Genomic DNA, 72,089 nt, shown 5'->3' on the forward strand with positions numbered 1-72,089 from the left:
TGCACAGTATGGTAAACTTCATACTCAGGATTAGGCTTCAAGGCTAGCAGCAGTGCCACTATTTTTACCCTAATTCCAGAATGTCTTGTGTCAATCTCTACATAACATGAGTATAAATATTGATTCTCTGTGAATTCTATGAGAAACATAAAGGCAAGAACTGCATATCTTATCAATACTCCTCTCACTCTACCTCCTTTAAGGGAAGAGCACTGGTGATAAAAGATCGTCCACAGAGTCTTGAGAAATCAGCCACTGGAGTCTACTGATGTCTGCAGCCTCTCCCCCCTCACCTCACTATTGGAGCCATTGACCCAGAAAGTGAGTGAGAAACTGAAAACATAGAATCCTTACACCAAGTGAAAATGTGAGATATTGTTTAATGGATCGTATTCTTAAGCTTCCTGCCAGATGATACATTTCTAAGAATCCAACACAATGAACACATAGCCATAATCACATGTCATTATTGATCATTGCTAGTATCCTCATCTGAAAACAACAAAACTACTCACATATTCTAAACCCTAAAATTTTCTTTTCTAAGCCCTCCGTGTTCCTATGTCTTCTGCCAATATCTCTCCTGATATACATTCTGGAAAAGCCAGTTAGAAAGTACGTACTGAACATTTGGGTTGTGCCCACTTATGCACAAAGCTCTTGGCCAGCTTTAGAAAGTTAAAAAAAAAAAAAAAAGATTCAGTCCTGCCTTCAATGAGCTCGCTGTCATCAGGAAGGGGACACCATGTCAAAGAGTGGTTCCTCATTCCACACTGCACGCCTGCACTAAGGGCTGGACTGTGTATTATGAAAACCCTGAAGTGCCGTAGGGCTTCTGAGGAGAAACAGCAGCGTGCCCAAGGCACGACTGGGGAAACTGTATGGAAAGGGTGCCCTTGCAATTCACTGCAGAAAGGTCAACAGGAGTGTGTGAAGTTTCCAATTCTGATTTTCAATCATTTAACTGCACGGCAACCTACATACGTCCTGTTGCTTCTTTTCACTCAGAAAGAAAGAAATTAAATTCAAAGCCAAAAGTTAATCATGGACCCCAGGCCTGTGCCTGCAGAGAGCTGCCTCTTCTTTCCCTGGAGTTTCCAGGGGGCACAGCCTGGTTAAGTCAGCAGGGAAACAGAGTGAACGCTAATTTTGTGTGCCGATTTTATAACAAGATCATTTCCTAAATTGCAGGCAAGAGTCTACATACCAAGAAAGCATTTTTTTGGATACAGAATTACATATTTAATTTATGTTGAAGTTTAATTATGATTTTGAAACTCATTTATACCACACATACACACAATAGAATTATTTAAGGATAGTGACAAAGTTACTCCTCAGTGAGAAAGCCTGGATATATTTGGCCTAAAAGAAAAGAAGAATGAAATAAATGTTTAGATATACTTAATAGGATTGGTTGATATTAAACATTTAATGAATTTTCTAAAAAATATACTTAAACAACTGTATCTTCTAAATACTTTATAGAATAAAAATAGTCTTAAGGCAAAGAACTAACCAACACTGCATCAGTGGCTATGACCAGAAAATAGCTAGGAGATAGAAGCTGAGGTCAGAGTATCAGCAATTATTCCATCAACTAACACTTGTCAAAAGCTTCCCATGTGTCAGGTACTAGAATGAACATAAAGCTTTCTTAAAGACAAGGTACTGAAGTAAGGCAAAAACTATTAGGATCAAGTTAGGTTTAGATCTTGAGAGTTCTGGTTCAGGGATCAGTTCTAAGCAAGCAGAGAAGCTCATGAAGAGAAAAGCCAAGTCAGAAACAACAGGAAATAGTCATACAGAGGACATTGTTAATTCACCTCAATGATGAAAGGAGGAAAGAAGGAAACTGCTCTGACTTCAGACCATTGCTTTACTGGAATTATCTTGATACTTCTAAATTAGAGTATTTCCAACCCTTTCTTGTTTTAGATATGTTACTTGGCAGTGCTAATTTTTCTCATCTCTCTGTGACCCTTCAATGTTTTTCACCAAGAAATAGTTTATTTAACAACAACAAATATATGTACATACACGCAAGTGTATGCACATATATATTTGTATTATATATATATATATATATGTCTGTATATGTATGTACATATATATAAGTATGTATGTATGTGTATATATATCAGTTCAGTTCAGTTCAGTTCACTCGCTCAGTCATGTCTGACTCTTTGCAACCCCATGAACAGCAGCATGCCAGGACTCCCTGTCCATCACCAACTCCCGGAGTTCACCCAAACCCATGTCCATCAAGTCGGTGATGCCATCCAGCCATCTCATCCTCTGTCGTCCCCTTCTCCTCCTGCCCCCAATCCCTCCCAGCATCAGGGTCTTTTCAAATGAGTCAGCTCTTCCAATCAGGTGGCCAAAGTATTGGAGTTTCAGCTTCAGCATCATTCCTTCCAATGAATATTCAGGACTGATTTCCTTTATGTTGGACTGGTTGGATCTCCTTGCAGTCCAAGGGACTCTCAAGAGTCTTCTCCAACACCACAGTTCAAAAGCATCAATTCTTTGGTGCTCAGCTTTCTTTATAGGCCAACTCTCACATCCATACATGACCACTGGAAAAACCATAGCTTTGACTAGACGGACCTTTGCTGGCAAAGTAATGTCTCTGCTTTTTAATGTGCTATCTAGGTTGGTCAAAACTTTTCTTCCAAGGAGCAAGCATCTTTTAATTTCATGGTTGCAGCACCATCTTCAGTGATTTTGGAGCCCCCCAAAATAGTCTGTCACTGTTTCCACTGTTTCCCCATCTATTTGCCATGGAGTGATGGGACCAGATGCCATGATCTTAGTTTTCTAAATGCTGAACTTTATTTTTTTTTTTTTCCCTTGGCCATTTTCTTTTCTTTTTTTTTTTTTATTATTATTTTTTTTTCCAGTGGGTTTTGTCATACATTGATATGAATCAGCCATAGATTTACATGTATTCCCAATCCCGATCCCCCCTCCCACCTCCCTCTCCACCCGATTCCTCTGGGTCTTCCCAGTGCACCAGGCCTGAGCACTTGTCTCATGCATCCCACCTGGGCTGGTGATCTGTTTCACCATAGATAGTATACATGCTGTTCTTTTGAAATATCCCACCCTCACATTCTCCCACAGAGTTCAAAAGTCTGTTCTGTATCTCTGTGTCTCTTTTTCTGTTTTGCATATAGGGTTATCGTTACCATCTTTCTAAATTCCATATATATGTGTTAGTATGCTGTAATGTTCTTTATCTTTCTGGCTTACTTCACTCTGTATAATGGGCTCCAGTTTCATCCATCTCATTAGAACTGATTCAAATGAATTCTTTTTAATGGCTGAGTAATATTCCATGGTGTATATGTACCACAGCTTCCTTATCCATTCATCTGCTGATGGGCATCTAGGTTGCTTCCATGTCCTGGCTATTATAAACAGTGCTGCGATGAACATTGGGGTGCACGTGTCTCTTTCAGAACTGGTTTCCTCAGTGTGTATGCCCAGAAGTGGGATTGCTGGGTCATATGGCAGTTCTAGTTCCAGTTTTTTAAGAAATCTCCACACTGTTTTCCTTAGCGGCTGTACTAGTTTGCATTCCCACCAACAGTGTAAGAGGGTTCCCTTTTCTCCACACCCTCTCCAGCAGTTTTCTAAATGCTGAACTTTAAGCCAACTTTTTCACTCTTCTCTTTCACTTTCGTCAAGAGGCTCTTTAGTTCTTCTTCACTTTCTGCCATAAGGGTGGTGTCATCTACATATCTGAGGTTACTGATATTTCTCCCTGCAATCTTGATTCCAGCATGTGCTTCCTCCAGCCCCTCATTTCTCATGATGTACTCTGCATATAAGTTAAATAAGCAGAGTGACAATATACAGCCTTGACGTACTCCTTTTCCTATTTGGAATCAGTCTGTTGTTCCATGTCCAGTTATAAATTTTGCTTCCTGACCTGCATACAGGTTTCTCAAGAGGCAGATCAGGTGGTCTGGTATTCCCATCTCTTCAAGAATTTTCCACAAAAAAATCACACACAAAAAAGAATTTTCCACCTGGGATATATATATATATATATATATATATATATATATATATATACATATCCTGGTTTAATAAATATTTTGGTATGTTTTTAAATAAATTAGTAAGCTTACAAAAGTTATGTAAGTAGATGAAAACAAAGTCTAAAATTACTGAAAAAAAAATTAGTTCCATTTCTCTTTTTCAGTTATAACTATCTACAATTACCTAAGCAGAGAAAAGTACTTATATTCTTATCTATAATTATTTATAGATTAAGAAATAAGAGACTTATAGTCATTTTCCTTTAAGACTGTCATGAATGGTTAAAAACCTCTAGCAAAGCCAAAGTAAGCACAGCCAAGTAGTGCCATTCCACGCAGAGAAGTTGCTTCTGAGGCGGAGAGTGTGGAGCGGGGAAGGGGAGGTAAGACTGCTGTGAGGAGGTGACAGCACAGGAGAGAGAAGCCAGATGAGAATGTCTGCTTGGTGTGGCTCAGAGCCTTCTTCACATCCGGGTTTGGACAAGAAGATTGCAGGGAGGGTGACCAAGTTCATCTCTAAGGAACTGAGCCCAGATGTCAGTAACTACTCCTCGACACAGGGTCCAGGTTACAGCAAGGCCCAGGGATCGGTCTGGGGGCTCAGATTCCACGTGTGGCCTCTGGAGCCAACAACCATGCCAGTGTCACAGTCTTTCTTAGCTGCCTTGAGTTGAGGGCTGTATCCCCATTGCCTGCCTGGCACTGGGACACAGATGACACTTGTCCACAAGGCCTGCCTGAGGAGCCAGGAGCAGCTTCCAAGGTCTGTGTTGGGAAAACTTAGTTCATATTCTTAGACTTCCTGGCTGTCCAAGGGGAGAGAGGCCCAGGACCGCAATTTCATAAGTCTCCTTCTTCTTTTACATTGCAAAGAGAGCCAAAACAATGAAATTAAATTTTGTTGATTCCCCTAAGAACAGCACATGAGTAGCAATTGTTAATGAAAAAGGCAAAGAAATCTAATTCCATTATCTAATTTTCTAGTTGGAGACAATAATTTTCTTTTTCCCTGACATTGTTTGGATAACAAATACTCTAATGTAATATGACTTCCACACCCCCAAAACAAGTGAAAGGTAAAACAAAGAATACAGAATCAAGATGTAAACTGTGGAGAAATTCTGAGATGAAAATTTGTTGGGAAAAAACATTGGATGGTATATTCATAAGCTATAAGTAGAAATAAGCATTCCTGACAGGATCTCCTACCTGGGGTCTTCTTCAGTCACAATAATGGGGGTCTCCACACTGTACTGGTCTACAGGATGGATGAATGGATGGATGGTTGGGTGAGGAGCCTCTTCTCCCTGTTAAAGAGCGGGCCAAGGATTTTCTGATAGATTCATGAAAATCTTGACTCTCACAAAAACATTCAGTGCTACAAATGTCACATGCATGTTTGGGGAGGTGAGGGATAGTGTGGCGGGATGTTTTGTGATCCTAGTGAATCCTTCATGGGAACATTTCCACATCATTCCAAAATACACATAATTGAAACTGTTTATAACTATGCATCTAATGCTCCTTGAAATGCCCATTTGCCTTTTATTAATGCACAAAATTATCACCTATCTCATTCAAGCAACATTCAGGATGGACTGAAACCATCAGGCCCACACAGCTTTCTTTCCAGAATCTGTTCTTTAGCTCTGACCAAAAAACAACTGACAGAGAGAGCGTCTTTTTATTGAACGTAACAATGCAGAAAGGAAGGAACGTGTAGCAAAAGACTATGAAGGCAGAAACTCAAAGCAAGTTCCTATATGCTTCCTCGATAAGTAACAGTGTGGACAGACATCCACACACATCCTTGGGCCCTGACATCTAACTGCACATTAATGTAACATGGCCGCCATTGGGAAATTGTGTCCATAGGCTTAACCAGCAAGATCTTTATTATATTACTATGACATATCCTTGCTATCTAAATAGGGGTGCTGAGACTAATAGAATTTGGACCAAAGCCAGGAAAAATTTCAACAGAAAAACTATAGACCCATAAATTTTTAATTAATTTTTGGCTGGGGTAGTGTCACAATTTATAGACTTCATCTGTGCAGTTAGGAGAACAGAAAAGACAATATGACCTATTACACCAAGATGAAATAGGATGTAAGATGTCTTTTCATCTGAAGTGGGATGTAAGGTGCTTTAATCTTCCATCTACCCCCATCAGCTGACTTCCAAGGTCAAACCCCCAAACACTTCGGCATATGGCTCTGAAATCATTCATGGCTTAAATAGCAGAATGGGGATTGTTATTTTTAACATGATTATGATGAACAATACTAATGATAATGTAGACATGTTAGAAACTTTAAGTACAGGTACTGAAAAAAGAGGTGACGCATACCAAGAATATGTAGAAAGAAGACAAATCTGGGAGACCTCAGGGTCAATCTCTCTTAGAACACTCAGAAAAGGAGTTGAATTTGTAGAGTTTTTGATCCAACTTGAGTCAACAATATAATGTGACTGACAAGGAAACTTCTTTAGATGAGTTAGCATATGTATAATATACAGATCTACAAAGGTGGTAAGCCAACCCTCTTATGTATCAAAATAATGTGCCTGATTCTGGAAACCAGGATTGGGAAAAAAAAAATAGATGACAGCATATCTTGTGGATTAAAACAGTCTAGAATTATATGATTTAGTGCACATACAAGCAGAGAGGACACTTAGCTGGGGGAAGCAGATTCGGACAGTTTATGGAAATAACACTGAAATAATTGAAAGTTATCTGGTAGAGAAGGGGACAGGCTTACTGTATGACCCTCAGAGGCCAAAGAAAGTCCAGCTGATAGATATTATAGGATGTGAGTTCTCTCCTCCATAAAAGATCCTTGTGACCTTCTGGGGAGGCCACCCACTCCCTCTCCCAGCAGTGCCTGAGTAGAGACTGAGCATCCACACAGTAAGGACACAGTGTCAGAGGTAATGAACCTAAAGGTTCCTCCAAGGAAGAAGTGATGCTCATACAATTCCCCAAATTCTCCATTTCTCACTCAAGGTCGTCAAAGAGGGCAGGTCTTCTTGCGTAACTTTCATTTTCTTTTCATTTTCCAAAACTGCTGTTCTCATCACAGGGGGCAACAGCACACCGTCTTCTCATGCATTCTTGCTCCCTGAGGAATGTGTTCCAGTTTGGGTAATTACATTCTGCCAGCTTAAATTATCCCTGCAGTTTACATTGAGTAAGGCATTTTTCTTTAATATCTATCCTAAATTGTTGCATAGTGTTTCTGTGTACCAGTAAATATTACATACATGCCAAGGTAATAGTCAGAACCTTGGAAACCACTCACCCTATTTATAGGAGAACAAGGAAAGATTAAAACTAATTAAAATTTACTTCGATTATTCATACGCCTGCATGTTTGGGCCTTTATGCCGGCAGTTAAGGGAAATAGGTTTCACATAACCTATTCTTAATTTCCTGGCTTTTCTGAATTTTTTCAGCTCCAATTGCTTTCCAATTCCTGCTACACCCAAACAGCACCCCAAACAAATTTGTGAGTGGTAGGAAAGAGTGATGGGTCAATAATGCAAAAGTGCAGTGAAGAAGCTGGGGTTTGGCCCAGATCCCTTCATCATGGGGGTAATTTTTAAATACAGCTCTGCAAATTCTATCACAGTCATGGCTGCTCCAGTCACAGGCTATATCTCTTTTACATTTCTTTCCCTTTTGCTTTTCTGCCTCCCTATTAAGAGTATTTATTCTAGTTACTTTCATTGCTGACCTTGGGAGTTTATCGCAAATAGGATTTCTCGTTTGCTTGCTCTTGCACTCACTCTCCATCTTACACATGCACATTCTCTCTCTGACCTCATTCTTTTAATGGTTTCAGTATCTCCAGAATCATCCACAAATCATTTTTCCATGTATGTTTTTCATTAGGCAAGAGGCACATCTGGGCACACAGGAGTGTGATTGTGTGGAGGTTGTGAGCATCCGTGAACAGTTGGCGTATGTTGGTACTTACTAAGATACGTGATAGTTAATCAATTATTGGTTCTGGAAAGCAGGGGCTAGGTGTGTTTACTCTTGTCTTTCAAGGGTTAATACAAGGTTTAAAATAAATGGATGTCTGATATGAACTGAATGGAAGAAGTGTACTCTAAAAGTGAGAATCTAAACTCCAAAATCTCAAAGTCCTTTCAGGCATCTGCCACACATCTATGACCTCTCTAATTTCCAAGTTCACCTTTCTTATTTAAAGACAGACCTTTGTTTCTCTCTTTCTTTCTTCATCAAAGCAGAGAAGCCTCCCTCATAAGGGGGTTCTTTGTCTGTTTGAGTCTTTTTCCTTTGCCACTTATTGCCAGGTCAAGATGCTCTCTTATTTATTCATGTATTTATCCTTTCATTTGGCAAATATTTATGGGAATGCACTATGTTCTCAGAACTGTGCAATTTCCAGGAGTACAGAGGTAAGAGCTGCACTCATGAAACATACAATGTAGAGAACTAGTCAAATATTAACCAAATATTTATACAAAGAATGATTCAATTTCCATTCTAAGGATGACGAATCCAGAATGGGAAAATGGTATAACAACAAAATTCCCATAGCCATTATTTGCAGGAAATGGGCATCTCCAAGCAATCTTGGATGTTTGGTTGGGAACTGCCATATGAAACCCCACCTGTGCCCCATCCCTCACTTCCTAGACTGGACAGCAAGCGGCAGAGAGGAGAGTGCCATGGTCTGGGGATCAGGAGACCCCAGTTCTTGCTTAGACTCTGCCATGGAGTCTGTACTGGTCCTAGGAAACACTCATTTCTAGGCTTCAGATTCTCTAAAAGTGAAGAGGGCAAGATGGCATCATGCCCACTGTGGTCCTTCAGGCGCCGACATTTCATGCTTCTCCGCGCAGCTGCCTTAACTTACAGTGAGCAGCAGGCAGGTATGACTGGGCTGCTATTTAGGCCTGAAGTTGCTAATGAGGCAAGGAACACTACATACGTTTTACTTCATCTGAACTTTAGATAATTTTTGCTTTACAGTTTACTCTTTCCTCCACACCATTTCCCTATCTATTCTAAACGGATTCACAAATGCTTGCAAGAATTTGGGGGCTTACATTGGCTGTTTTGCAATTCAGACAAGTGATTAGAATATTCCCAGCACATACACTTAATCAAAACAAGCCCAATTAAGCTCACTACTCCAGATTCCACCTCATTAGCTTTCTGTTCCTAAAATATAACAGATGTCATTGCTGCAGGCCCGGAGGTACAGACACATTTTTCAGCTAAGCACTTACAATGCAACCTAAGTTAGAGGAAGATTTAATTATTACTTTCATTGTCGTGGCTTCCTGTGGAAGCTCATTTTTCACTTAATAGCAATCTCTTTCTACCTAGTTGCCCACTGCCACCAGAATAACATGTCTTTCTCCTGAAATAGTGAGTTCATAAAAAGTGTTAATTCCCCGCCTCTTCATTTTTGCCTGGTAAATTGATTTTGGAGGTTCCTGAATTTATCCGACCCTGAACTCTTCTTAAATGAATAGAAAGAGGAAGAAACAGGATGCAACGATTCCTTCTCCTTTCTTAGTAACATTTGGGCTTGTGTATTGGCTACTCTGGCACCCATACTCAAAGAATGGTTCACAGCTCTATATTTTCCCACTGTACTTTGCACAATGCTGCATTATAGCACTGAGTTTGCATTGCAATTCCTTTTATCTGTTTGTTTTCTCCTTCTCAAGGCCATCAGCTCTTCTAAGCCTGTGCCCTAACCTGTTTGCCCTCATATTCCCAGTTTACTGGTGGCAGAATAGCTGGTCCTTACAAGAGGAATAATTAGTGATTATTTGTTCAACAAGCACATAACTATAAACCTCAGTCTTATACAGTAGTCACTGATTCAATCAATTTTCTAATCAATGTCAGTGTTAGTTCACTAGGTTATATTTTTAAACAAGGATATATGTTCTTAATTACTGTGGAGATGAGATATTTCAAGATTCTAACATCCACGGAAGTAACAAGTATTCTGGCATGTCATCCATATGAGCCACCCCCATGCCCACTCTCACATCCCACAAGAAGTATGTCACACTGAGCCTAGTCATATTCAAGGTAAATTTAGTACCTTGCATGTTTCAGAATTGGGTTTTATCCATGGATACATCTCTTTCTCCTTTTCCCCTCACTTGTATTTCTAATTAAGTACTCACTCTCTAAAGAGGCCCTACAAAGTTTTCTTCCTAGAAACAGTAAATAATAAGAAAGACACTAACACAGCCATACACTGGAGATGTATCGCTTACCTTTCTTTAGATTTGCAGGTGACTGTGGGCTTAAAATTTATCACCTAGTGGGTGATAAATCAAATTCTTACCGTACAAACATATACACACAAAGTGACATCATAAAAAATATTATTTGTGATTTTAAAAACTGACAAGAATTTGTACATCCAAAAGAGTCTCTTTATCTTCAGTAGAGTCTCCTTGATGAGCAGAAAAATCATTCAAAAAATGCTGACCTCAGAACTCTCCAAAGCCTCCTTTAGAAAATGTCTAAAAAGCCAGGTATGTAATCAACTCAGCCTGCCATAACAATACACTACAGATGGAGTGGCTTAAACCCTGTCCCAGTTCTGAAGCTTTTGTCAGTTCTGGAGTTCTGTAAGTTGAAGACCAACGTGCCATTCAATTCAGTTCCTGATGAGGACCCACTTCCTGCCACCTTTTCAACGTGCTCTCACATGGCCGCTTTGTACGTGCAGAGACAGCCACTGAGATCTTAAGTGACACTTCTTAGAAAGGCACTGATCCCACTGGACCAGGACCCCACCCTTGGACTTTATTTAACCTTAATTACCTCCATGAAGGCCCCATCTCCAAATATAATCATACTGGGGGCTAGGGTTTCAACCTAAGGATTTTTGAGAACAAAATCTTTGGTCCATAATAAGCCAATTTAAGAAAAATATTACAAAATTTCAACTGGATTGCTTAGAAATTAGAAACTTTGTGTTTCAAAAGGAGAAAACATCACTTATTCTCTTTAGTTATTCTTACTCATCTGAGTTATTCACCTTTCTTGGTTTCAGAAAATCTTTGGCAGCTTCTAATATTGAAATTCATCAACATGTAAAAAGTTATCACTATGGAAGAAATTAAATTATTACAGAGTCTGAAGATAATGTTCAAGGATAAATTCAGTATTTATTTGGGATGATTGTTTTATGTTTGGAATTAGTATATAGAAGTCGAAGTTGACTATCATATTGTAGAGAGAACGGTTTATTCAGATTGAAAATGTGTGGCATGTTTATCAAGGCAACCAATGGCCTGTGTGTATAGTTGTACCTTCCAGTCATAATACATCTACAACAAACCTGTAATTAAATAGCATCATGTCATACAACAGGCAGCAGAGCACAGTGAAGGTAAATACTAATGCCATTATTTTTAAATTTCTTGAAAGTAGGACAATATTTGTCTTGTTCATGATTTTACCTCCAGGGCCTAGAAGAATGCTGAGCAAAGTGTAGGCACTTAATAAATGCTTATTGAATTGAATTGATAGGTAATTCTCTAAAAGGCAAACTAATTGGGTTCTGTTAAACCTGAAGTCTCTTTAATATAAAAGCAAGGATTGTAAAACTAGATCCCTCAGGTCAAATCTGGTCTGTCACCTGTTTTGTAATGTCTGTGAGCTAAGAATAATTATTAAAAATTTAAAAGGTTGGGTAACAAGCAGAAGATGAATAAAATTCTGTCCCCATGTGAAAAATTACACATAAAATTCAAATTGTAGTGTGCTTTATTGAAACATAGTGTCAACATAATGATTTTTATTAATAATAATAATGATTTATTAATAATAATAATGATTTTTATTAATAAATCTACATTTATGTTAGTTGCTCAGTTGTGTCTGACTCTTTGTGACCCCATGGACTATAATCCTCCAGGCTCCTTTGTTCATGGAATTTTCCAGGCAAGAATAATGGAGTGGGTTGCCATTTCTTTCTCCAGGGGATCTTCCTTACCTAACTCTGGTCTCCGGCATTGTGGACAGATTCTTTACTGTCTGAGCCACAAGGAGAGATTTTATTCAATGAGATTATTGACAGGGAGGGGGTGAGGAATGACTGAAACAGGGAAATCGGGGGATTTTGCAACAGAAAAGAAGGCTATGACCATGAGAACAGCAAACATCTCAAGGCGAAAGGGATTTTCTTTCCTAGAAAGGAATGAACAAGGTTAGAAAGAACTGAGTGTGCAGAAGTGGGTTAAAAGTGTGGTGTGATCTGATTATAGTTGGAAAGGAAGACTATTTCATGCTGAGGCCAGCCTGTTTTCTCAGAGCAGCACTTAAGGAGGGGCTGTTTGCTGGCTCAGGCAGAGGGCAAGCTGAAATTCTGAGGCCAAAGTGAAGGTGAGAATCTTAACCAAAGTTTTGTTAACAAGTATTTTGTTCCCCTTCATCAATGAGGACAAAATGGTTCAGTTAATTATTGGGTTGGCCAAAAAGTTCATTCAGGTTTTTCCACAACAGAGAGAAATTCAAATGAAATTCTTGGCCAACACAGTATTTATGGGGCAAACTAAAGAGATACGGAGGGTTTGTGCCTGGTTTTGTCATATATTAACATGCAGGCATCCCTAAGTCTTTTCTAAGTCACAGCGGGAGATGGTTCTTTGCAGGAAGTCATTTTCTAGAAAACAGCTGGGAGGGGTGGGGTCTGTAACCTTTCTGTTTTCAAGGGGCACAGGGCTCAGGTCACATTCACCATCCTCCAGAGCAACACCTATCCATTTCTGTATTATCTATGGTTGCTTTTGTTAGGTAGTTAGAATAGGAAAAAGGAGTCCAAAATGGCAGTGGCTAAAAGACAAGGAAGGGAAAAAGCCCGCAAAAATAGAAAAAAGGAAGGTCCAAGGACTGGAGTGAGGACTTCAGGTAGAACAAACAGCATTCTTGGCTAGCCCAATTTGCATAGGGCACGCCCAGGGGGAGGGAAAAAACATATAAAAGGAAGAGTCAAAGTGCTCTCTCCCCACCCCGCCCCCGCATGCCTTCGCTCTTTCTCTCTCTCTCCCACATGCCAGCCAGCGCACTCCTCCACTCTGTTCTCTTCGAGTCTTTGGGTTGGCATGCCCTCATGCTTCAAGGATGGATCTCTTACTATCTTCTAAATAAAATAGAGCTGTAACACTGATTTGTCTAAGAGCTATAACACGGTTTGTCCAAGACCCAACAGCTGTGACGCGCCGAGGGCTTTAATGTCCGTCACTCCAAATCTTTGTTGCGACGAGACAGAACTGAGGAGCATAAACTCGCCTGACACTTCCTTGCTGCAAGGGAGAGTGAAGTAGTTGCACAGAGATCCATGATCCACAAAGTGAACTTATTACTATTGCCCTGTTAAAGAAAAAGTGTATTGACTCTCACAGAAAGAATCTGCCAGGGCGAGGGGGGTGGAATTTTGATTGAATCGATAATAAGGAATGATGTAATAGACTAAAATTAATGTAGTTTACCAAACTCTTACTCAACCTCCCAGATTCCAGTGAAGTCTGCAAGAAGACATATCCTTCTGCCTCCTGTTACAGGAAATAGCCTAGGCCAGGTGCCCAGGACCCCTCCCATGCCCCAATCCTGACACTCACTGCATTGTAAGTGCATGTCTCCTCCCCAGGTACTTAATTCCTTGAAAGAAGAATAAGACTTTGCCTTCTTTGAATTCTTAACACCTAGAACAGAGCCTGGAAATCTGGAGAAGGAAGAAAACAACATGGAAACAAACAACCTTTGATATTCAAAGTCATTACTAACAATGTATTGCCAAAGATGAGTCTGGCTCCAGGGAGAAGGTAAGAGCAATCTTTAATCACAACGTGCATATGCAAATAGCAACTGTTCCAGTGCATAGAAACACTTTGTTCTCTTTAGTAGGTTAAATATGCCTCTCCACAAATGTGTTAACATCCTTCCTTTGCTTAGCAAATCCTCTTTTCATGATCTGTTCAAAGGTAAACTTTATCCCCAGGTTGGATTATCATAACCTCCATATCTATGTGCGTGTATTAAGCTCATCTCTCCCATCTTAAAAAGAAATTACTCTTCAGGCCCCACATTCACCTCAAATATCAACTAACTTTTCTCTTTGCTTTCATAGTCAAACATCTTTAACAAGTCATTTACATTGTCTTTCTGAAAACTTTATTCATGCTTTTAATGACTTTCCTGATACTGAGTCTCCTTTGGAGGCTTTTTCTTGGCCAACTCTTAAATGCTGATGTTTCTCCAAGCTTCTAGGTAGGTTCTCTTCTAATGCTATGCAGTCTTTTTTTTCTTATTTTTTTTTAAACTTTTAATTTTATGTTGGAGTATAGCCAATGAACAATGTTGTGATAGTTTCAGGTGGACAGCAAAGGGATTCAGCCATAAATATACATATATCCATTCCCCCCCAAACTCCTCTTCCATCCATTCTTGAAGAACTATCCAAAGGCTTATCACAGACAAATCAGCACTTCCATATTTTGCAGCAGGTATGAGTCCAGGGACTACAATTATACATTGTTTATGAAAGAGACACCTTTACTAGAATGGCCCAAAGATACTTAAAACTTAACATCACTACAAGTAAAACAAAAAGAAAGAAAAAGAAAAGAAAGAAAGGAACTAAAGCCCTTTCCCCAGCCCCTGAGTTCCACAGCTTGGATATTCTGTCTCAGAGAACACCACCATTGTCTACTATGGATTATCCAAAATGTCGATCGTATAACTGGTCACCAAACCTACTGATTTTACTTCCTAAAATACAGTAAATTCCCTACTTACAAATGAGTTCCATTCCGAGAGCACATCCATTAGTCCAATTTGTTTATAAATCCAACAAAGTTGGCCTGGGTACCCAACTAACACAATAGGCTACATAGTACTGTACTATAGTAGGTTTATAATACTTTTCACACAAATAATACATAAAAAACCAGCAAACACAAAAAATAAAGAAAACATCTTTAATCTTAGAGTACAGTACCTTGAAAAGAACAGTAGTACAGTACAACAGCTGTCACTGAGTGACCAAGAAAGAAGAGTTACTAAGTGGAGGAGAAAGGGGTGGTGGGAAATGGTAGAGCTGAAGGATTTCATGCACACTTGATGGTGTTTGTAGGGGACTTGCTATAGTTTCCAAGTATCTCCATATCTCACAATTCTACCTGCCTTTATAGTACTTCTCATAGCAATACTTTTACCTGATTTTATCCCTATAACCACTTCTTAACAGGTTCCCCAGCCCTCAGTAAATTCCACTGTAGAACATCTTTCCTTCATTCTAAAATGCAAATTTGATCAAGGTATACATTTACTTAAAAATACTTTAGGATAAGTCCAAACTCCTTCAGATGATTTAAAGAACCTTTGTGATCTGGGACCTCCAGATTCAAATTTCACTTTGCCCCTCATTCTGTATCCCTTTCTCTTGTATTCTGTCACACACTCTAGCCTCCAGCCATACAAACAATTTTTTGTTTTTCTGAATACCTCTTTCTCTAGCCTCCAATCTTTTACATAGGATGTTCTATCTTTTCACGGTACCCTTTCCCCACTCAACCTTACCTTTGCTCCCCTCCAATATTGACTGAGCATTCACGTCACAGCTTAGACATCTGTTTCTCTAAGAAATTTTCGGTATGGCTCCTGTCCACCATCACTAAGTCTGTTAGGCACCTCCCTCTCTCTTAGAACCTGTACTTCTCCTCCCATAGCATGTATCACATGGTACTTTAATTGCCTACATCCTCATCGAAATCACACACAACTGGCTACCGCTGCTGTTGTTCAGTTGCTAAGTTGTGTCTAGCTCCATGACTCCCCGGACCTCAGCCTACCAGGCTCTTCTGTCCATGGGGTTTCCTAGGCAAGAATACTGCAGTGGGTCGCCATTTCCTTCTTTAGGGGATCTTCCTGACCCAGGGATTGAACCCGGGTCTCTTGCTTGGCAGGTGAATTCTTTATCACTGAGCCACCTGGGAAACCCTACATAATTGGCATATTTGGTGAAATCAGAACACATGTTTATAATAGTTTGTCATGTATCCCTTAAGTCTATTATATCACCTGGCACATAACTGGTGATATAATAGGTAAATAAATAAGTATAAAATAAACAGAAGAATGACATCTACTTGTCTGCATGTCAAAGTAAATTGGTCAAAGAAATCCCTTCTTTTTGCCTCATTCAAAATAATTGGTACTGATTGTTAAATAAATGATCAGTTTATAGGCCCAGATCTATTGAAATAACTTGAAAAAACTAAAAATCCAATGGGGCATGACTTATCCAAAAAGTCACTATTGTTTGGTTATTGTCATTGTTTTTGCTGTTTCCTAAATTAGTCTGGTTTCTTTGGCTGAATCTGTTGATTTGGGATGAGGGAGGTATTAATGTTCATAATGAGATGTTCAAAATGCTAACTGAAGTGTAAGCTTCAAAATCATGGCTTTCTATGAGTTCTTGTTCCATGCAGGTAACTGCTTTCCTTTTCCTATTATCTCTCCACTGTCTGTTTTTTGAAGCCCACCTTGAAATGTGTTAACTTTGCCTCTGCTTCACTTTCCTTAGAACCCACGTGCATGTCATATGCATTTCATCCCCCTGTAGCAAATCTCTAGAAAATTGGAAGGGAACTTTTAAAAGGATACAAATCATTGTAGGTTTGGCATCTCCCACATCATCCATTTCAGTTGATTTGCTATTAGCATCTGTGATGAGGCTTGGAGGTGGCTGCCAAACCTTGAATGTCACTGAGATGAAATTTAGCTGGTAGGGCTGAAGCCAGGCTTATTACTGTTCGGTTTGTGAAGCGTCATGATTGTCCTCTCTTGTTAGCGTGCCTCCGTTTGAGCACAAAAAGCATAGATTGCTTTGCAAAATCTATCTTAATTAATCATAAATAGTGCCTGATGGGAAGATTGCTGCTTTCATCTCAGTTAAATAAAACACAATCACTAAATCCTTTTCTTGCTCCAGGTTTTCACAGTATTGTGCAGGTTTCCTCCTTACGTATTTGAGATGCTGGAGGTCTAATCACATCAGTGTGTTACTGATAGCCTCATTAGGCTGCACCATCAAGAGCTGTTCCCAGCCCCTTCTCCAGCAGCAGAGCCAAGTCCCTATGAGTTAAATGGGGACACTGGAATGGCGAAACAATTCCACTCTTTCCCAGCAGCTAATTAAGAAGGAGAGGAAAGCATTGTGCTAAAGACTTCAGCGAGTTTGCCTTGCAGCTCTTCAAGGGTGACCTTGTAGCAAATGGTGAAAGAACTGAAGAGAGTCACTGTTGCGTGGTAAATGATCATCAGGAAAGTTCAAATGCTACCGAATGGGGTGGCTAAGTGTGCTAGAATGAGCTTGCTTTCTTCTCTGCCCCTTGGAATTCACAAAATTTCCTTTCTGTGCAAATACAGAAAGCAAATAATGAAGAATGTAACAGTCTACTTCAAAGGACAATATATAATCAGCCTCTTGCACCAGTCATATAAATGCTACCTATTGGGGCTTAAATACAGCAGTTTGCCTTGGGCACCTGTGTCATATAATGGGCCTGTGTATGTGCATAGTAAGTAGTGTAATTGCTAGCCTATTTACAAGAGCTCAAAAGAAAAGCTAAATATTCAATTTCCTATCTTTTCTTGCATCTTCAGGTAAGGTCCTCTGAAACAGTTCTGATCAATGAGATATACAGAGAAATCTGCTGAGACCTTCTCCTCTTCCATCCTCTTCCTGCCTGGAACGAGGATACGCAGGAGCACTTGGGACCAGAAAGACAAAAGCTATATGCTGAGGATGGCACATTAGGAAGACAGAAGAAGTTTAATTTCTTGATGCATCTGGATTAGCCTTACAAACCCTGGATTTCCTAAGTCCAGACCTCTTAGTGCATAACATAAACTCCTGTGTGCTTAAGTTAAGATTTATCAGGGTTATGATTCAGATGGCAGAATCCAATCTTTTCTGATGGAGAACACAAATGACTCATGATTACTTTCTGCCTTCTTCCAAAAGAGTACCATGTAAAAACAGATCAGATTTGTTTTGAAAAAATGCAATGGATGCTCAAGATTTAGGAATGAATGTCCTGAGGACCTTATCTAATTCTCAAATTCACAAATATCATTGCATTAGTCAGAGTCTACTCAGGAAAACCAAAACGACCCTATGTACTTATCAGAGGGAATTTAACATAGGAGATTTAACATGCAGAAAGAAGAGGCAACACTGAGGTGACCCCGAGACAACAACAGCAGGGAGCAGCTACTATTCCTAAAGCTGGAGGGACAAAAGGGAAGAGGCAAGTGTGAGCAGAACTTCAGAGTCCAGAGGAGGGGTCTCAAAGAGTTGGTGGTCAGATCTTGAAAAGGAGACACCTCCAGGGAAGAGAACACATTTAGGAGCTCAGGCACAGACCTCGGAGGAGGTGGCATTGCCACCAATTCAAGGTGATACCTTGAAGAGGATGTGATGAGGCTTGTTCTAGGAGTGCTGAAAGATGCTGGGCCTCCTGCTGCAGCCAGGGTAACCCGCACAACCTGAAGAACTGCTGCTGCTCAGGTGATGCTGCCGGGGCCAAGAGCACACAGGGAAAAGAAGGTATCTTCTCAGCCCCTCTTTCTCCCTTCCACTCTCTTTCTACTGCTTCCTATTGGCCAAACCTATGAGGGAACAGCTGAAGGGAGTCTGATAAATGTAGTTACCAGTGTTTCAGCTCCAGCATCTCATCCCCGAACAGAGAGTAATGGGGTAGATTAAGAACTGTGACAATATAGGCAAAGAACTAGCACAGCAGAAAATGCAATAAAGAACAACTGAAGCATTAAAGTGAGTCCACAGTGGCAGTATTAACACAGAACAAAGGCTATTTTTGAAAGTATCAGACAATTCTTCCATAAAATCAAAATTCTACTTTTCTGGTTAAAAATGGCTAGTAATTTTTATAAATTGTCAATATTATTTTCCTCATTTTTTCCCAAAATTAATGCATAGTCATTGTAGGAAGATTAGAAATGGCTAAACAAAAAATAAAAAATAAAAACTACCTTAAATTTTATCATTTATATTTCTGATATATTGTCAGAAGTTTTACATTTTTAATAACATAATCTTTATGACAACCCATTAAGCTTTTAACGGCTTAGCACACAGTCTATCTTTTAATCCTCAAAACAACCTTATGAGTTAGGTCCCTCAGCCATCAGCCAACAGAAAGTAAAAGTGAAAAGAAAGTGAAAGTCACTCAGTCTTGTCCAACTCTTTGCAACCCCATGGACTATACACACAATCCATAGAACTCTCCAGGCCAGAATACTGGAGTGGGTAGCCTTTCCCATCTCCAGAGGATCTTCCCAACCCAGGGGTCGAACCCAGGTCTCCCACATTGTAAGTGGATTCTTTACCAGCTGAGCCACAAGGGAAGCCCCAGCCAACAGAAAAATCACCAAAAAAACCCAAGACTTGAATTGTGCACTGTGAAATAATAAGAAATGCATATACTGGTCTCTGCCCCTGATCCCTGACACAGAATTTTCCTAGGAACTAACAAGGTTTTAACTCATGTAAATAGGGGTGTTCGGAGAATCTTTTGTTCCAACATTTAGTCTCTGACCCCAATTCCTGACACAGGCTCCTAAATCCTTAGAACTTCCTGCATGACAGCAGTATCTTTTCTACTAATGAGGAAACCCTTTCTGAGTTTCTGGATAAGGGTTGGGTCACCAGAAAGTCTAGGTTTCCCAGGTGGTACAGTAATAAAGAATCCCCCTCATTGCAGGAGACTCAAGAGATGAGGGCTCAATCCCTGGGTTAGGAAGATCACCTTAAGAAGGAAATGGCAATCCACTTCAGTATTCTTGCCTGGAAAATTCCATGGATAGAGGAGTCTGGCAGGCTACAGTTTATAAGGTCACGAAAGAGTAGGACACAATTGAGCAGCTGAACACCCACATAAGCCCCAGAAAGACCAAGCCATAATTAGAAGTCTGGAATTTTCAAGCCCATCTCCCATTCTCCAGAGAGGGAAAAAGGGCTAGAAATGGAGTTAATGATCAATTATGCCTATGTGATGAAACTTCCATAAGAATCCCACTAGTAGAGTGATTGGGGAGTTTCTGGGTTGGCAATCATATGTATTGGCTTGGCCAAAAATCTTGTTCAGGTTTTTACATGATGTTAAGGAAAAACCCAAACAAACTTTTGGGCCAACCCAACATGCCAGGAGGTTTTCACATCCCAACTCCAAGGGGACAGAAGCTCCTGCTCTTGGAACCCTTCCACACCTCACTCTATGCATCTCTTCATCTGGATATGATTTATATCATTTATGAATAAGAAACTGCTAGACATAAGCACTTCCCTAAGTTTTGTAAGCTCTTTTAGCAAATAATTAAAGCCAAGGAAGAGATCACGGGAATCTCGAGTTTGTAGCCAAGTCAGTTAGAAGTTGTAGGAACCTAGGGACCTACTTCTTGGAGTTAGCATCTGGAGTAGGAAGCAGTCTTGTGGAACTGAGCCCGTAACCTATGCGGTCTGTGTTAACTCTGCTTATTGTGCATTAAGTTGAATTATAAGACACCCCAGCTAGCGTCACAGGTTTGCTTGGTGTGGAAAAAACTCACACAGTTGATGTCAAAACTGTTGTGAGCGTGGCACAGCAGTCGAGTTGAGAGCACAGAAGTTACGGTGCCTTAAAGAGAGAGGGAATGCCCTTCTTTAGCTGGTGTTACAGCTCACATTACAACACAGCAGGCCTGCACTCCCCGAGAGTGGCCCTCATCTAAGGGATAAACCTTGAGCTAGCACCAGACTTGATCCCAATGTCTTTCCAAGGACAACAGTAGCATTTAATCAATTTTCTTTCTTCAGTCTTTTCCCATAAGCCACACTCGTCTCCTTTCTCTGCTTCTCCTGGTTACTAGTTGATAGTCAAGTTCCTTCAGGAGCTTTTGTCATTTCACTTTTCCTTCTCATAAAACAAATTGCCAGCTGGCCAGTCTTTCCTGACTTTCTCTTCCACTACATTTCATAAAAATTCTGACTTGCAGGTGGCACTCATTCCGGCCTCTTGGACTGATGCAACTATTATCCCCTTATTTCAATGCTTTTATAAAATGTTAATAGAAATTCAGAAACAACTGTCTATGAACTGTTCATAAACAACTGTTCAATGTGGTAAACTGTCACATTTACCAGAACCAAATGATCAGTTTCTATCACCTTGTCAATCTCTTTTTTCTCAAATTCAGAAGTTTATTTACATTTCCACAAATAAACAGTTTGAATTGCTCTTTCAGAGTTAACATTTATATAAGTATCTATATTCCCAAATTTTAACAAACACTGTGTGATTTTGAAGCATCACAAAATTACAGATCACACATTGCAGACAGAAAAAAGTTGTGAAAACTAAATGAATAATATATTTCTTTTTTTCTTCTTCTTTTTTTTTGGCCACGCAACACAGCATGTGAGATCTTAATTCCCCAACCAGGAATTGAATCCATGACCCTGCAGTGGAAGCATGGAGTCTTAACCACTGGATTACCAGGGAAGTCCCTGAATATCAACGTATTTCCAAGAGCATTCTGAATGATGGTGAATCAGGTACCCCTTGTGAATTTAAGGATTTTATCAAAGGAAGTATGTTTATTTTTATTAAAGGGAGTTTAATTTTATTAAATTTTATTTTTATTAATAAAATTTATTTTATTTTATTTTATTAATTTATTAATAAAAATTTTATTAATTTTTAAAAATTTTTATTAAATTTTATTAAAGGGAGGATATATCCATGATTATCTTACATTCAGATAATCACTGTGGGACAGAGGATCTGTGGATCCAATGCTGAGTGCACTTTTGCAAGGTCTTATGGGTAGCATTGAGCTGAAGGGAATAAAAATGAAAATGACATACTAAAGTATGATGATGAGACTCAGATTAAAAGCAAAGGCAATGTCTACCAAAGAAGTCAAACTTCTACGTCAGCAAACAGTAGAAAACACTTATTTTCAAAACACCAGAAAACGTTTATGTCATCATGTTACCTTATAATATGAAAGTGAAAGTGAAGTCACTCAGTTGTGTCCAACTCTTTGTGATCCCATGGACTATAGCCTACCAGATTCCTCCATCCATGGGACTTTCAAGGCAACAGTGCTGGAGTGGGTTGCTGTTTCCTTCTCCAAACCTTATAATATGAGGTGAAGTCTGTATCTACCTTTTGTGTTCTTAAATATTTTTGCTCAAGGTAACAGACACATGCAACAAGTCTCCATTGGTAATTTTCCAAGACGAATTTGCTTGTCTAAACATGGAATTATCAATGTGTCCTAACAATTCCTACTTAGATCCTGCATGTCCCACTTGCCACTAAAGTGAAAGTGAAAGTCACTCAGTTGTGTCCAACTCTTTGCAACCCCATGGACTGTAGCCAGCCAAGTTCCTCACTCCATGGAATTCTCCAGGCAAGAATACTGGGGTAGATTTCTATTCCGTTCACCAGTGGATCTTCCTGATCCAGGGATCAAACCCTCGTATTCTGTGTCTCCTGTATTAGTAGGTGAATTCTTTACCACTGAGCCCCCTGGGAAGCCCAAGATCAACTTCCATGAGATTACTAAGAAAATACAAAAACAAATTCCATTAAATGAAGGCAATGGAAAAAAAGAGAAAAGATCTTTGAGGATTTAGGACAAGGGTCATCATGATGATACTCTGCAAGTTAAAAGAATCCTTCCTTATCTCACAAGCTAGTCCACTTTCTCAACAAACAAGACAATTTGTCACTAGAATTGTAATACAAATTAAATCATAAGTTTAACAAGTGTTGGAGATTTGTCCAACACTGAATATGCAAAAGATAGATGGAAGAGGACTGTGATAATAAATAAGAACATAAGGATGGAGGATATATTTCAGCAAACAAAAAGCTTAAACTGGGAAAGTCACCTCACACTGCTAATATTAGAATTGGGACCATCACGGAATCTGCCAGTGTGCAAATACAGGTCCTCATCAAACTTGCCAAGTTGAATAAGTGATAAAATGATGGTCAGATGATGGGTATGAATCCATCTCCATCAACCATCTGGATGTCCATGAAAAGTGACTTGAAAGAGTGTCTAATTGACATATGCCAATAAAAGATTACTAACTAACTGGGGATAGGCATCAAGAATCAGCAGGGCAGAAGCTGATTAAAATGCATCCTCAACTTGAAGACCAGGCAGGGGTTATTATTAAATTTTTCTGTTCTTCAGTTTGGATCTCAGCACAACTTTTATATTCCCCTGACAGCAGTGATCCAAGAAGGTGCATTACCACTTTTATTAGACATACTCCATCCTCAGAATGGTTTTGGCTCTGAATGCACCCTAAGGTACTTAAAGCTAACATGTTAAGTGGTAGGAGATGAGAAAAGGAAAAACAAAGGGGCCAGGCAAGGTTTTGCTGGATTAGTGTGGATATTATTAGGACCAGGAACAAAATTGTGTAAACTGAGGCTGTAAACTCTATCTGTCTTAGGTCTTGGAAATCAACCCAAATAATGCCATGTGGAAAGCATCAGGCAGTTGGTCATTCAGTTGTGTTTTGACTCTTTGTGACTCCATGGACCACAGCAGGCCAGGCCTCCCTATCCATCACCAACTCCCAGAGTTTAGTCAAAACTCCTGTTCATTGAGTCAGTGATGCCATCCAATCATCTCATCCTCTGTTGTCCCTTTCTTCTCCTGCCTTCAATCTTTCCCAGCATCAGAGTCTTTTCGAATGAGTCAGTTCCTCGCATCAGGCGGCCAAAGTACTGAAGTTTCAGCTTCAGCATCAGTCCTTCCAATGAATATTCAGGACTGATTTTCTTTAGGATGACCTGGTTGGATCTCCTTGCAGTCCAAGGGACTCTCAAGAGTCTTCTCCAAGAGCACAGTTCAAAACCATCAATTCTTTGGTGCTCAGCTTTCTTTATAGTCTACCTCACATCCATACATGACCCCTGGAAAAATCATAGCTTTGACTAGGCAGACCTTTGTTGGCAAAGTAATGTCTCTGCTTTTTAATATGCTGTGTAGGTTTGTCATAGCTTTTCTTCCAAAGAGCAAGCATCTTTTAAGTGCACGGCTGCAGTCACCATTTGCAGTGATTTTGGAGCTCCCCAAATTGGATTTGAAATAGCTCAGCTGAAATTCCATCACCTCCACTAGCTTTGTTCATAGTAATGCTTCCTAGGGCCCACTTGACTTCCCACTCCAGAATGTCTGGCTCTAGGTCACCATCGTGGTTATCGGGGCCATTAAGATCTTTCTCATATAGTTCTGTGTATTCTTGCCACCTCTTCTTAATATTTTCTACTTCTGTTAGGTCTATACCATATCTGTCCTTTATTGTGCCCATCTTGGCATGATATGTTCCCTTAGTATCTCTAATTTTCTTGACGAGACCTCTAGTCTTTCCCATTCTACTGTCTTACTCTATTTCTTTGCATAAAAGCATATCATGTATTAAGTTGAATTTAGCAAGGGTAGCAATATCCCCAATTAGGATCAAATCAGTCACCTGCTTTGAAAATAATTAGTTCTTTAGCTGGGTTTACACAGAAGAATCCAGGGTGTGTAAGCACATTTAACTTATATTCTAGGTCAACATGTTGCTTTGGATCTAAATGTGACATTTCAATCAATCAGCAACAATTATTACCCACTTGCCTAAGACTTTGTGTTTAAAGATATATAAGGAAGATCTTGGGGAGATCACAATCTAATTGAGAAAATAGGAAGACAATCACTCTTATTTTTTAAAGGCAGCCCATTATAATTTAGTTCTTAACTATATATTAGACAGTGTACATTCTTTAAAATAGTTTGAGGAAGGTGACTGCAACGTTGGACTAGAGGAACCAGAAAAACCTGAGTTGCAGAGGAAAGAGCTGAATGAAGCCTTGATCAATAGGATTTGATTAAGTAGAAGGGGGAGAATATTTTAGGCAAGGGAAACCACACAAGCAGAGGCAAGGAGAGAGGAAGAGGGGTAAGGTTTCTTTTTTTCCCTTTAACTGTAGTGAACAAGCACTTCCTAGCCTCTTGACTTTCTGCATTGTTTTAACAGCTATCTGTGAACTAGTTAAATGACGAATAGGCCCAGAGGAAAAGGTGGAGCATACAAATGACTGATAGTAGATTAAAAAAAAGAGAGAAAATCATAAGGAGTTGTAACCATGAAAGAAAAATTAAATTGCTGGGACTATATAATGGATTCAAATTTTCAATCACAAACTGATATATGCAAAATCGTAACTTATTTTTCTATAGTCAAACATAATTTCTATCATTAAGCTCCCATTTCTGCTCTGAAGCAGAAAACTGATATCAAGTTGCTTTCAGGTAAATTTCTTCCATTCAAGGCACTTCTTAGTCAATTCAGGTGGATAATGCAGCTGTATTCAGATTTTTTAAATCACTCTCAGATTTCATTCTCTCTCTCCTTTCCCCCATATGGATTCAAACCTCTAGAAATATTAAACAACTACCATTACAAAAGCAATAACAGAAAAAGAGAGAATCTCTATTCTATAGTCTCTTTATGGTTATAGCATAAGCAGACCTTCTGTGAGATGTCTTGTATGATCTTCAGACACATCCCCTTCATGCTGATGCCCACTGAGGTAACCAGTCATCTGGCCAAAGATTTGGGTTGATGGTCTCTGTTCCAGTTACTTTACAGAGGTGTCCTAACTCCTGCCTTAGCCTTCAATTTATAGATCCAGTATGATTACCTGGGGTTGTGACTGCAAAAATGTTGCCTGCCACATTAGTAAAGAAGGGGAGCTGCAGCCATCAAGCCACTACATGCCTGCAGACGGTAAGCCCAGAGGGAACTCTGGATAGAGACGAACTGGATGCCCACTGCCAAGCCCTCAGCTACTGCATTCACCCCCAACAATGTACCCTGAGGGTACTCAGGATGGAGTAAAGCAGGACACTGGCCTTAGATAGTTAAGGTGCATATCAGAGCAATGATTTCAATGACTCTTTGCATCTTCCCATACATAGAAAAGTGCTAAATTCCTTAACTTGATATATCCAGTTTTCTTTCATTGAAGTTCTAACTACCTGGTCTTTGTTGCAAAAACTCCTATAATATTCTGTCTCTTCCCTTACCTCTTCAGAGCAGCCCCTCAGCACTATTTGAGAGTCTGCATCCTGGGCTTAAGTCCTCAGTTTCGTCAGCCAAATAAAACATCATTCTCAACTTGTAGGTTGTGCATTTCTGTTTCAGTTGACAGGGTCTTCCTGATTCATACCCTCACACTTTTCATTGATGTCAGTCCTCTTTTAGCCCTTCTACACCTTTCCCATGGCTTTGGAAAGTCAACCTATTCAGCTAGCACATCCTGAAGCCCTGGGAGGCTTGGAGTTGCCAGCTGACATTCACTTTGCTCCTAACAAACCTTTGAGCCTCTCTTCTCTAGAATTCTTCATTATATTAGGAGATAGATCAGCTATCATTTGCCCATCACCAGCTGAGTTGCACAGGTAAAGCTCTTTTAAACACTGATCCTGCACATATTTGTCCAACTATCATGCCAAAATACCCAAGGGAGTGGTGCAAACAATGTCACAAACCCAGTAAATGCCCTTTCCCCTTCTCCACTCCTTCCCCTGTGATAAAGGAATATTTCCTGTTTATCAGTAAACAAAGGATGTCACAGTCATACAAAGGAGCCTTCCAATGTGATTCGGTGAGCCCCACGGAAACTCAGGATGTGAAAACATGGGATACTGGTCCTGGACAGCTGAGGTATACATCAAAGGGATGATTTCAGTGAGACTCTTGCATCATCCCATACATAGAAAACTGCTGAATTCCTTAACTTGGGATATCTGGTTTTCTTTAATTAACAATCATCTTTTGATGTTTGGACTACCTGTCTTTTGTTGCAAAATTCCTCCCCTTACCTCCTTAGAGCAGCTTCTCAGAACCATCTGAAATGCTGTCTCTTGGGCTGCAGTCTTGTTTTTCCCCTAGTAGAACTTCACTCACAACTCTCACAGTGTGCAAAATTTATTTCAACACATGATTGGAGAATTTATAATTGACTTTATTCTAGAAGCTGGGTAGAAGGAAATGGGACCTACCACACCTATTCTCATTTCTAATTTTTGCTGCTTTATAGCATGCACCTTACAAAGTTAAACACAAGAATTATGGCATATTATTATTCCTCCTCTTGATAGTTCAAAACTGAAAGGGTTATTAGCTACTAACTGGAAGAGTGAGAAAAAGGACAACATACAATAAAATTATAACTCACCAATCAGTTTACCACATGTAGGATGTTTAATGTCAAAAAGTAAATAATAAAACTGAAATGTAATGGTAACTTAAGACTCAGGCAAGCTTTGAGTATGATCTCTACTACTCTGAGACACGAGTAATAGAAATCTATTCTATTACTATTCTATTCATTTGCTTATTCATTTATCAGTTTAATAATATCCATCAGATATGTATAAGTGGCAAGGTGCCTGGATACATCAGCAGGCAAGCTTCCTGCTCTGTTAAATGAACATTCATAATGGGTAAGATATGCAATAGACAAGTAAACCAATAATTACTAATAGTTGTAATTGCTGTTACAATTTAATGTAATGACAATTTGGGGATTAAAAATTCTGGAGGTGGGGGATATTTTAGACTGGTGATTAGGATGATAAGACTTTCTTTTCTCTCATTAGTTTTTAATCTAGTCTGGACTTTCAAGCCAAATGTGCCTGAGAAGGCTGTCTGTTTACTGCCTTACTGAGCTAGAAATACAACTAATGAGAATAGGCTCCACAGGCCTTCTTCTTCCTGAAATGGAGCTCGAAAATGCTTGACAACAAGGAGTGCTCTAGACTCCTGTTGTTGTGCTGCTTTTGTGAGAGTTTAATTGCTTTTGAATGCATATGAATGTCAATTCGAACCAGGCTAAATACGTCTTCTTGGAGACAGAGCATTTGGTCTTTCTTTCAAGTTCTTTTGTTTGCTTGAATCAGCTTTGTAGTTTAACAGATGTTTTTGGAGGAAATGGAGACATAAGCTTTTATAATGCCGAAAATTAAATGAGAAACAATACTCTTCCTTTCATTTTTCCCCAAAACATGCAATCCCGCAGAACTGGCAACCCACCCACACTGCAGAAAATTTCCACTGTTAGAGGGTACACCTTACTAAAATGAAAGATATTTTTTGTGTGTACTAAGAGTTCATAATATATGGTTCATTCTTTGGGGAGATACATAATTGAATGTGTAAGTGATTATCCCTTTAGCCTTGAGGAAGGATAGTGTTTCTTACATTCATAAAATCTTCTCTCTTTAATTAAAAATAAAGTAAAATTACCACAGGAATAGGAATGCCCAGATTTTCTGTGCCAACCCTACCCCTCCAAACTTCTGCTCTACCACATAAGCAAACCCTCGTCCCACCTCAAGGAACCCATACACATACACACATGCTCTCCATGCTTCTGACTCTTACTCTTATATGATGCTTTCTATTTAACTGTGATGCTCTCTTCTGACCCATATCAAACAATTAAAATTACTGACATGCTTCTACATTACTTGTGCCCTTGCTTCTGCAACATGACTGCAAAGTTTTTAAAGGAAGAAAATAGAATACAAAAAAAGCATCAGCTTTGGGCTTCCCTAGTGGTTCAGTGGTTAAAAAAAAAATCCGCTTGCAATGCAGGAGACCTGGGTTCCATCCGTGGGTTGGGAAGATCCCCTAGAGAAGGGAATGGCAACCCACTCCAGCATTCTTGCCTGGAGAATCGCACAACAGAAGAGCCTGGCAGGCTACAGTCCATGGGGTTGCAAAGAATCGGACACAATTGAGCTACTAACACTTTGGAATCAGACAAACCTACTCTAATTTTAACTCTATAACTTTCTACACATGTGATTTTGGACCAGTTCATTAACTTCCCCCAGCCTTGGTACTCAAGTCTGTAAAATTTCCTTCCATCTCTCAGAAAGGCTCTGCCTGTAAGTTTCACGTTCAGATAGATCGATCTCTAGTTTTGTGTGTGAGATTGCTAAGGCAGCCCTGGGTTCTATATTCACACCACCTCAAGTCTGTAAGAAAGGACAGAATATCTTGCCAAGCAGCAAAGACTTAACGGTAACTTATCATGCTTATGTCACACTTCTGCAGCTGAACATAGCACATCAGTCAGAGAAACACCACTTGTTGACTGTGTTACTTCACATTCTCCACAATTAGATCTGGGAGTTCTGTGAATTCCACCAGAAGCACACAAGTACAGAGTACAGAGGAAATAAGGAGCAATTTTTCCTTATTTGGTGATGTGCAACCAAGTATTCTTTTGTAGTTTGTTTTTATTTTTGGTAGATGGAATAGACAGAGAAAGTATAGGAGAGAAAAATGTGAAAAGAAGAAAAATATCAGAGGATATTACAGGTAATAAAATTAATATGACTTGATAAAAGTTTGATTCATGTTAAACAATGTTTACTAGGTTGCAGTATTAAACACATTTTTATGGCAGGTTATATTCAAAGAATTTGAAAACCAGTGTCCAAGTGGAAAATCCAAATATTGTCAAAGGAGATATGGATGCTAACAAACCAAAATCTATGAAAATTTTCTACAATAGTAAAGATTATAATAGTGGGGAAAGGCAGAGACATTACTTTGTCAACAAAGGTCAGTCTAGTCAAGGCTATGGTTTTTCCAGTAGTCATGTATGAATGTTAGAGTTGGACTATAAAGAAAGCTGAGCACTGAAGAATTGATGCTTTTGAACTGTGGTGTTGGAGAAGACTCTTGAGAGTCCCTTGGACTGCAAGGAGATCCAACCAGTCCATCCTAAAGGAGATCAGTCCTGGGTGTTCATTGGAAAGACTGATGTTGAAGCTGAAACTTCAATACTTTGGCCACCTGATATGAAGAGCTGACTCACTGGAAAAGACCCTGATGCTGGGAAAGACTGAATGCAGGAGGAGAAGGGGATGACAGAGGATGAGATGGTTGGACAGCATCACTGACTCAATGGACATGAGTTTGGGTGGACTCCGGAAGTTGGTGATGGACAGGGAGGCCTGGCAAGCTGTGGCTTATGGGGTCACAAAGAGTTGGACACAACTGAGCGACTGAACGGAACGGAACTGAACTGATATGTATTGAATACTTTTAGGACTAATCTTTTGATTTGCATGCCTCTTGTCATTGAATAGAGTTTAATCACATTCCCTAGAAGGCAATAGTTTATTCTTCCATGGGCTAGAATTTCTGAAGGAATTGTCAACATACTTGAGTGAAGTGTTAAATGGCGCAGGATCTTGAGTGCCCTGGGCTGAGGCTGGCACAAGTAGCTATTCCAAAGTCAAAACCAGGTGACTCTGGCAGGCAGGGCTGGGCTTTGGCAGAATTAATTAAATAAGCAGTGCATGTGTTAACATCACCTCTCTATCCAGGTTATACACGCTTCTTCCCCTGGTAATCTACTGTTCCCATTAACCTGAGCCAGGAACTGACCTCCAGGTTTAAACGCCCTGTTGATTTTCATAATAGAGTCTACAGAAAAAAAACTCACTGGAAAGTAGCAGAATTTACTCAGCTGGAAGGGACAAGAAAGGTGAGGGAAGAGAAAAAGGAAGGGAGGGAGGGAGAGAAGAGTAAAGGAACAAACAGGGATGGAATGGCAGACCTTTTAAGTTTTTCTGGATCATACATACTTAGAAGAAGAAAATGACACTTGGAATAAATACAGCTTTAAGGACACAGCTAGAATTGTCACATTACATAAAGACCTATACACACGACCCAACTGAAAAATCACATAAAATTAACATTGACCAAAATCACCTTTCAAAGTGTAGAATAATATAGCCATAGTGAAATACAAACTCAATGGCAGCATACATTTTGACTCTGTAGTCATTAGCAAGTATCAGATATATCACACACTCACAGTGTGTGTGAGTGTATGTGTGCATGTGTGTGTGTGAAGGGTGCCAAAAATAACCACACAAATCCTGAGTATGATGTAGGAAATGAGAAGCATCATCTAACTAGGTTATGAGCAATCACTCCTTGCTCATCCCCTCCTTTCAGCAGAGAATACAGTGATGTGAACCGTGGTACAATGAATAACTTTGTGGCTAAGCTGAAGCAGATAGTCAATCTACGTATCTTCTTTAGTCATCTATATCACAATCCTTTGCTTTTATGTAGCATTTAATTAATTTTATTTCATTTAATCATAAAATTACAGACTGTCAGAGCTTAGTTATTCTAGAAAACATCCTGCCAAGTCCATATATTTTATAAATAGAAAACTAAGGCCTGAGAAGTTAAGAAAGATCAGTCAATATTTAAAAAAAAAAAAAAAATTATGTTAGAGCCAGAACCAGAATTAGGTGCAATACAATGACTAATGTATGTCAATTATGCCCTTTTTGTTGAAAAGGACAGTGCAAGTGGCAATGTTCATACAGTAATTTGATTTATTTGAGTGGAAGACAGTGGAATATGATTCAAGACTGGTCTGTTGGTCAGCCATGGTCTAGCAGCAGCAGCAATAATCAAAAGGAACAAACAAGCTACAAAGCAATTATCAAGAAAACAATTTTGAACAAGTGTCTTGATCAATGTATTGAATCTCATAACAACTGACCAGACAATTATGAGTGTAGCTTTCGTTAGGACTGAAACACCTATCAGTGATTCACTGGTTGTCCTCCAGTGAGGAAAGAAATGAACCTGAGGAAAGAAATGCACTCACCAGGCATCAAAATGACTTTCTTTATCTCTTAATTGCATTTGAGTTTTGAGGCTCAATAAATAAAATCATAATCCTCAAAGCATTAAATTTTAAACAAAGCCATGAAAATTGCACACTTCATTCAATTTAGAGAAAATTGCATCCATATAATGTGTTTATCTTTCATCACGAAACACATACCAGAAAGCTACCTTGTCTGATGTATGATTTCAAAATTTATGATCTTAAAATTTTGAGTACCTGGTCTGACATCCTAAATAAAGCATATGCAATAGTCAGGAAAGGAGCAAACTTCTAGTTATAAGATAAATAAGTCCTGGGGATACAATGTACAGCATGGTTACTACAGTTAACAATATTGTATTATACACTTGAAAGATGCTAGGATAGTTATCACAAGAAAAAGGAAATCTGTGACTCTGTGGTGATGTATAGCAATTAAATTTATTATAGTTACAGTTTTGCAGTATACACAGATATCAGATTGTTGTATGTGTATGTGGGCTATGTTGTTTCAGTCATGTCTGACTCTTTGTGATCCACTGGACTGTTGCCTGCCAGGCTCCTCTGTCCATGAGATTCTCCAGGCAAGAATACGGGAGTGGGTTGTTGTGCCCTCCTCAATGGGATCTTTCTGATCCAGGAATTGAACTCATATCTCCAGTGTCTCCTGCATTGCAGGCAGGTTCTTTATCCATTGAGCCACCTGGGAAGTCCTAAATTGTTGTATACTTAAAACTAATACCATGACATATGTCAGTTAGATTTCAATAAAAACAAAAAGAGGCTTAACTCAGAATAATTGCAACTGGTCTTTTCCCAACCTGGGAAATGAGAGATGTTCACCAGGGAGAGCTAGAAAGAAACACATATATACCAACACCAAATAGGTAGTAAGCAAATTCTAGAAACTTTATAAAAGTGATCTTACCAATAAAAGAAGCAAAGGCTAACAGAAAGCTTCCTATGTAACAGCCAGATTAATTTGTTAAGAAACATTCATTGTACTGTGGAAAAGGAAGCAGGCATCAAAAATTCAAAGAATTATCACTGAAAGTATTCTTTTTCTTCCAATTTTTTCTTCTTTTCAAGTTGGAAACCCAATAGTATTAAATATTTAGGGATGACATTTCTTCTAGACATACAAAAGACCACATTTCATGAACACAATGAAAAAGGATAATTCTTAGAATTATAAATAGATGGTCATTTTTTTGGTCTCTGTTGGTGGTGGTAAAATTATTCAAGGCCCAATAACTTTCTGCTGAACCTCTCTCTTCATATCTGGGGAATCTTTCAAACACTAAATGTACATCTGAACTCTCACAAAAAGCTTCCTCTGAAAAAAAATTCAGTCATCATTACCCCCATCTTCAGTGAGGCCCTGGAAAGGAAACCTCAGAGAACTCACAGTGAAATGATCCTTTTTCATTGGTTGTTGATGACTTGAAAACTTTCAGCATAACCCAGACCCAGAGAGGTTTTCGCTTCTATTCCGGTTTGAGGACAGAGTCACGCGTTCCAGGGGCTCCATCAGAAATCATGTGCCTGTGCCCCCACACCTCACCCTGTTTAAACTAAGTGACATGCATGGACTCTCCACAGGTATCTGCTAACCCTTGAGAGCTCACCAAGTTTCTACTATGTTGCAGTTTCAGTCTACACATTTACTGGCAACACATACAGATAAGGCATGACCTTGACCCTCCTGTTGCTTAGAGGATAGCTTTAACTGTAAGGTAAGTAAACTTTTACTGTGAAAGAGTTGATCATTCTAAGTTATCTACTGGGCATACAAGTAGTTAATGTTATAAACTTTCAAAATAAGGAGACCCAGGTACAAAAAGGAGGTGTTGGAGGCAAGAAGGAGAGGAAATTTAAGTTGCCCCATTAAAGTTAGAATTGCTGTCTCCCTCCTGTAGATTCCCTATGGGACTTGCCAAATATACCTGCTTGTAGCCTACACATCCAGAGCTATATCTTCCTTTAATACATATGCATATATACACATATATACCCCCAGGCTTATATTACAGTTTTATATTGAAAATCATATATATATATATATGTATATGTAAATGTATATATGTAAAGTCATATGTATATATATGTGAATACTAATTCAAATAAATCACTGACACAATGGACATGAGTTTGAGTAGGGTCTGGGAGTTGGTGATGGACAGGAAAGCCTGGCGTGCTGCAGTCCATGGGGTCGCAAAGAGTCAGACACAACTGAGCAACTGAACTAAACTGAACTGAATTCAAATAAAAGTCCTAGAGTTCAGCTGCACTTCAGTGATATTTCAGACCTTATCGATCCCTGAACACTCAGACAACCCAATTCATATAGTGCTCTAAACAAGTATTGTTCACCACGACAAATATTTACTATTGAGTTTCTACATATGTCAGACATGACAATGTGTAAAACATTTCCTCTTTCTCGGTGACCTTACTCAAAGAGGAAACAGATAACTTCCCTGTGACATACAGTGGTAGAATACGCAAGTAGTATTAGGAGAGCACAGAGGAGGGTCACCAAGTCCAGTGTAGTGAGAGGGGTAAGTTGGATGGATAAGATGGTGGGAGGGATAGGGGCTTTGTGGGGGAAAGAAGAGCAAGAGCAAAGCCACCACACTTTCTAAACAAATAAGCAAACCAATGAATGAATGATGTGTGAATGGATGATGCATGAATGGATGAACAGAACAGAACTCTAAAGGGGAAGGATACTCCATGAAGGGAACATAATATGTGAACAGGTACCACAGAGATAAATTTAGCAAGATTAGAAATCTTAGCTAGAGGAGCTTTGGGAGAAAAAGCAGAGAACTTGATTGAGGCGAATTGGGTAGAGTTCTAGCTCTCTGATTAAAAGCCTGTTCCTGAAATACTGCTGATTCTTTCTTCTTCCTTCTTATTCTTAACCTGGGAAAGGGTTAGTCAGCTATTTTCAACTCTCTGAGATCCCACGGACTGTAGCCCGATAGTCTCCCCATTCTTAACCTACATAGCCACTATAATTTCAGGGCTGGGAGTCTGGAACTGACTAAGCTTGGCTCTTTCAAGGCCAGGTCCATTAATCTACAGAGTGTTTAGAACTGTGGTTAAACAATGAGAAAATGTATAGCAGTCCTTGACTACAGAAATGTCATCAGCAGCAGTATGCACACATATAAATGCACATACGTGGGTATCCTTCTTCCTCACATATACATACTAATTACTCTTTGGGCAGCTACGGGCTGAAGGATCATACTTCAGAGCAGAGACTACTACTGCCAGAAGATCTAGAGAATTTGGCCTCTTTCCTACATTTTATATGAGGCCAAGAGTGAAGAGACTTCAGATCTGTGTTGCAGCCATCAAGGAAATCCAAATAGACTCTAAATCCTATCAAGCTAGGATGTCAAAATGATGACACCTCCAGGGATAATGTGGATTGGATTGCAATTTGCCAGGGAACTACAATGCAGTTGATTGATCAGCATTGCATAGTGGCCAGAGCAGAGGATTTGGAGTCTGACTACCACGGTTTGGAGCCTCATTCAACTTTTTATCAGCTATGATTTTGAGGCATGTTGTGTAACTGATCTGAGCTACTCTTTACTCATCTGATGAAGGTGACAAAATTGCCTTTTGAATGACAGATTCAAGAGACTCTAAGCCCTCTTCTACTGGTTGTTCACAAAATACTTCCTTTCCCCTACTCTGGCTTCTCTTAATCACCCTGTCCTTGCCCAGTTTTCTCTCAGGCCACTCTTTGTTTCTTTCTCTGGCTCAATTTTCCCTGCCCACTCTTTACACGTTTGTGTAATCTGGAGCTATAAGGGTCTTATATCTCAATATCCCTGGGGAATTCCATTGTCTCTGATGCTTGTGAAAAAGTGCTTCCTACACCTTCATCTCCAAGCTTTGCCTCACGTAACTCCAGACTCCTATATCTGAATCCCTACAGGACACCATCATAAACATAACTGACATAAAGCAGAGTAGAGTTTATACTTAGTTCCACTCTTCTTCCTGGTGTCACTGGAGCAAGTGAGCAATTAGGAACAAAAGCTGAGCGATGCTGGGCTCATGTGTCACATTTGGTAAATATAGTGGATTGAAAGGCAGAAAAGGAAACATGATTCAAAAAAATCTGGGAAAGGAAATAAGAAAATCTGAGGATCAATGAGGACAATTACAACAATGAATGGGAGTACTTCAAATGCATGAAAATCCATCATATTTATTTTTCTAAACTCCCTGGTCATCTTTGAGAGATGCTTTGGAACCTAATGAAAATTTGTAAATAAAAGAAAGAATCAGGTATTTCTCCTGTTTTTCCCAAAAGGAATATACCTCAAAGGAAATAAGTTGTTAATGAAGTAAATTTTCTCTCTTTCCAGGCAATATTCTAGCTATTGAATAAAGAAAAAATGAAAGAATTAGAATATTACTATGTCACATATAAGGTACTATAACAAAACAATGGACTAAGATGTTGATTATCAATGGCTGCTAACATCACAAAAATAGAGACAGGTAGATAGGATGAAACCTATAAAGAAAACAAATGGTTCTACTTCTGAATTATTCCTATGTAAAGATCAGAATTTGAATCTGATCAACTCTCCAACTTATAGGAAATAAAAGGAACAGAGGCAATGCAAACAACAATTTCTGCGGTAAATGTTACAGGAAAATATAACCTGGTATCTTAAACAAATAAATAGTAAAGGAGGAAAGAGATATGGAAAGGAAATTTTAAAACAGATTTAAGGAATACAGCAACCAAAGTCAATGTTTATTTTTTTATTTGGAGTCTTATTGCTCAAACTAAAAATTATAGATGATGATAAGGTGAAGGAGGAGGAGGTTGGGGTGGTGGTGATGATGATAGATCAAGATTTGAGAAAATTTTAATATATGCTAACTGGAAATTTGCTGAATTAAGAAATTATTGATTATTTTATATGCATGAAAATGGCAGTGAGATTTTATAAAAGATTATCTTTTAGATAATCATACTGAAACATTTGGTATGTTTGGACTGCAAGGAGATCAAACCAGTCAATCCTAAAAGAAATCAGTCCTGAATATTCATTGGAAGGATTGATGCTGAAGCTGAAGCTCCAGTACTTTGGCCATCTGATGCAAAGAGGCAGCTCATTAGAAAAGACCCTGATGCCAGGAAAGATTGAAGACAGGAGGAGAAGAGGACAGCAGTGGATGAGATGGTTGGATGGCATCACTGACTCGGACATGAGTTTGAGCAAGCTCCAGGAGTTGGTGATAGACAGGGAAGCCTGGCATGCTGCAGTCCATGGGGTCGCAAAGAGTCAAACAAGACTGAGTGACTGAACTGAACTGAAATGTTTACAAATGAAATATATCTGAGATTTATTTCAAAAGAATCAGAGATGAGGAGAAATGAATGAAGTATAGATGAATGGTTAACTGCTGAAGCTAGAAAGGGGTATACAGAGTTTTATTAAACTATTCCCCCCACTTTTGTATATGCTTGCCATTTTCCATAAGGAGAATTTTAAAAGATATCTGAAAGTGTTTGATTGAGTAAAGGTTCTGATGCATCTGGAGGCTTGTCATAAAATCACTATTAGGTTAGAAATCAAATTTAGGATGTGACCAGCCCTGATATCAAAGGTGACTACAGTTAAGTTGGGAACATAGGAACACAGTATAATATGGATTTCATAGTGCACCAGGGTCATTAAAGAGAAAGAGATATTGCCAAAGAGTAATTGAGAGGTCTTTCACCCCTCAAGTCAACATACTTGATTAAACACTCTTGTACCATAAGAATCATCTTGAGTACTGATTAAAAAGACAATTTCTAGAATCCAATCAAGAACCAATGGGGAAGGAGCTGAAATGTTACAGGTTTAACTAGTGCTCCAAATGTTCATCATCATAATTTAGGAATCAAAGTGGTTTATTTCAAGCTGTGTGTGTATGCATGCTAAGTCACTTCAGTCGTGTCCAACTGTTTGTGACCCTACGGACTGTAGCCTGCCAGGCTCCTATGTCCAGGGTATTGATTCTCCAGGCAACAATGCTGGGGTGGGTTGCCACGCCCTCCTCCAAGGGATATTCCCAACCCAGCATTATCAAACTCAGGTCTCTATGTCTCCTGCATTGGCAGGTAGGTTCTTTACCACTAGTACCACCTGGGAAGGTCTAATTTCAAGGTACTATATGATATTCCAATGTAAGTGGTTAGAAGTTGGAGGCAGTTGGACTAGGATTTGATAAGCAAAGAGTAATACAGGTTTGGGAGTTATTTTCATAGATTTTCAAAAATAATTCAATAAAGGTTCTCACCAAAACCAGAGGATGGTGCAACAGAACCTCCAATGGTTAAAGGACACAACTGACAATTCTAGGAGCCAATCACTCATCACTCTCATCCCTAATGTCCCAACTGATTGTGAACCGCACACACAGATAAGTAACTAAAGCATCAGCTGTTTCGGTGGCAATGAATGAAAGAAAGCAGTCTGAATCTGATGCCAAAATGCAGGTGCCTACTATTTCCCTGGTAGGATTAAAGTTAAAGCCCTTCAGGTAAAGTATACCTGATAAATGTGCCTGCCCATCTGAATCTTCAAGAAGTTCCCTGGCCTAATCTTCCTACTGCTGAGGAGGTATGGATTAAGGTGATGGCCCTTCTATTTGATCAAGGAGTTAGACATCTAGAGAGAAACAGAGAGTGGGTCCTATTTCTTGTTTTTCTAGCATCATGAGTGTACTTGGTCACAGAATGGTCCAATGGATGTCAAGTTCTCCTCTGAGAAAGAGTAATTAAGTTACAGCAAGAGACCAGAAATGTGCTACCCATTGGCCACAGCAGGACTTAAAGATTAACATTATTTCCTACAGGCACTGTTTGCGTAATCTCTCTATCCTTCATTAATGTTTGTTCAGTTTTTAGAAAATGATGCAACAAGCTCTTAACACAACAGAGAACAGAAATTAGTTTTCCAGGTTTATTTTGGTTACTTTCTAAGAGCAACAAAAGTGACAAAAAGGTGATAATTTATTGGAAAAATATCATTAATTAAAATTGTTGTTTTCTATTTCTTGTTAATTAAGACAATACAAATTATGTGCTCAAAGATGACCTGGCATATAAGTTATATATAACCATATATAAGTCCCTAATAAATGTCTGTTGTTGTTGTTGCTGAATCAGACTTGTTATGGGATATAGAATTTGTGATGAATTATTTTACAGAAATTAGGTTACTTCATTAAACCTAAGAATTATAATATTTAATTAGAATTTTAAAATGCTAATTTTCCCTGTAGGCTCTTGAAAATATATAGGCATGGGTACTACATGGTTTTAAATATACTTTATCTTACTAGCAATCAGTAGAAAGTGCTAGGGTTTGGAATTTAAAACAGAGTTTAAATCTGAGCTCTACCAATTACAGCCTGTGTCGCTTTAAGCTCGTTACTTGACCTCCCTGAGATTCAAATTCTTCGTCTGATAGGTAACAGTTCCCTTGGCTATAAAAAAGGAATGGTAATATTACATTCTTCAAAGTGTTGTTGGAAGAATAAATGAAGTCACATTAGTAAAGTGTTTCCCTTAAAATACAATGCTCATATAGAGTTTTAGAATGTTTAAATGCTCTTCAACACATAATCTTCTCATTTGAACTACTTATAATACTATAACTAAGGTGGGACAGACAACTTTATTTAACCTTTACAACTATGAAGATCAGTATTCAGTGAGTTATTGCTCTTGTTCAGTCACTAAGTTGTGTCTGACTCTTTGCGACCCCACAAACTGCAGCACTCCAGGCTTCCCTGTCCTTCACTATCTCAGAGTTTGCTCAAACTCAAGTCCATTGAGTGGGTGATGCCATCCAACAATCTCATCCTCTGTGCCTTCCTTCTCCTGCCCTCAATCTTTCCCAGCGACCGTGTCTGTTGCAGTAAGTTGGCTCTTCACATCGGGTGGCCAAAGTGTTGGAGCTTCAGTGTGTTACTTACTGTATTAGTCTTCTACTACTGTGTAATGGTATTACCAGGAACATAGCAGCTTAGAACAACTACTTGCTGTTTTTGTGGGTCATGTGTCTGAAAACTGCTTATCTGTGTCCCCTACTTAGGGTATCACCTGTCTGCAATAAAGATGTCACCCAAATTTGCAGCCTCATGTGGATTCAACTGGGATAGAATCCACTTTCAAGTTCACTCAACTGTTGAAGGAATTCAATTCTTCTGGTTGTGGGACCGAGGGTTTTAGTTTCTTACTGGCTACTGCTTAGCAGGCTCCCTCAGCTCCGAGAAGCCATTCACAGTTCTTGTCACATGTAGTTCCCCAGTATGGCTACTTGTTTCCTCAAAGTCAGCGAGGGAAAGAAATCCCATCAGGTCGAGCACTATGATGTTATGCAATGTAATCATTTAATCTCTTACATCTCAACACTTTGCTGAATTTTATTTGCTAAAAGCAAGTCATGGAAATGTGTACATTCGAGAGAAAGGGATCACACGGGAGTGTGGACATTAGGAGGTAGAGATTATAGCATCACCTTAAACAGTCTACCTGCCACATTTACCCAAAGTCATATTTCTAAGGGAAGAATCAGAATTACAACCCAGTACTTCCAGTTCATATTTTATGCTACTTTCATTTATGAATTCATTAAAATTTCAGGAAATGTTTAACAAGTATCCACTATATCCAAGGAATTATTCCATGTAAATAAGGGCTGTGATAATGAATATGATATGAAAACTTATCCTCAAAGAACAGGGACTATAGAGTGTGCCAAAATAATTATTCCACAATGATAAGAATGTTAAGAAAATAAAAAAAAATATTTATGACTGGCATACTTAGGAAGGCGAAAACTAGAAAAGTAGTTACAGTGAATGAAGAAAAATATTGGGTTTTTAGAAATGGAATAGGTGCCGAGAAAAACTATAACTTTCAAGAAAAAAGTAAAAAGTTTCAACTTTGTTTTATAAGCAATGCATAATAGATTTTTTCTTTGCTTTTCAATATTTGTTTTTGAAGAAAAGTAATATGTTTAATGTGAGGCTTTGGTTATTCTGAAAATAACACTGCTGAAAATATACTAGAAGCAAGTCACAGTTAGCTTGCCCACAATTGTCACTTCCTGCTCAAAGAAATTTTCTAAATATGAAAATAGAATTTTGTGAGTGTTGGCTGTTTCAAAACTCTGTGATGTGCTCCATAAAAAACTCCATGATAAACACTGGCAATGGTACAACAGTTATTTCCCCTTACACGTCTAAGAGCAAGAACATCTTAAGCTGTTATAATGTTAAGCCTTATCAGTGGAGGTATAGAATTGAAAGGCTTTAAGCTGGGGGAAGAAAAATGGTTTAAGGGTTTAGATGAATTGCACAGACCCGTAAAATGGTATTAAATCAGTTCTGAAAAGATTTGAAGGGGACACAGCACCCTGAAAGTGTGTTATACTTTGGTATCATTAACCGACGATTGGACAACAGAGAAGAGGGAAATGTGAGATGAAATACCAGAATCACACAAGACACTTCAAGTCTTAAGAGGCATGTGAGCCAGGATAAGATGATGACTAAGCTGTTGTTCCTTATCATACTGATACTGATCACTGTAACAAACCTTGCTTTCAAAGCAGAACTTTCAAAGCCAGGGACTGATAGAGGAACTCCCAAACAATATTTTGTTTTATATGTCTTGGATCAATTCAAGAACACTGTGGCTGTGAATAGTGAAGATCACAAGGGAAATCAGACTGGAAATCTTTGGAAAGGTAGACTATCAGTAAGGGAGGAGGCAAGGACAATAATCAACAAAGTGAATTAAGCAATTATTATTCTAACCTCTATGTCCAATGCCTTCGTGGGGCCTCTTGGTGGCCTAGGGTCCCCATCTATAGTGCTACTGGCATCCAATATGATTGTTTTCAATGCTTACATAATACATTTTCCAATCAGGAAACAGGAAAACATTTCAGCCAAAGATAATGACTAGTTTATTTTAAATCCTTTCTTTCTACACCTGCTAAAGATGACAGTGGTGAAAAGGGGTACAAAAGATAAGAGATGATTCTTCCTGATGATCCTGTATTTCTGTCTGTTCTGTTCTAAATAGTGGGTTGGCCAAAACTGCTCACTCAGGATTTTCCAAAAGATGTTACAGAAAAATTAGAATGAACTTTTTGACCAACTCAATATTTTTCATGTCTTATTTAACTTAGAAGAACCCTGTGAATCCATTTTTAGAGATGAAACTGAGATCTAGAGAGGTTACACAACTTCTCCAAGCTCACAGAGCAAGTAAGGATAGTTCCAGAACTGAAACTCAGCCAAAGGGCCCAGGGACCCACACTTCTCTCCACCACATTCCAAAGACAGCTGCCAACAATGCCACTAACTCCCCCTTACTTGTTAGCAGTTGGAGAACAATGGGTCACATGTTAAGATTCTTGATTAAAAAAGAGATGTGAATCATTTTTGAGTAATTAAACTTCAGGTCTGGAAATTCTAACTTTGACCTACAAAAATGTTTGAGTCACCCTGTTCAGAGACTGCAGCTCTGTGTTACTTCAGAGTACAAGCCTCTGCACTTCTATTCTTGGCTGATTCTCAAAGCCAGATGCCTGAGTAGCAATAAATGCAGAGGATACAAAAAAAGATGCTATCACCCTTCCCTGCTGACACTTGAGGTATTTCAGTTACGAGCAGTGATACATTCTCATTTAAAAGGAGGGAGCTGATAGTACTAGTTTTAGTTTTTACAATGCCATAAGAGGCAAATAACCCAACATGTTTTGTTGTGGAAGAGAATTCTGTTCTGTTTAGTTGCTAAGTCATGTCCAACTCTCTGTGACCCCATGGACTATATAGCCCACTAGGCTCCTCTGTCCATGGGATTTTTAAGGCAAGAATACTGGGGTGGGTTGTCATTCCCTCCTTCAGTGGATCTTCCTGACCCAGGGATCAAACTCAGGTCTCCTGTTTGGCAGACAAATTCTTGACCACTGAGCCACCTGAGAAGACTGGAGGAGACTTATCCAATGTTAATCAGTCCAAAAATGAATGCCTGACATCGCAGGCCCTCCCAGGATAACCTGTTACGTCCCGATCTTTTCCCTCTACTAGAGACTGACCTAGTCATTGATTAATCAAGGGCTCATTTTTCATAGATTCCCGTTTAGTACCTGGAGCTAATATGACACTTCAATTAACTACAGGCACCTAAAATCCTACTCCCTCGAGTGTACATCTACTTTATAAGAGCTGGTGCCTGCTTGTGGAACCCGATTCTCAATCTGGGATGGCTAGATCACATGAAAGGAAGCCAAAGTCAGGCTTGAAGTGAGTCAAAGCAGGTGTCTGGGAGTCAACACATTTGCAGCCAGAGAAGGTGGTGGTCAGGTAAGAGAATGCATGGAGACCTGCCAAGATGAAGAGGATATTGGTTAGAACAGACAACAGATGCTGGGATACTCTAGGTCAGGAAAGCAAATCTCAAGGTATAGTGATGCTGTAGAACCACACTTCTCAAAATTTAATGTGCATAAGAATCACCTGGAGATTTAGCTAAGATGCATATTTGGTTCAGTAGGCTTCAATTCTGCATTTCTAATAACTTCCCAGGGATGCCCAGGCTCCTGGTCTGTAGATGATGCTTTGAGTGACAAAGTTGCAGAACAAAGAGACAGATGTGTCTCTCTGGTACTGGCTAGGAGATGCTGGGAGGCATGCCAGTTTCCTAGCAGAAATGAAAAGGCCAAAGCTCAGCTAACTTTTCAAAGTGAAAAGTGAAAGTCATTCAGTCATGTCTGACTCTTTGCAACCCTATGGACTATATAGTCCATGGAATTCTCCAGGCCAGAATACTGGAGGGGGTAGGCTTTCCCTTCTCCAGGGGATCTTCCCAACCCAGGGACTCCCACACTGCAGGCAGATTCTTTACCAGCTGAGCCACAAGGGAAGCCCAAAAATACTGGAGTGGGTAGCCTATCCCTTCTCCAGAGGATCTTCCTGACCCAGGAGTTGAACCAGGGTCTCCTGCACTGCAGGTGGATTCTTTACCAACTGAGCTATAACTTTTGAGGGGAACACAATTACAGGACTTAATTCTCAAAGCCAAAGTATAATTCAGCTGGCTGTAGGTAGTCACCAAATCACTGGTGATTAAAGAACTTTTGTGTTGGACCTGGTTCTTGTGCAGTAGAGCATCAGTCCTTTGCCCTCTATATAGAGAAGATGCTGGGGAGAACAGTAAGAGCAGGGGCTCTAGAGTCACATAGTGTGCATTCAGGTGGAGTTTCCATTCTCTACTTTCCATTTTGCCTTGGCCAAAGTTTCCTTTTCTGTGAATCTTTCTTTCTTTAGTTATGGAAGTGTCAGTTGCTCAGCTGTGTCTGACTCTTTTCATTCCCATGGACTACAGCCCACCAGGCTCCTCTGTCCATGGAATTCTCCAGGCAAGAATACTGGCATGGGTAGCCATTCCCTTCTCCAGGGGATCTTCCCAAATCATCGATTGAACATGGGTCTTCTGCATCGCAGGCAGATTCTTTACCATATGAGTCACCAGGGAAGCCCTTCTTTAGCTATAAATCTGTGGAAATAATACCTCTGCCATATTAATTAAGGAAGGCTAATCACTTTAAGAAACAAGTCCCAAAATGTAATGGCTTAACATAATAAAACTTTATATTTTCTTCCATAACAGTGTGATAATGGTATTTGGCAGGTGGTTTTTGTGGCTCTGTTCTCTATATCTTCAGGGTTCTCTCATTTCAGCCAGTGGACAGGGAAAGGATATGGAGAAGCACACAGGAGGATTTTATAAGGCTGGTTGAGAAGCAGCATGCGTCAATTCTATGTGTGTTCTATTGACTAGAACTTAGATACCTGGCCCCACTTTGTTTCTGGGGAGGCTGAAAAACATATCTCTGTGGTCAGGACAACAAGGAGATGAGTTTGGTGGATGTCTATCCTACGCTTTCTCAACCAGAGGATTATGTCTTAATGCCCTATGACACCCATGACATGTAATGAATTAATTTTTCTATGTGTGTAGACTGGAGCCTGCTATGTACTCTCCTTGAAGAAGGTGATAAAATCATCACTCAGATAATTTTCTGCAGTGCTTGGCCAGTCTTTCCTAAACCTGAAAAAACTTGAAGGTGGCCAGAAGATCAAATGAGACAACATATGTAAATATTCATAAGCTACATAGTGCTATATGAATGAAAGCTGCCACAGAAGAGAAAAATATGTGAATCAGGCTGGGGTGGGGGGAATTCAAAGCACCTATCGTTGAAGAGGTACCACTGCACTGTGCAAGACTATTTCCTTTTTCTGCATTTCTTTGTAATATTTTTATCTATTTATTTTATTGTCTTTCAGACTTTTATTTAAGGGCACTGATCCATGATGGATTTTAGATCTTGTTGAATGCAGCCACTTCCATAGACTGTACATACTCATCAAAAGTAGAGATCTGCTCCTCCAGCATGTCTGTCCCAACTTTGTCATCTTCAACTACATACTGTATTTGAAGATTTTTAATGCCATACCCAACTGGAACTAGTTTAGAAGAGCCCCAGAACAAGCTGTCTGCTTGAATGCTTCTGACTCACTCCTCTAGTTTTGCCATATTGGTCTCATCATCCCAAGGTTTCATATCTAATAAGATGAAAGACTTGGTGACAAGTGCTGGTTTTTTGGCTTTCTTTGACTCATACTGGGCAAGGCGTTCTTCTGTTAGCCTCTTGGCTTCTTCACTTTCCTCCTCCTCATCAGATCCAAAGAGATCAATGTCATCAACATCTTTACTATCTGTAGCTCCACTTTCTGTGGTGTCTTCCACATTAGCAGGGCCGTACTTGCCCAAAGCTTTCTTCACTCCTGGCAGGCTGGCCTTTTCCTTCTCATAAGATTTGATGTGATTATACCAATGGAGGGCATGACACAAGTCAGCAGGTGGTGGGCCGGAGACAGCTTCAAATACTGCCACATCTGCTTGTGATGGCACATACCCCTCTATGTAACTCTCGTCCGCCAAGACAAGAGTTGTAGTCATTGAGCAACTGGAGGCCAGCGGGGCTTTTCAAGTCTCCAAAACCCAAGGTGACAACTAATCTAGAACTGGGAGGCAGTGGAGGAAAAGAGGCGTGCAACCGGTCAGCACTGAGCACTAAGAGGAAAAAAGGCCTTTTGTAATATTTTAAACTTCCTGGTTTATCTGATGACCTCTCAACCCTTCTGGAAGTCTCCTGCTAGAATCACATTCTCCATAAAGCTTAAATGAAACTTTTCCTCTAGCCCAATATGTTACTAATTCTACTATAAACCCTAACCAGCATAATGCATTTCTCAATTAGCATATTGCACGTGTGCAGTTATTTATTTATACACTTTCCTCCCACTAGGAACAGAAGCCACTTATATTCCTCCTTATTTGCTTAGCACATATTGTATTAGGCATTTAATTCACATGTTCTGAAAAGCTTTAGATGTTCTGCCAGAGCAGAAGTCTGTGGTCTGTCTGGACTAACTAGAGGCTATGTACACATGCTCAGGTCCTCTGAGTTTCCAACACAGGGTCCCCAGGAGCTATATTGTATTTTTTATCCTGATAAAGTTCATTTTTGTTGGTGCCATCCTTAAACTAGTCCTTAAACATCCTTAAACTAGACCTGGAGAAAAAAATAAGCCATGGAATTTGGGTCCCTGTAATTGTCAGACATAGTGATGATGACTTCAGAGACTGGTCTAAGCTGGTGCAAATGATCCCTGAGGACTAAGAGAGTTTTCTCAATGCTCCCCAAACAATAATTCATAGACATCTACATCCAGCAATAAATTTGAGTACATGGTGGCTTGTATATGATGGAGGAGTACATTCTCCCATCACTCCTTCTTGTCTGAGGAAACAATTATGTTTCCCAGGATGGTTTGGAGCTACGGTTTGCATCTCTAGAAGAGTTCTGTGGAAAAGATGAAGATAGAGGACTGCTTTCTCTATCACTCACTGCTGACTAAAAGAGATGAGATATCTGTCTTGCAAACCACCTTTCTCAATTTAGTTATGCCAGAGAATCAAATAAATGTGTGTTTTATCTACTTAATCTCATGAATTCTATGCAAGCCTAGCCCAGTGGCTGACTGTGACAAGCCATCAGAAATCTCTTTTTAATTTTATATTTCCCCATTTCACAACTGCTTGATAAATGATTGTATCTGACAGCTTTTAATCCATGTAAGAGTGATCACTGGTGATGAGGGCTTTAGAAGGATTGTCTGTATACTGTCCTTCTTCTTGTGTATCCCTTTACCTGCTTTTTAATCAGCAGATACACCGCACACTGACAGAGTCTTTCATTACATGCTCTATTCAGGGCTTCAGTACTTTTTACTGCTGGTACATGATAAACAGTAAAGATGCGCCCCCTACTACAAAAACAGATTTATTAATAAATAGCTGACACTTTGTACTTCTGCAGAATATCAAAGCAATTAGTGACAACAGTACAATGATTTTCAATACATACAGAGCGAAATATCATATTGATTCAAGCTCAAAGCTTTCTCTAAATAACAGCTAAGGAATTGTCTACTGCATCTGGTCAATTCTTTTAAAGAACAGGTGGTAAAAAAGAAAATACATCAGTAAAACTGCTTCGAATGGTTCAACTGGATATATTAGCCAATTTGCCAATATAGAGGAACTAGTGGACTAATGGCACAGAAAATGATTTTGGTTTCTTTTTTATCTTATATTTACATATAGGTGTATGTGCATTTGTATGTTTATATATGCATTTTATTGACATGCTTGTATGTATGTATTTTACTCACATATAAACAGATGATAAAGTTCACCATTTTTGGATTTCACATAAAATTGAGATATTCATTGGATTTAAAAGTAAAGGGGGGTTCACTGTGGGGAAAAATGGAATATTTAGATCATGAAACCTTAGATTCACAAAGTGATGGGACTATGAAGCAGAAGAAATTTAAAGAGATGGACTAGTCTAGTTTTTTCCCTGGGGAAATACAATGTTCTTCCTACCCCCAACTTGTCATGACTCAGGCAGTATTACAGATGAAACACTGAAGCCAGGAAAGAGAACCTGATTATCTAGCAAATAAAAATGCGTGATGGATCAAGAAATCTGCCATCCCCAGGTCTCCGTGCTTCCCTCCAGAGAGCTTGCTTCATTCATTCATTCATTCATTCATTCATTCAATGCCTACCAAGTTCTGAGCACTATTCTAAGTGCTGAGGAGGCAGCAGAGAATTAACACAGCCAACATTCCTGCCTTCGTCGCTCTTTTGCTGGACTCAAGAGACAGATCATAAATAAGAAAGGAAATGGTATTTTAAGAAATGAGTAGCGCCATGGAGGAGAGCAGGGTAAGACCACTGGAGCACACAGAGGGATGGGGGAATGGACTGCTATGTTTTGAATATGATGGTCAGGCAAAATCTCATTTTTTTTCTTTTTTAATTTGAGTATAATTGCATTATAATGTTGTGTTAGTTTCTGTTGTACAACAAAGTGAATCAGCTCTATGTACACACATATCCCCTTCCTCCTGAGCCTCCCTCCCACCCCCCGACCCACCCCTCTAGGTCATCACAGAACCGAGCTGAGCTCCCCCTGTTGCAGAGCAGCCTCTCACTAGCTGTCTATTTCACACATGTAGTACATATACGTCAGTCCGAACCTGCCAATTCATCCCACCTTCCCCTTCGTATCCTCCTCCCCTGTGTCCACATGTGCATTCACTATGTCTGTGTCTCTATTCCTGTCCTGGAAATCGGTTCATCTGTACCATTGATAAAGTGATGAATAAGTAAGGACCTGAAGAATGAAAAGATGGGAATCACGGGGCTCTCTGGAGAGTGACCCCAAGGTGGAAGCACACTTACTATGCTCACACGTGCAAACTGTCTGCTTATTTTCCCTGAGATTTATCTATTACATTCTATTCCTTTCAACTTCTTCATCAAAACTGTCTTTTCTAGTTTTCCGTTGGAGACTAAGATAGCTCCACAAATCATCACCTGCTTCTGTCATGGTTCTGAAGCTTGGAGCTGTGCCATTTTTGAGTCACTGCCTCTGCTTCTATCCCAGCCTCTCTGCATAATTGTCAAACTCCCCCTCTCTTCTGCCTGGGTCATCTAAGGACATTCCACAGCTCCTGGGCTCAGGGGAGGCATACAAATTCTCTCCTGTCACATTCAACACCTGAGGCTTATTTGACCCAATTTCTTCTCCTGACTTTTAGTTCCACCTTATGTCTAATCATCCTTTGAGAGAACAATGAAGGAAAAGGACTGTAGCGCTGCAGGTTACAAGGTGGGTTTATACCTTAGGTGGAATTGCAAATCAAACAGACCTCTATATTTGCCAGCTACGGGTACCCACTCCATGCTAGGTGTCATGCTAGGTGCTGGGGATTCTGAGATACCTCTGCCCTCAAAGTGTTCACAAGAGATTGACGTAAGCAATGACCATGTGTCTGCAGGCAGCACTATGGGGCTGCCCACTACTCAGCTCCAGTTCAGTCCCTTCACATAAGAGTATTGTTGGGGAGGATGTGTTTTGTGTATGTATCTGTGTTTTAATGTGGCCACCACTGTGCTAGGTGTTATATAGCAGAATAAAAAGTAAAAAATGCATGATTTCTCCTAAGGAGTTGGCTGCTTAGCTGGTATGACAAATTATAAATATATACTTGGAAAGTTATACAACAATGCACCACAAAAACCACAGTTCAAAATCAGAATAAGAGTACTATAAAGCAAAAATGACTGAGTCTTGTCTTCCAACCATCTCCTAAAATTATACTCATCTCCTCTAAGGTAAATCAATAATATGTAAAGAGATGAGCAACATTATGGCTTGCACGAATTCCTATCAGTGATTCTTTGGTTGTTAAAAAATGAGTTCTATTTTTGGACATATCCCTCTTTATAAATCTAGACTCTAACAATAAGGTCCTTAAAAGATAGGAATCCATTAGCTAACTTCATTTCTACTAATAACCTTAGCATTCCACCTACATGTGTATATTTTATTTTTTAATCCTATAAATTCACTATTTGGTAAAAGTTGTGGAAAATGTCTACTGTCGGACTCTTTGCATTAAAAACAAAAATCTGTCTCAGCATACTTTGCCTCTGACCAGCTTTCCTACCTGAGAATCTTACTCTGCCTTTTACGTTATTCACGTATAAGGAACAATGTCACTCTCCATCTTTTTTCTATTTCTTTCCTTCCCCTGCTCTGCTCAGTGCTGTTAATATTCCTCACATGTCAACTGCTCCACCAAGGCTTCAGTCCTGTTAAGTTTGAGGTAAATATGTAGTATAATATATTCCGGTATTAGCTTTTCTGGTTGAAAAGCTCTAATGAAAAGGAATACCTGTGCCAAAGCAGGAACATTAAAGTTAGAAATGGAGGAGCAGCTCTGCCTATATGGTGAACCCAATTTTGCTTGAAAAGATAGGATTTGAAGAGATTACAGTTTCCAGGAGTCATCATTTATTTGCACGCTAACTAGAAAATATATTATTTATTTATCCTCATGACAAATTATTCTCTCTGATGTGATTTTGAACATCCTGGGCAACATTAAGTCTGAATTCTGATCAGCGAAAGCCCAAGATTCTGGGTGCAGAGCCATTCTTAGCTTGTCCCTAAAGCAGCAGATATGGTGTAGGATCTTCAGAGGACCATATCTTTCTAACGATCCTTCCACGCAAATCCCAGTGGTTGGCCTTGGATGATAAGTCAGATCCTGGAGCAGATGGTAATAAGTTGCCTTTAGAATGTGGAAAAATCCCGATTCCCCTTGTTTATGATGCTACATGGCATCTCCCAGACATGGCAGCTCCCAGAAGGAAGCAGTAGGGATTCTGGACTTATGTTTATGGGGAAGGATCATCCATTTAAAGTTCTGCTGTCTCAAAGGCAGAAATATAGATCAATGGAACTAAATAGAAAGCCCAGAGACAAATCCACGCACCTATGGACACCATATCTTCGACAAAGGAGGCAAGAATATACAATGGAGAAAAGACAATTTCGTTAACAAGTGTTGTTGGGAAAACTGGTCAACCACTTGTAAAAGAATGAAACTAGAATACTTTCTAACACCATCCACAAAAAGAAACTCAAAATGGATTAAAGATCTAAACGTAAGACCAGAATCTATAAAACTCTTAGAGGAAAACAGGCAAAACACTCTCTGACATAAATCACAGCAAGATCCTCTATGACCCACCTCCCAGAATATTGGAAATAAAAGCAAAAATAAACAAATGGACCTAATTAAACTTAAAAGCTTTTGCACAACAAATGAAACTATAAGCAAGGGGAAAAGACAGCCTTCAGAATGGGAGAAAATAATAGCAAATGAAGCAACTGACAAAGAATTAATCTCAAAAATATACAAGCAACCTCTGCAGCTCAATTCCAGAAAAATAAATGACCCAATCAAAAAATGGGCCAAAGAACTAAACAGACATTTCTCCAAAGAAGACATACAGATGGCTAACAAACACATGAAAAGATGCTCAACATCACTCATTATCAGAGAAATGCAAATCAAAACCACAATGAGGTACCATTTCATGCCAGTCAGGATGGCTGCTATCCAAAAGTCTACAAGCAATAAATGCTGGAGAGGGTGTGGAGAAAAGGGAACCCTCTTACACTGTTGGTGGGAATGCAAACTAGTACAGCCACTATGGAGAACAGTGTGGAGATTTCTTAAAAAAAACTGGAAATAGAACTGCCATATGACCCAGCAATCCCTCTGATGGGCATACACACTGAGGAAACCAGATCTGAAAGAGACACGTGCACCCCAATGTTCATCGCAGCACTGTTTATAATAGCCAGGACATGGAAGCAACCTAGATGCCCATCAGCAGATGAATGGATAAGGAAGCTGTGGTACATATACACCATGGAATATTACTCAGCCATTAAAAAGAATACATTTGAATCAGTTCTAATGAGATGGATAAAACTGGAGCCTATTATACAGAGTGAAATAAGCCAGAAAAAAAAAAAAAACCAAACACCAATACAGTATACTAACACATATATATGGTATTTAGAAAGATGGTAACGATAACCCTATATGTGAGACAGCAAAAGAGACACAGATGTATAGAACAGTCTTTTGGACTCTGTGGGAGAGGGCGAGGGTGGGATGATTTGGGAGAATGGCATTGAAACACGTATATTATCATATGTGAAACGAATCGCCAGTCCAGGTTCGAGCATGAGACAGGGTGCTCAGGGCTGGCGCACGGGGATGACCCTGAGGGATGGGGTGGGGAGGGCGGTGGGAGGGGGTTCAGGATGGGGAACACATGTACACCTGTGGCGGATTCATGTCAATGTATGGCAAAAACCACTACAATTCTGTAAAGTAATTAGCCTCCAATTAAAATAAATAAATTTCTATTAAAAAAAATAAAGTTCCGGTGCCTAAAAATCACTCAGTGTTTATTAAGTGGGTAGGCTGGCATACTTTTACTAACACCTTTATGTACCCTTTAAAAAAGTCAGCTTTCCCTCATTTTACTTCACATTTCAAAGTTATTAGCAAAGCTCAACACAAATTTGAAGTTCATATTGTGGCCCTCCAACCCTCTTGGCCCTGTGTCGCCCCCATGTGGGCCCAGGGTCTGTTTATGTGTTATGAAATGTGTATCTCCATTTCAAGTGTCCCTGTGCACATCACAGAGAGCATGTTTTCCTCAGTCCTACGAAGCAGCCAAGTGCCTTTGATTTTTGAGGAGTGGAGGACAGCTTCCAATACTGCAGGTCACGCATCCTTTGGGGGTACTGTCTGTCCTCTCCACTTTCCACAGTTCTCCCTCTCAAAACACTTTAGTCTTGTGGGCTAGGGAGACCAATGGTTAACCAAATGGTGGATTTTTATGACTCAAAGGAGGAAGAAGGGGTGGAGGTATACTCTTCGCCTGCTTGTAAATATTTTCTATTAATCAGGTTGACAAATTTTAACTGAGAAAGTATTCTTTGCCATTTCCTGTACTAGTAAGCTCCATGGGTATCTTCAAGAAGCTTTCGATCTGTTATAGAAATATGCATGTGAACGTGACAAGCAGGCTCATCCTGAAGGAGGAAACAGACAGAACAGGCTCCATCTTGAAAGCAGGACTCCATCTTGGGCCAGACTGTGGACTGTGAGCTATATGCCCAATATCTATGGAAACGACATACCAACTGGAAAACCAGGCCCCCTGGATGGAAGAGCCCCAGGGCTCATACCTAGACTCTCTGTTGCCTAAAAGAATACCCTAATTATCTGTGTAACCGAATAGAATCATAAATTCTATTATGCTTATTGGGGTATGACCACAGGCCTATTGATAATTGTCCACTGTTAACTACCTAGGTTTAAGGCATATGAATCAAGGGCTAACTTTGATAGTATGTTTCTTTTCCTTTGTTCAGACTAGTTTCAGGGAATTTGGGGAGGTGGGTTTGGGCACACATACTTAGGGTACAAAAGGTTTTCAGAAAAACTAGTCAGGGTCCTTGGCTAAGAGGAGACTCTGCCTTGGACCCGCCGGTGTAATAAACTGCACTCCACTATCTGCATTGTCCTTCTCAGTGAGTTTGTTTCCCAGAATGTGTGGCTACAACAATCCATGCCGTTATTCTAGGGATTTAACCTGCCTTTAAGTTCTCACTTTTCAGCCACTTCGTCATAATTATCACTCCTTTTTGTATCCTCTTGTATCTCCTAAACTGTGGTGCTTCAAATTTGATACAGCATGCCTACAGATGGCTGACAAATATAACTTAAGATCTGTTTCTTTAGATTCTACTATTAATCCAAGAAACATGTATTAAGTACCTATTAGGCTTTGAGGGTAAAATGAATTCAGTACTAGCCTTTTGCTTCAGGTGTTCATAACTAGTGGTGGGACAAAAGAGATAAGTATGAAACAGGGCATAAATGCGGACACAGTGTAACAATAGAGGTGAGTCTCATCCGAGGCCAGACAAGGCAGAACAGTATGTGTGTTGGAGAAGCTGATGAGGCTGCATGGCATATTTGGAAACTGAACTGTTCCTTGAAGAAATCTGCAGGACAGAAAGAGGCTGTAAGCTTTACTGTCTCAAACAGCATGAGGCCTTAATGTGGCAGTATTAATTGTAGTAGTTCAATGAGATATATATTGATGGTATCCTCTCGTGATTTCTCACATCTCTCTCAAAATAGGCTCTATATAATATGATATCACCATTCAGGATAGTTAAATTGGCAGCTTTATCTTCTAGGCTGTAGCCCTTTCTCTTGGCATTTTTAAAGATATTATTGTTGGGCTAACAGGTGAGACTACTGAACACACTTGGTTTGGGAATACTGTGTGATCTCTAAGGAAGAAGCCACTATTAATTTAACAAGTACAGCCTACACTCTAAGCTTTACCCAAGGCTGTGGAAGGTGCTATTAGATATAAAAGAGGAGAAGACATAGGCCTGGTGAGATCAGAAGAAACACTGAACTGGGGCCCTTAATGTTGAGTTCAGCCTTGGGTCTTGCAGTGACTCATGTTATCACCTTGAACAGATCATTTAAATCTCCTCAAACTCCATTTTCTCATCTATAAACTAGGGACCATTATTTTGGCCTACCTTCACAATAAGATTATTATAAACATAAGAACTGTTACAGATATACAAAAAATGTTGTAATTATTGAAGTGTTCCCAATTTTTTTTTCAGATTTCAAACCTACTTCCATGAGAGTGGAAAAAACCTTATTATCCTTATGGATAAACTCTTCAGTTGGAAGACACACACAAACACATATACATATATTATATGTGTATACATATATATTCAGTTTTATAGACATATAATTCACAACTCTATAGTATATATGTATATATTATATACACATACATATATATATGAATGAAATGACTGGGAATCAATTCTAAGTTTAAATTTAATTAATATGCCAAAGCAATGACAGCTTCTGGAATTGCTAACAGATACGAAAGTACAAGAATGAAATGCGTGAGGAGAATGATGCCCAGAATCCTCCCTGGCAGACATACAAATTCATTCAGGCCTCATGGGAAGGAAAGGGAGATGGCTCACTGCATCAAGCTGGAAAGACATCCTACTGGACCCTGAGTCACTGGACTGTGGTGAGTGTCCCCAACATAGTGTCCTCATGCCCTTTCATAAGATAATCTGGATAAAGAAGTCAGCAGCCTTCTAAGAGGCATCTGTTTCATGTGCGCAGGATGGCTATATTATTGGATGAAAAGGGAGGAAAAAAGATTTACTACAGAGTGATTTTATAAGGGCAGAGTCACCTCAGTTACAGACAAGATTTAACAATCTGAAGTGAATTCATTATAACACTATTCACTTAGAAACAAAAATGTCATTTCTCATGACCCAATAAATGAAGCATAATTACTGAAAGCATATAAATGATAGAACTGAAAATGTTCTCCTCCTGATCATGCTTATGACAAGAAGCAATTTCACATATCTAAATCACTGATAACCAGGAAGAAACACCCTGAGACAGACCAAACACTTTGGACAGAACGTCAACAATAAAGATCATGCTACATACTTAGTCTTCTGAAAGATCTAGAGCTTTTTGACAACTGCTAAAACTCTAATGTGAATTTCATGCCCTCAGGAAATATTTAACTCACTTTGAAATTTATTTGCAGTGATAGAAACCTGGGAATATTACTGAAAACGCCTACGATGGCCCCTGGCCTTCTAAGCTGAGCTTGGACCTGTTTAAACTTAACCAGTGGCCCCCTACCATTCTTTCCTTTCAGAGATTTCAATCCTCTGTAATGTAAAGATCATAAACAAACAATCCTCTGATTGCTTCTAATGAAAACATTTATAAAAGTCTTTATAAAACAGTCAAGTGAAGTCAAGTATGTCATTCTGTGCTTACCCAGGAACCACCAAGTCAGTCTTTCATCTCTTTCAGCTTTGGACTACTGAATGCTCAATTTTTAAGCATTATTAGAAAAAAGATCATTCTGTGAAGCACTTCTCCCAGAGAAAATCTTCCTAAATGACTTCTTATTCTTAAAATGATGCCAATTCCTTTCCTAAAAGTGTATGCACCATTCAATGATATATGATTAGAAATTATGAGGCCAATTTTCCAAAGGTGTTTCTTCATTTGCATCAGCAAAAAAAGAAGTACTTATAATTGTCCATGCAAATCAAGGACTTTCATATGCAAATATTTATATGTGAATGTCATTATGCTGCTCCAATATACAGACTGAAGTTTTAATCTATTATACAAATAAATGTGTAAATATGCATTTGTATTTTTCGTTAGAAAAAAAGAAGTGTCCATACGTATAACTATTGATAGGAACAGAAAGGAAAGAGCCAGCAAAGGTCACCTGTTGTATTCCAGATGATGCTATTTTCACCAGCTAACATGTTACAAACAGAACTGCTTCTTTCTTCTCACCCTCATGCCCTTTTGCAGAATCTTGATCATGAATCCAGACTTCACATTTTATTATGATCAATTCACTCTGTGGAACCAGTCACCCTCACTTTGCATTTGGGTTATCAATGAGTCTACCCATCCTCCAGGCTTCTAGATGTGCCTGAACTCTATTGCTATTTGAGTTGGATTCCCAGTAGATGTCTCAACCTAATAAAAATCAAACTGTGCAATTGATTCTAGGGAAGTGGTGTTACTTGTTCTACCTAACTAGAAGCCAAGTTCCAGTCCAACTGAAATGCATGGTATATAAATGTTTACCCAAAGCTGCCTCATCTGTCATATATTTTTGAGAAATTACAGTTACCCCAGGGGGAAGAATTTGCAAAGGGACAATCTTTTGATCTAGAAATATAAGCCATGTGACCAATACAAAACTAAAGACTCGCTTACCACCATAATAAACTAACAGCTCTCACCTTGGGGAACCTTGTCCTCCACACACAAAAGCAGCACAAAGAGACAGATCTATTTACTGGAGAAGATGCTAGTACTAACTGACAAGGTGGCTCATTTCAGTTTGACCCAGAGAGGATATTTCATTTCAGTTTTACTCAGAGAGGTAAATTATGCAGGGCTGTCAAAGCAGGAACATTTCTCCTACTTTCCCCCATTCTCCCAACAGACAGTGAAAACTAATGACTGGAATAGATTTGCTTCATTTGACTACAGATCATATCCTATCTTATACGAAATCTGAAAAAGAGAAAGATTTACAAACGACAACTAGTGATCCTCTTACTGGAAAACGTGATGATATAAGCTGTGACAATATTTTCAATCTGAGAGTGTAGCTCATCGTCTAGATAATTATATTTATCTTGCTTTCAGGGGCAAGAAGAAGCTGGGATGATGTGACCTAGATGAAAGATATTAAAATTACTAGAACATTTAAATGGTTTAACAGGGACAGCAAGACAGAATATTGAAGTAGCAGACATCATTAGAGCAAGTCACAGCATAAGTGGGAAAAAAATGGCTAAATACTAGTTGCAAAGAAAACTGACAGGTCCACAGGTTACATTAAAGATTCTTGGGTTTCCCAGAACTGCTGGGGAAAAGTGAAAGGAAGGACTGGTCAATGTGCAAATGCTTTTGTAAATGTTACTGAAACACTATCCTTATCTGCACATTGGTGTAGCCTGAAGTATGTGCATTGCAATAACAGCAATATTCCCAATTTCTATCCAATCAGTAAAATTAAACCTTTCAAAGCACTTTCATGAATAAAGTAACATTACTAATTTTACTGAAATCTGAAAGTGGTCACTGAACATTCAGAGTGGGTCCTACTTCAATCACATTTCACCCTGGACAACAGGACAAAAAGTTGTAATTGGTTATTGCTTGAAGAGCCACAGGACTTTATGAAACTCTGTGAATGTAAAAGTTCATAAAAAATATTGGGGAAAAAACAGCAAAAATATCATTTAATAATTTTATTGAACAGAAAAACTTTCATTGCTGCACCTTATCCTGAGGCAGCAGCACTGGTCTATTATCTCATAAATCTGGGTTGGAAGCCACAGAGCCCTGCGTGGGTGGGAAAGACAGGGTTAGAATAAAATCAAGATCAGATGGTAAAGGAAATGCATGTGTTCGTCCTTTCAAAGGGGCCTACTGGAGAAACACAAACACAGTGTTGAATCAGATATCATTCTGCATAGACATGTGCATTTTTCATCGTAGTGAGAGACATTTGTATTATGGCATCTTGGAAGTGATATAAACAAAATAGAAGACAATTTCTGGTTTCCCAAATAAGGGCTTCCCAGGTGGTTCAGTGGTAAAGAATCTGCCTGCCAAAGCAAGAGATGCAGGAGATGTGGGTTCCATCCAGGGTCGGGAAGATCCTCTAGAGGAGAAAATGACTCCAGTAATCTTGCCGAGAAAAGAGGAACCTGGTGGGCTATGGTCCATAGCGTCGCAAAGAGTTGACGCTACTGAGTGGCTGAGCATGCGCAGGCATAGTGTGATATGCTTGCTCTCCATGAAACTAGGTAAAGCCATCAACCCTACTTTACTAACTGAAGATGGGAAAATAATATAACTACAAAAATACAGAGCAAAGCCTAATCTCCAGTGTCTGCAGAACCTCCCCCTCTTTTTACAGACAGCTATAGAGATATATAATTTATCATCCATTCTTGTCATTTAAGTAGATGCATTCAGATAATTTCCCAAGATTATTCTTAATGGAACTGCATGAGTGTCAGTCAAAAATATCACAAAATCCAATGTTAATCCCTCGTCTAATACAAGTTAAAAGGGAGTTTGATCTTGCATGCTGCCAACCAGCCCCCAGCCCTGCATTGTGCTCTCCCTCTGATTTCCATCATAGACAATTTTATCTCTCAGAAGAGTGTGAAGTATAATCACATTGTAATACAACAGGGGGTGTGTGTACTTGTAAGCAAATACTTCTCTTTGGGAAAAACCTCTCTGGATCTTATACCCTACTGGGACTGGCAGGCCCACCAGCTCCTGCCACTCGGCACAAATACATCTCAGCATCAAGCAGTTAATAGATACTGACACATGAAGCGCTTTGCTTTAATAGATCTATATTTATATCTAGCTTGTTTCAAGTTCAATTTGCAAGGGAACCTTATCTCGGTTGCTATCAAATATGCTACTTACCCTGCCATTTCCACCTGACAGCACCTGATGGTATAGATCTCATTTCAGTGAAACCCACAGCTGCCTTTCTCACTCACACAAGCCTTCTGGGCCATCACATTATCATATCTATACTCATAGTTTTCTGTTTTTCTCCCCTCATCTCCTGGCCAACCTTATTTATCTCCAACACTGAACTCAAAGGTTGCCTTCTCTGCCAACCATTCCTTCATCTCAATACTCACTGTGCAACTGAAAACATCGTCTCTTAGAGAGGGCATCCCTGGTAGATCAGTTAGCAAAGAATCTGCCTGTAATGCAGGAGGCCCTGGTTTGATTCCTTGACCAGGAAGATCCACTGGAGAAGGGGTAGGCTACCCACTCCAGTATTCTTGGGCTTCCCTGGTGGCTCAGCTGATAAAGAATCTGCCTGCAATGTGGGAGACCTGGGTTTGATCCTTGGGTTTGGGAAGATCCCCTGGAAAAAGGGAATGGCTACCCACTCCCGGATTCTGGTCTGAAGAATTCCATGGACTGTATAGTCCTTGGGGTCACAAAGAGTCGAACACGACTGAGTGACTTTCACTTTCTCTTCGAGAACTGCCTTGAGCACATTTCAAACAAAGCACCTGTGATGCATTTTGCCTTTATTTATTTATTTCCTTGTCTCTAATTAGTATTTAAGGTCTCTGAAGACAGGAATTGGGATGCATCTTTGTTTGTACTCCCAGCACAAAGTACTATGCCTATATCTAAGTGCTCTGTACATGCATTTCCATGGAATCTTTGCAGAAATGTTATATTGTTTAATCTATTAGAATATATTTCTCTATTCTATTAGAATTTAGTTTTAAAGAGAATACATAAACTAAAATCTGTTCACATTGACAACCATTTTTCTGTATCTTGTCTACTTTGTCTATCTTCGTGGGGGGGGGGGGGATGGTTGTTGGTGGTGGTGATGGTTTACTTCTGAGCCGTGTCCTACTCTTGAGACCCCATGGACTGTAGCCAGACATGCTCCTCTGTCCGGGATTTCCCAGGCAAGAATACTGGAGTGGGTTGACATTTCCTTCTCCGGGGGATTTTCCCAACCCAGGGATTGAACCTAGGTCTAAATTTTCATGGGCTTCCCCAGTGCCTCAGCAGGAAAGAATCTGCCAGCAATACATTAGACTTGGGTTAAATCTCTGGGTTGGGAAGATCCTGTAGAAATCCCCTAGATTGCCTGGGAAATCCCATGGACAGAGTTCAGTCCATGTGGTCGCAAAAGAGTCAGATGTAACTTAGTGACTAAACAACAGTGATGCACAACACATATTCATAGCATTTGTTCTCAAAGTTTTTCAAAATTCTTAATTGGTTCCAAATAGCACAGTCAACTTAGCAGGGCAATATGGTGAACTCTGTCATCATAGATTTAGTCCCAGTGATAAATATTACAAATCCTGTAGTAAAAGTCATGCATCAGTTATCTAAAAAGTACAACTCTGTGTCCCGTCACTTCACCAAGGGTCTGAGTATCACTGTGAACTAATTATGAATGAGCACATCGTCTCAGTTCTCTTCCTCTTCCCTTTGTAAATTAAGTTAGCAAACACTTGAGAGCCTACTATGTTTCATACGCCACTAAATTAGAGATACAAAAACCAGAGAACCAAAAACTAATAAAACAGAGTCCCTGTCCTCAAGGAGCTAATTTTTCAGAAAATGAATTTTATCACAAAAGTATTATGATATGGATGATGAGTAGTCCCTGTTCTAAAGGAGTTCATTGTCTATAAAAGGAGTTTATAGACACAAATATTCATTATGGTATCTATGATGAGAGTTATGATGAAGATAAACACAGAAACCAAATTGCAAGAAACAAGGGAACTTCAGGTGTGCCTTGCCATTATAATCCCTTGTAGAGTTCTGAGAATAATATCTATGTGAACTTTTTCTTTGGCTATTAAATGTACCTTCCAATGATACCAAAAAATCTTTTATTTTCACTAAAATGGTAGTGTGCACACTAAGTCTCTTTAGTCATGTCTGACTCTTCACGACACTATAGACTGTAGCCCACCAGGCCCCTTTGTCTATGGGATTCTCTAGGCAAGAATATTGGAGTATATTGTCATGCCCTCCTCCAAAGGAATCTTCTTGACCCAGGGACTGAACCCACATCTCTTATGCCTCCTGCATTAGCAAGCGGGTTCTTTACCACTATCATCATCCGCCTATCCAAATGATAAAATAAACTGTTCTATATTCTGTTGATATCAAGGCATTTTCTCCACCTTATTTAAATCTATGAGGTTTCTTAGCCCATGTTATTTTAGTTAATCTAAATATTCATACATTATTTGTGTTGGTTGTCGCATTAGATGGATAATGAATAGATACTCTACTCAATTTAATTCTATTGTCTGACTGGAACAGTTTAGCTGAAATGTTTGACAGTCAGCTACAACATGAATGACTATTTGTCCAGTATTTCTCTTAGGAAGTCTAGCAGTAGAGACACTATCAATATACTAGTAGCATCCAAATTTATAAAGCTGATGACTGTCTCAGTCAATTCTGCTGGTAAGTCTTGGGCCAGCTCCACCAGTTGGCTCTGTAGGGGTAAGACTTGCATGTGAAGAGATCTTACACAAGAACACCTATCCTTGGGGAAAAAAATAAATGTAGCAGTCAATGGAAATGTGTATGTGACCACTTGTAGTGTGTATGAATGTGTGTGCATAGATGGTTTTAAGTAGAGAGAGAGATATTTGGAGTCTAACTAACACCAGAGGTTTGAAGAGTTTGGAAGGAGAGCAGAACCTGCCATATGGTGGTATAAATTAACCACTGACAGTGCTTGGATTTTATGTTCTCTCTAAAGCTTGAAATGTGGGCAGGAAAACTATGGTTAAATGGCTATGCAGACAATTTTAGCGACAACTTCTAAAACTGGTAACTCAGCTTCTGTTCCATGCTTTCCTGCAAATCTTAAGCATTTTTGCTACAGAAAAAAAAAAGCCCATAAAACTTAAAATGTCATTATGGGTAAGCTAAACCCAAGTGTAGTCATTTTATTTCATCTATTTGACCTTTTATGAGGACAGTTATTTACTTCAGTATTCTTTCTTGTTCAGAGACAGCATAATAATATTAAAGTGGTCTGGCTGGGTTTGAGTTCCTGAAAATAAGAGATTTGGGTAAGCAGTAAACATTCTGAATTAGTAATCCTTCTCCAACCAACAACTAATACTGAGAGCTAAAGTCAAAATGGAAATGCTGCCTAAATCATTAACCACAATTCCCTTACTTTGAATAACAGCTGGAGTCTGTCCTAAGCAACATGAGGTCTATAGATGTGTCTAGAAACTGTCAGAAACTGGCATGTATACACAACTTGCTCCACTTTATCTCCAGGGACCCTAAGTCTTGTTAGTTAATCATTCTCAGTTGAAGACCAATTATCTCCAGATTATGTCTCTTGTAGACTCTTACAAGAAACACACCAAAGCCATTAACGTACATTTGGGAATCTCTGAGCTGCACGAAATAACACTCCTTTCCCTATTCTTTCAGTTAATTCATTAATTCAATAAAGTTTAAGAGTTCACTGTAAGCCAGAAATTGTGTTAGGTACTAAGAAAACAAAAATCTATAAAATTCTACCATGAAGAAGAGAGGTCAACAAGTCTTCCCAGTAAGCAACTATGAAGATGTACAAAAATGCCCCCCCCCAAAAAAAAAGAAACTTTAGCACTCTGTGAATTGATCAAAAACATAGGAAAACAGAAATATTTATTTATTAAAACTATCAAACTATAATTGGGAACAATAGGAATTTGTGATGTTCTTCCCTAGGACTGATCCTATTCCTGGTTCCTCAGTGTGACAGTCAACCAGGGTGGAGTAGGCCATGAAAAGCAGTAGCCATATTGACACTGCCAGGGGTGTGGGTAATCACTTGACTTGGAGTGTTGCTGCTATGGGCTCACAAACTAGCTGCCGGTATTAACACAGATTTCTAAAAGATGAGGTGCTTATGTAAAGCCTGATAATTTCTCTGCATATCCTGGAAAGACCCAAAGCTGTGTGCACGTACACTAGAGTGGGTGCAAGCCACTAAAATATCCCTAGCTGATGGAACCTCAATGCACGAGCAGAGGAGACATGAGAGAAACTATCATAAAATTAAAGCAGGAGAGAGTTGAAGTCAGTCTAGGCTGTGAATGTAGTTGACACACAGACTCATCAGCAAAAAAAAAAAAAAAAAAGGAAGACATTGGTTTGAGATATTTGAGCACAATCTCTCAAAATATCTGTCTCTGAAGACAGTCCAACACTTTGCAATCTCAAAACTAAAAAATGGAAAAATAAAACTGATCAGAGATGTCAATGACTATACATTGCAGGGGAGAAAGGTTTCACAGATTTTGTCCAAAGAAGTTATTATATTTACTAACATGAAAGTAAAAGTGTTAGTTGTTTAGCCATGTTTGATTCTTTGTGACCCCATGGACTGTAGACTGCCAGGCTCTTCTGGCCATCTTCAGGCAAGAATCTGGCAATTCTCCAGGCAAGAATACTGTAGTGGGTTGCCATTCCCGTCTCCAGGGGATCTTCCCAACCCAGGAATCAAACTCGGGTCTCCTGCGTTGCAGGCAGATTCTTTACCATCTGAGCCACCAGAGAAGTCCATTTATTAACATAAAAGTAAATAAAAACAACAATCCTCAAGGAGAAGGCTAGATCAGAATCACTAGTGTCATGACAATATGACATCTAAAATGTCTAGTATTAAACAAAATATTAAGTGCAAAAAAAAGAAAGCATGATCCATACTTAAGAACTAAAAGTAAAAGCAAAAACCTTCTAATACATAATGTTTCTGAGTGTTCCCTGATGCTGAAAGTAGCAGAAAAAGTTGTTCAAGTAACTGTGATAAATTTGTTCAAAGAACAACAGGAAGTCATGTTTAAAGAATTAAAGAAAAATATTAACAAATCAATGTTAACAAATGGAATATCTAAACAACAAAGAATAGAAATTATTAAAAAATTAAAATTCTAGAATTGAAACCATCAATATCTCAAATTTTAAAATTTACTAAAGGAACATAAAACTATATTTGATATGGCATAAGTAAGACTCCCTAAGCCTAAATACAGAGCACTAGAAATTAATCTGAAGAACTGAAGAACTGAGTACAAAAAGATGAAAAATGAGCAGTCTCAGATATATGGAACAATAGGAAGCAAACCAACAGATGTACAATGATAGTCACAGAATAAGCACAAAGAGTAGAAGGGGTTAAAAAAAAGTGACCCAAAAATAACAAAACTATCCTAAATTTGATGAAAATTATTACTCTACAAATCTGAGAAGCTCAACAAAACTCAAGTAGGATAGACACAAGAGTCATACCTAGACATGCCATATTCAAATAACTGAAAGACAAGGAAAAAGAGAAATCTTCAAAGCAGCAAAAGATAAACAACTCATCACATACAGACGAACATAAAGGATGAACAGCTGATTTCTCCTCCAAAGCAATGGAGTACAGAAGACATTAAAATGACATATTCAAAGAGGTAAAAAGGAAAAAAATATATAGACATACCTTAGCTATACTTCAAGTTTTGTTTGTGAATAAAGCAATAGAGTCAATATCACAAATAAGCAAGTTACACAATTTTTTTTTAGTTTTCTAGGGCACATAAAGGTTATGTTACCCTATATTATAGTGTATTAAGTGTGTAATAGCATTATGTCCCAAAATGTATATACCCTAATTAAAAAATGCTTCATGGCTAAAAATGTTAACAATTATCTGAACCATCAGCAAGTTATCTTTTTTGCTAATGGAGTGTCTTACCTCCATATTGAAGGCTGTTGACTCATCGGGGTAGTGGTTACTGAAGGATGAGATGGCTGTGGCAATTTCTTAAAATAAGACAAAATTGAATTTTGCCACCAATTGGTTCTTCTTTTCACAAACTATTTCTCTATAGCATATAATACTGTTTGCCTTTTACACACAGTAAAAATTCTTTCAAAATTGGGTTCAATCATCTCAAACCCTGCCACTGTTTTATCAACTAACTTTATATAATATTCTACATCTTTTGTTATCATTTCAACAATCTTCACAGCATCTTCACTTGGAAGAGAGTCCATCTCCAGAAAACACTTTCTATATTCATCCATAAGAAGCAACTCCTTACTCATTCACATTTTATTATGAGACTGCAGCAATCCAGCCACATTTTCAGGCTTCACTTCTAATTCTAGTTTTCTTGTTATTTCCACTATTTATGCACTTGTTTTCTCCACTAAATTTTGAACCCCTTAAAGTCACCAACAACAGCTGGAAACAACTTCTTCCATATTCTTGATAATGTTTACATTCTGACCTCTTCCCATGAATAAAAAATGTTCTTAGCATCTAAAATGATGAATCCTTTCGGGAAGGTTTTCAATTTACTTAGCCCAGATTCATGAGAGGAACCACAATCTATGACAGCTATAGCTTTACAAAATGTATTTCCTTAATAATAAGACTTGAAAGTTGAAATTACTCCTTGATCCATGGGCTAAAGAATAGATGTGTTAGCAAGCATGAAAACAACATCGATCTCTTACAATTCCATCAGAGCTCTTGGGTGACCAGGTGCAACGTCAATGAACAGTAATATTCCAAGAGGAACCTTCTTTTGTTGGCAATAGGTCTCAACAGTGAGCTTAGAATATTCAGTAAACCATACTGTAAACAGATGTGCTGTCATCTAAGTTTTGTTGTTCCATTTATAGACCACAAGCAGAGTTAGATTTAGCATAATTCTTAAGGGCACTAGAAATTTCAGAATACTAAATGAGAACTGGTTTCGATTAAAGTCACCAGCTGCATTAGCCCCCAATAAGAGAGTTAGGGGCTGAAGTTTGAAGTAAGGCATTGACTTCTCTCTTGCTATGACAGTCCTAGATGGTAACTTCTTCCACTATAAGGTTGTTTCATTTACAGTGAAAATCTGCTGTTTAGTAGGGCCACTTTCATTCATTATCTTAGCTAGATATTCTGGACAACTTGTTGCAGCTCCTACATCAGCACTTGATGCTTCACCTTACATTTTATGTTATCAAGACAGCTTCTTTCCTTAAACCTCATGAACCAACCCCTGCTAGTTTCAAACTTTTCTTCTGCAGGTTCCTCATCTCTTTCAGCCATCATAGAACTGAAAACAGTGCCTTGCTCTGAATTAGGCTTTGGCTTAAGGGAATATTGTGGTTGATTTGATCTTCTATCCAGATCATTAACATTTTCTCCATATCAGCAATAAGTCTTTTTCTTATCATTTGTGTATTCATTGGAATAGTGCTTTCAATTTCCCATAAGAATTCTTCTTCAGTTATACCTTCCCTGTTTGGCAAGACAGGCCTACGTTTTGCCTATCTTGGCTTTTAGACATTTTTTCCTAACTTTAATCATTTCAAGATTTTAACTTAAAGTGAGAGACATAAACCTCTTCTTTTCATTTGCACACTTAAAGGCCACCATAAGGTTATTAAATGACCTAATTTCAATCCTGAAAGATGATGCTGTGAAAGTGCTACATTCAATATGTCAGCAAATTTGGAAAACTCAGCAGTGGCCACAGGACTGGAAAAGGTCAGTTTTCATTCCAATCCCAAAGAAAGGCAATGCCAAACAATGCTCAAACTACTGAACAATTGCACTCAAATCACACGCTAGTAAAGTAATGCTTAAAATTCTCCAAGCCAGGCTTCAGTAATACGTTAACCATGAACTTCCAGATGTTCAAGCTGGTTTTAAAAAAGGCAGAGGAACCAGAGATCAAATTGCCAATATTCGCTGGATCATCGAAAAAGCAAGAGAGTTCCAGAAAAATATCTATTCCTGCTATATTGACTATGCCAAAGCCTTTGACTGTGTGGATCACCACAAACTGTGGAAAATTTTGAAAGAGATAGGAATACCAGACCACCTGACCTGCTTCTTGAGAAACCTGTATGCAGGTCAGGAATCAACAGTTAGAACTGGACATGGAACAACAGACTGGTTCCAAATAGGAAAAGGAGTATGTCAAGGCTGTATGTTGTCACCCTCCTTATTTAACTTCTATGCAGAGTACATCATGAGAAACACTGGGCTGGAGGAAGCACAAGCTGGAATCAAGATTGCCAGGAGAAATATCAATAACCTCAGATATGCAGATGACACCACCCTTATGGCAGAAAATTGAAGAACAGCTAAAAAGCCTCTTGATGAAAGTTGAAAGAGGAGAGTGAAAAAGTTGGCTTAAAGCTCAACATTCAGAAAACAAAGATCATGGCATCCGGTCCCATCACTTCATGGCAAATAGATGGAGAAACAGTGGAAACAGTGGCTGACTATTTTTCTGGGCTCCAAAATCACTGCAGATGGTGACTGCAGCCATGAATATTTAAAAGACACTTACTCCTTGGAAGGAAAGTTATAACCAACCTAGACAGCATATTAAAAAGCAGAGACATTACTTTGTCAACAAATGTCCATCTAGTCAAGGCTATGGTTTTTCCAGTAGTCATGTATGGATGTGAGAGTTGGACTATAAAGAAAGTTGAGTGCTGAAGAATTGATGCTTTTGAACTGTGGTGTTGGAGAAGGCTCTTGAGAGTCCCTTGGACTGCAAGGAGATTCAACCAGTCCATCCTAAAGGAGATCAGTCCTGGGTGTTCATTGGAAGGACTGATGTTGAAGCTGAAACTCCAATACTTTGGCCACCTGATGCGAAGAGCTGACTCATTTGAAAAGACCCTGATGCGGGGAAAGATTGAGGGCAGGAGGAGAAGGGGACGACAGAGGATGAGATGGTTGGATGGCATCACCGACTCGATGGACATGGGTTTGGGTGAACTCTGAGAGTTGGTGATGGACAGGGAGGCCTGGCGTTCTGTGGTTCATGGGGTCAAAAGAGTCGGACTTGACTGAACTGAACTGAGCTGAACTGAATTTCAATAATGTTGTGCCTCAATGTAGAAGCCTGAGGAGAGGCAGCAAGACAGGGAAACAACTGTCTGGTCAGTTGTGTAGTCAATAACAAACAATATTTACTGATTATGTTCACCATCTTATGTTGGTATGGTTCATAGCTCCCAAAACAATCATAAAAGCAACATCACAGATCACTATAACAAATGTGATAATAATGAAAACATGTGAAATACTGTGAGAATTACCAAAATAGAACACAGAGACATGAAGTGAGAAAACATTGCTGGGAAAAAAGTGTCAATAGACGTTCTCAAAACAGCATTGCCACAAACCTTAAATGTGTAAAAAGCACAGTCTCTTCAAAATGTTCTGAAGTAAAGTCCAATAAAATGAAGTAGGCCTGTATATCAAGCACATGTTCTATATGCAGCAAAATTATCATTCAAATATAAAGCTGAAATACATATATTCACAGATGTACAACGACTGAGAGAAAATTCATTTCTAGCAGACTTAAAGTCACCAAAAATACAAAAGGAAATCTTTCAAGCTGAAGGGAAGTGACACCAAAGTGTAGCTCAAATCCAAAAGAAGAAATGAAGAGCAATGGAAATAGTAAATATTTTGCTCCATAAATGTATATTTTATCATTTTTTCTCTTAAATTTTTCAAAGACAAAAGATTGAATAAGAGCCAAAAAACTTTTTATGTTTATAATATACATTTTTATTAAATAACAATATAGAAATATTAGCACAAAAATAGGAATGAAAGGAGCTATATTGGCACAGACATTCTGTATTTTACTGCAATTAAGTTAGTATCAGGCTTCCCTGATGGCTCAGATGATAAAGAATCTGTCTGCAATGCAGGAGACCTGGGTTAGATTCCTGGGTCTGGAAGATCCCCTGAAGAAAGGAGTGGCAACCCACTCCAGTATTCTTGTCTGGAGAATCCCATGGACAGAGGAGCCTGGTGGACTACAGTCCACGGGGTTGCAAAGAGTCAGACACGAGTGAGCAACTAACACTTTCACTTTCAAGTTAATATTTTGAAGAAGATTGAGATATGTTCAAAATACATATTGTCATTCTAAGAGCAATCGCTAAGTGAATAACTAATAATGTATACTAAGAAAACAACATCTTTCAGTGTCCTATCTTTTTGCCTTTTCGTACTGTTCATGGGGTTCTCAAGGCAAGAATACTGAAGTGGTTTGCCATTCCCTTCTCCAGTGGACCATGTTTTGTCAGAACTCTCCACCATGACCCATCTGTCTTGGGTGGCCCTACACGGCACGGCTCTTGTTTCATTGAGTTAGAGAAGGCTGTGGTCCACGTGACCAGATTGGCTAGTTTCCTGTGACTGTGGTTTTTCAGTCAGTCTGCTGCAGACCATGGGGTCACAAAGAGTCAGACACGACTGAGCAACTGAACTGAACTGAAGAAATCAACATAGGAATTAAAACAACAGTTGTAAAATACTGACTTTGAAAATACAGCAAACAATCCTGAGGAAAAAGAATAAAGCTGGAAACATAACCTTCCTGGACTAGAGACAATAATACTAAGCTACAATAATCAAAATAGCATGGTATTGACACAAAAATAGACATATGGATTATTGACACACAATAAGAGAGCCCAGAAATAAACCTGAGATCTATTAATCTTCGACAAAGCAGTCAAGAATACACAATGGAGAAAAAAGAGCTTCTTCAGCAAGTGGTGTTGTGAAAGCTGGACAGACCACAAGTAAACCAAAGAAGTTAGAACTATCCCTCACACAATATACAAAAATAAACTCAAAATGGCTTTAAGACTTACATGTAAGATGTGACGCCATAAAACTCCTAGAAGAAAAACATTCTCTGACATAAACCATACCAACGTTCTCTTAGGTCAGTCTCCCAAGAAAATAGAAATAAAAGCAAAAATATACAAATGGGACCTAATCAAACTTACAAGCTTCTGCTCAACAGAAGAAACCATAAACAAAAGACAACCTATGGACTTGGAGAAAATGTTTGCAAATGAAACCAACAAGGGTTTAATTTTCAAAAGGCACACACAGCTCATACAGCTCAGCTAAAAAACAAACCACAGAATCACAAAATGAGAAGACCTAAACAGACATTCCTCCAAAGAAGACATGTTCCAACAGGCACATGTAAAGATGCTCAGCATTACTAATTTTTAGAGGACTGCAAATCAAAACTACAATGAGATACTACCTCACACCAGTCAGAATGGCCATTACTAAAAAGTCTACAAATAATAAATGCTGGAGAAGGTATGGAGAAAAGGAAACCCTCCTACACTATTGGTGGGAATGTGCAGCCACTATGAAAAACACAGTATCAAGGTTTCTTCAAAAACTAAAAATAGGAGTACCGTATGATCCAGCAATTCCACTCCTGGGCATATATCTGGAGAAAATTTTAATTCAAAAAGATACATGCACCTCAGTGTTCATAACAGCACTATTTACAATAGCCAAGACATGGAAGCGATCTAAACATCCATCAACAGATGAATCTATAAAGAAGGTATGTCACACATACACAGTGGAATATTAGCCATAAAAAGAATGAAATAATGCCATTCCAGCAACATGGGTGGACCTAGCGATTATCATATTAAGTGAAGTTAAGTCAGATAAAGACAAATATCACACATTATCACTTAAATGTAGACTCTAAAATATGAAGCAAAGAATTTATTTACAAAACAGAAAATAGACTCACAAACATAGGAAACAAACTTCCAGTTACCAAAAGGGAAAGAATAAATTAGGAGTTGGGGACTAACAGATACATTCTGCTGCTACTGCTAAGTCACTTCAGTCGTGTCCGACTCTGTGCGACCCCATAGACGGCAGCCCACCAGGCTCCCCCGTCCCTGGGATTCTCCAGGCAAGAACACTGGAGTGGGTTGCCATTGCCTTCTCCAACAGATACATTCTACTATATATAAAATAAAAAATAAGGTCCTACTATGTAGCACAAGGAACTATGTTCAAGATCATATAATAAATTATAATGGAAAAGAATTTTTTAAAAGATAGTAAAGAAAAAAGGGGGAACAAAAAAGACAAATGATAAATATATAAACTCTAGAAGTAAAACCAAACATATCATTACATTAAATGTAAAGAGTCTACACAACTCCACTCAAATATGGAATGTCAGACTGGGTTAAATAGCAAACCCACTAAATGCTGTCTACAAGGGATACATGTCAGACATAAATATACTGAATATAAAATAATAGAAAAATAACATGCAGTGACCATAAAAAAGCTGGAATGGCTATATTCATATCACACAAAATTAACTTCAGACAGGAAATATTAAAAAGGTGGACATTTGATAACAGTAAAAACATTATCAGTGATTAAAATATATTAAAATTATAAATGCATATGTGTGTGTATTAGTCACTCAGTTATGTCCAACTCTTTGCGACTCCATGGACCTGTAGCCCATCAGGCTCCTCTGTCCATGGGGATTCTCTAGGCAAGAATACTGGAGTAGGTTGCCATGACCAAGATCTTCCCAACCCAGGAACCTGGGTCTCCTGCACTGCCTGGAGGATTCTTTATGCCCCTGAGCCACCAGGGAAGCCCAAGCACATATACTTAACAATAAAGCTCCAAAATACATGAAGTAAAACCTGGCAGAATTTAAAGAAGAAATAGAGAGTTTAATAATAATAGATAGAGATTTCAGCAGCCTATTCACAAAAGCTGATAGAAAAACTACAAAGAACTCAGCATGGATAGAGATGACGAAAATGATGCTATCAAACAACTTGTAACCAACATCAATAGGACACCTCAACTAAACTCTGCAGAATGCACACTCTTTTTGAGCACACACAAAATGTTCTCCAGGACAGACCACTTGCTGAGCCATAAAGAATCCCTCAAGAGTTTAAATGACTGAAAGTATATGAAGTATAATCTCTGACCACTTGAAATTAAGTTGGCAACCCACAACAGAAGTAAACATTAGACTACTCCAACATATGGACATT

The 72,089-nt window shown here is 39.0% G+C and overlaps 1 protein-coding gene across 1 annotated transcript; it reads right to left on the minus strand.

Moving 5' to 3' along the window:
- Nucleotides 1–45,479: 45,479 nt before the first annotated feature.
- On the minus strand, nucleotides 45,480–45,954 carry LOC122442497 (elongation factor 1-beta-like). The gene has a single exon (XM_043470356.1). The coding sequence runs from the start codon at nucleotides 45,952–45,954 to the stop codon at nucleotides 45,508–45,510; it is 447 nt and encodes a 148-aa protein (XP_043326291.1). The 3' UTR covers nucleotides 45,480–45,507.
- Between the last annotated feature and the right edge of the window lie 26,135 nt (nucleotides 45,955–72,089).

This window comes from Cervus canadensis, chromosome 5 (genome assembly GCF_019320065.1).
Source record: "Cervus canadensis isolate Bull #8, Minnesota chromosome 5, ASM1932006v1, whole genome shotgun sequence".
Lineage (NCBI taxonomy): Eukaryota > Metazoa > Chordata > Mammalia > Artiodactyla > Cervidae > Cervus > Cervus canadensis.

Excerpts from the sequence above, each read along its gene's own strand:
- LOC122442497 (XM_043470356.1), bottom strand. The coding sequence starts at position 45,954 with ATGACTACAACTCTTGTCTTGGCGGACGAGAGTTACATAGAGGGGTAT.